Raw genomic sequence first — 70,994 nt, forward strand, 5'->3', positions numbered from 1 at the left:
CCTCCCTTGGCAAGCTAACCGCGCGTGGCTTGTGGCACGAGTTAAACTCATGACATGACAGCGTCTGATTGGGAATGCATCGCTGTTAAATACTTCGTTGCTTCTGAACAAGCACGTTTTGCTGCCCATGGTGGATCAAACGGTGCCCATCTGAGTCGTCTCTTGACGTTCAACCTCATCACTGGAGTTACAAAGTAATGTGAAATATTTCTTTGTAGCTGCTCCTTGCATTATAGTAGCAAATCTTCCACTCGAGGCGTCAGTTGTCTAATTTGCATACAGATTTGCATTCACAATTTCCTTCTTTTGCATTCCGTTTGAAAAATATCAACAGGCTACGATTGTATTGTTTAGTGTTTACCGTTCCACGGCATCCGTGTAGCTGAGTGGACTCCACTCGGTCCACCAGGGTCCGCGTGTTGTATTGGTGCTATCATTGCTGATGGGTTGTACCTCGCTGCATTCACAGATTCCTAATATCATTGCACGAAAAACCAAAACAGGTGTTCCTTTTTAGAACTCCTAAACGTACACAATGTACACAAGTATGACGTAGAGTACATAATTTATACTCAAGTGTAGAATAATGCGTGTTTCTATCTTGATCGTGGAGCCACCATTGGTGTGTTTTTCCATTCTGTATGTTTAAATTATCTCCGTTATGAATGATCTTAGAAGTGAAGTTTTCTTCTGCCGTGTGATTCTGCTCTTGCTCGGTGGCGAGCAGAGTGCTCGAGCGCTTTGCGTGATCGGGGTCTGTGGCCGGCACGCGGTCCACGTGGTGGTTGGTACGTTCCCTTGACCGTGCCGCTCAGACCTGCTGCTGGTGATCATCATGGCCATGGTGCTGTACACCACGTTCATCTTCATGCCGCAGCACGTGTCCGCAGCGCTCGGCTACCTGCGCTCTGGGGAGCTGGAGCTGTGAGCGCAGGTGTGCTCGCCGCACGCCTACGGGGGATGATGGGAGGAGAGGGCCGTGGGGATGAAGAGGATGTCCACGTGCCCTCCCCAGCCACGACCTCAACAACGCAAGCTGACGCACACAACAACTCTTCATTCACAGTGTAACTTCGGCATCTGGGGAACGCGAGAGTCCTTTTGTACAAAATTTTGCACATTGGAGAAATGGGTCCATATGTTATATAAAGTCATGCTTTTGTTTTAAAAACTCTTTGAAACCCTCCCTCTTGGATGGTGTTCATTATTTGTATACAATTTTGTATTCTTTGGAAGCAGGCTCGGCTTCATACTGTATTTTCCATACTGTCAGAAGCTCCCATGCATTGCATTATAAGCTGCAGGCACTTGTGTAGGCAGTGCAGCAAGCAGGTGCAGCGAGCATGTGCAGCAATCCGCACTGACCAGCACGCACGCCGATGGGTGCTCTGCCCCAGCGCCCGTGCTTGTGCACACAGTCCCTTGTGTCCCGCTCTGCTTGTCCATCGTAACCCCCCCCCCCACCCCCCCACGTGTGATGGCAGATGTTCGCACCACAATGGAATTCATCATCTCATCCCCGTATTTCTTAATCATTTTAACAATTTGTATCTGGGAGGCTGCATGTGCATCGTTATATATATTAGCGTGCAGCTGGAGCTTAAAATGAGGTGGGTGCAGTGGTGGTGCAGTGGTGGTGCAGTGCTTAGCACACTGCGCTATGAGCCTGGCAATCCGAGTTAAATTCCCCGTCACAACTAACATTGGTGAGTGATTTCCAAACCAGTTCTTGCCTCCCTTGACCAATCCCCACTCACCAGTGTGGTGAAGTATGGTCAAACAACCTTCCCAACCAACACGCCATAAGGGACCTTGAAATCAGTGGGTTTACAAAACTTGAAATTATATATTTCCCTCCAAAAATCTATCTAGGGATAAAATTAGGGGAAGTAATGATTATATGATTTTAAATCTTGCTTTACCAAAATAAAATAATTATATTTTAAGCCCTACTTGTATTGGGGTACCAGGCCAATGTCACCATTAACTGCCTTATGTGTTCAGACACGTTACGAACCAGAAGTGCCAACATTCCTGACAACGTCACGGTCTCTTGGTGGACAATCTGTTTTCAGCCAGCGCGCCTCACCGAGCGTGACACCCATGGCTGTCACCAAGCTGACAGTCCTTGCAATGATAGCAGTCATTTGAGTTCCTAAGTTTGCTGTCTTTATTGCACCATTCTGAAAAGAAATATATTTTAGAAAGTCTTTTGTAAGAAATGGAAGATAACGTAGCTTAATTTATTAATATTCTTTGGGTCTTTCGGTAAAGTCGTGTAGATAGAAAAATAATTGTAATAAATCACGACGTTTCGATCGCAACATTTTTCACCTGAAGACGATTGCTTGTGTTGCGATCGAAACGTAATTTATTTTTTATGTTTCTATCTACGTGACTTTACCGAAAGACCCAAGAATATAAATTACTGCAGTCATGAAAGCTTTAAGTCAAGATTTAATTTATTAAGGCAAGCCTGCTTTTATTCTGTATTTGGTTTGGAATATTTGAGAGTGCATGGTGAAGTTGCAAACATTTGCTGGTGTCACTTGTGGTTGAACTATTTATGATGAATATTAATCCAAAGAGAGATTTACACTGGACACATGTTTATAACTTATAATAGCAGTTTATTAAAGTGCACTTATATTCTGCAGAGAATATTTTATTTTAAGATGGCCCATTACACAATGTTTGAATATTTTGGTTCATTTTATTGATGCTTTGAAATATCTACTGTATTTTAAACATCGCAAGTACAGTGAATTAATGGATGCAAGTCATCACGGTGTATCTTTGCTGCTTATGCAGTGATTACAGGTCTCTCTCTCGCTTTATGCGGGTATGGTTTGTGTGATTTCGCGTAACGTATTTCTACCTAAAATTCCCTTCATGCGGTTTCAATTCACTCGCATGCGGCTATTTAGTCGGACGTGGGGCAACATTGTAGGTACTGTACACGCTACTCAGCAGGCAGCTGTCGTGCGGTGCACTATGGGTTGCGTGACTGCGTGGTCTATACTATGCGATTTCACTTTGTACGCTCTTTTGGAATGCATCTACTCCCGCATAAAGCAAGGGAATCCTGTATTCCTTCCCGACTGCCCTGGCATATATTGTTTTGCATTTAAAATCATCATGTGCATCCCTGGTATAAGCTTGGTAGGTGTGTTTTTAAAGACAACTCTGCAGTGTAGCCAAACCAGAACTGGCATCCAGGTCTCGGTGACGACGATACTGCCCTGTTACGCAGCCATTGAGTTGGCATTTGAGGTGACACGAATTGAGTGCAGATACCAGCAGGGCAGAGCCGAGCTGGGTGACTGGGGCAGGGTGCAGGCCTGCTGTGTAATGCACGCCAGCAGACGTGCAGGGGTCGAAATTGTACTGTCTCGTCAGCTAGAAAAAGATAACAGTTTGTTGTGATCTCAATAATTTCCGCGGTTTTTAAGAAATAAAATTGTACTAATCCAGATATTTTTATTCCGTGTCACTGATGATGCGTGCTTGAAAAAGGCACAGCCACCCATCACTGCCGACATTCTACAACAACTCAACACATTTCATCATAACACTGCCATGCAAGGGAAACGGAGAGGTGATGTTTGGGAATGGCCCTTTATTCGTAGCACACTACAGTAAACTAATTGACCACACAAACATAGTTTGCACCACCGATGAGCACGGTTGGCTACGTACGATGCAAAAGAAGTTCAACATAGATACAATGGATAGTGCATAGAAAGTCCAGTTATATAGCAAGCGGAACAAAGCATGTTGAGGAAGACGAGAAATATACGGACATGCTACATCAAAGGTTTAACACAACTCTCAAGCGATTAAGAAAATAAAATGGAGAACACAAGACGACCATGATTGAGAATTTCATCAACAATGGTGGCGTGAAAGCGGCGAGGTGCAGTTTTGCATAAACAACGCGATATAACAACGTACCTTATTACTCTCTCTGATCATCTTCCGTCCTCATGCTTTCACGCTCCCGTTCCTGTTGTGGCTAACTCCAGTTATTTCCCTCTCGCGTTCTCCGAGTTTCCCCAATATTCTCGCGGAGTGCTCTGTGCCGTAGATCTTGTTGCCTTTGTGCATTCCTTTTCATTCTGCTTTCTCTTTTATTCTACATACTTGTGGTTTCATATACCCCCTGCCCCTCTACTTTCAGTGTGCTGTCAGTTGTTGTGATATCGTTATCTCATTGCATCTGATGTCGGCAACAAATTCATCATCTTGCATCTCTGGGGAATTGAATCCGTTGTTGAGAGCCGTCTCAGTTCCCCTGCCTCGTGGACTCTGGATATTTGCTGCGTGTTTCTGGCCTCTCATTACCTCTCATTGTTCAAGTGCAACGAGTGGTGAAGGCCACGTACTCGTGCGACGCGTGCCAGGGCATTGCCACCATTTCATGGAAATTCCATTCAGCCGCAGAGGTTGCTCGACTTGTTCACACGCGTCTGGGCTCTGCCATTTCCTAAACAATGTCACCTTCGTGTGAGTTTTCCAATGATTAACGTTGTTCATTTCCAGCGGTTGGAGCTTATCGGATTTTACATTTTGCATTCCAGCCCTTGGCATTATATGTGACTGGCTACACGGCCCGCCACGCGACTCCCCGCTGTTCCCGTATGTTGTTGAACTCAGCTTTTCCAGTCGTTGACAAAACAATTGTGGACACGTGGAGAGAAATGCAGCCTATCCAGTTCGGGCCTGGACTGAGAGACTTTAGCGTCGGCGTGGGTTTCTGCCCAACACCCGACAGGGCATTGGAGCAGCGAGGCGACCACGCTCTCCAGACCAGCCCGGCCCGGCTCGGCTAAGTCCGGTTTGGCCCCGTTCGCGAGTGGTAGCAACGAGGGTGTGGGGTGGTGGGGGTATCGTGCTCGTGCTGTGACCTTGCTGATGTTCCGTGAGGGTGGGGCAAAATTTCCCTCCCTCGATTTGAATCGGGTGAATCCCAGGGAGAGAGATCGGAACGGAGTCCTACGTCACGCGGGCGTGCTTCGTGTTGGTTCTGCGTGGATTCCTCGCGCAGATTCGCGCGCGGGATGTTGGGACGTTTCCCAGAGAGCCAGCAAGCTGTGCCACGACGCTGCCAAGCAGCAGGGGGGGAGGGCAGAGTGGGGGGGGGCAGAGTGGGGGCGGGGGCAGAGTGGGGGGACAGCGCTGCACACGTGTAACGAGTGTTCTCTTCGTAGATGCGTGGGTTTGATCTAGTTCCACATTCACCTACAAATTGCGACGGAGCGTCGTGCAATCCGGGAGACGTCGTGCACGGGAGTCATCGCTGCCGACTGCCGCCACCACCACGCGCGTGTCGTGGTGCCTCGCGCTGGGCCGGGGCTCGGGGCACCCCCACGTGTCCCTCTGCGGCACCACCCGCACGGTCACTTGCCAACCCGTCTCGTTTTGGCGTGGTAGCAGATAGACAGACACCGCTCCTTGCCCCTGTCCTCTGCTTCCAGACTGTTGCGGGAAATGCTGTTCGTGAGCACCTATGAAGAAGGCCAGCACAGCACACGAGGGGTGGGTGGCCAACACCGCGCTCTTGCCCAACACGAGGTTGCTCTTCCCCTAGCGCCTGAAAAAAGCGCTTTCGTGCACCTTCGTTCATTCACAACTTGCTCGGACAAATATAAAACCAAGCGCGTTGTGCAGCCTTCAGTGACGAACGGAGACCGCCAATTCGCCGGTGCCGAGTTCCTGGTGTCATCGGGAGCCTCCCATATGCAGTCAAAAACGCACTCTGACTCATCGTCCCATTCATACACGGGCCCCTCTCTCGGTGGCTCTGGCTCACTGCCACACGACGCAGGCGCACCTCTACCCCTCCCGGGTTGCCAGGCAGCTGACACCGGTGGTGGCATTAGTCATCACGTGGCCTCGCGTCCTGCCACGGGTTTGTGGTGCGGAGCGTCGAGCGGCGTCGTGACGTGGGGGGTGACCACGTAAAGACCCCGGCTACGACAACATCACGTTAGGAGCAGTCCTCTTTAATAAACCGCGCATGTCACATGTACAGCATCACTGTTGGCACATTTGGTAAAAAATTAAACAATCTTGATATTGGCATCATCAATAAAGCCTAATCGGACAAGTGCTAGCACAATTTAACACGATGCAGACTCTCACCAACAACTTGTAAACTGCCCTGATGTCTGCGTACCAACCACAGAACTTTAACGCAACAGACTCGGGGCCTTTATCGTGAAACATCGCCGAGTTGCTGCAGAGCCGCCACCCGCGCCGCTGAGGTCTGAACAATCCTGTGCTGATTTGCAGACATTTACCAGAGCCTAATCGACTCTGTCAACCTGATAACGCTGCTGCTCAAGTTTTCAAAGTAAAACATGACGTTTTTTAAAACGATACAAATTCAAGTCCTATAGGAAACTCCCTTCTCAAAATATTGCTGCTGTGCGGTGTGCATCGCTATTGGTGACCGTGAGCCAGCGCTGGGAATTCTACATTCCTATGGCAGAGGTCAGTCTCTCCAAAGACAACCACTGTTGTTGACCTTCCACAAAGTGGTACTTATTTTACTGATTCACGAGGTGTGATGGGCAAACTCAACCCCAACCGAGACTGCCACTGGTAACCTTCTGATTGCGTTCACTCTTGCCAGATGTTCCTCCAAACCGTCGCCATCGCACGAATCACAGTGGCCGTGCCTTCCCTATTCACGCGCGCATCACGTGAGGCTGCAGCCCTCCGCTACGGGGGCTGCCTCGCACCGCCGTCCCGGGCCACCGCCGCCGCCGCCGCGTCCCCGAGCGCCGTGGCGATCTGGCCCAGGATGGACACGAGCTGCGCGTTGGAGGCGTTGTAGCTCGAGAGCTCGAGCGCCCGCTGCTGCTGCTCGGCCCGCAGCTGCTCTCGCTTGAAGTCGAGCAGCTGCCGGAGCTGCTGCTCGCGCAGCTCCCGGTCGGCGCGCAGCTCCTGCACGAGCAGCGCGCCCGACTCCCTGGCGCAGCGCGCCCACACGGAGGCCGCCGCACGTTCGCGCTTCGACCCTGTGGGGCACGGGGAGGGAGCAGGTGCAATGGAGAGGGAGCAGGGGTCATCTGAGAACTGCCTTCTCGTATGCATGTTGAAATTATTTTGCACCGTATATAGCCAACCGTGCTGATCGTACATATCCAATCATTCCACATTCCTCAGCGAGCCATCATTCACATCCCCACGTCAAAAGAGCCCACGTGCAATCTCATCTCATTGACCCTTTACAGACGGACACGGCTCATAGTTGATGTTTGGCTTTGCTCTTCCGAGTACAACGCCAATGTGCATCATCAGGGGATTTCCAGGGATGGAGTTCAACTCCACTGCAGGAGTTCAAATCTGGCACTCGCCTAATGATACTAAATGTAATTACCAACGACAAGTCGACCCTAATTGGTAAATGTGTGGATTGCTCTTCAACACACCAGGTGTGCTGAAGACCCGGATTCGAACCCAGGATCTCCAGTGTCTCTGGCTCATTATTGGCCGGCTGCGGTGCCTGAGCACCTCCTGCACACCTCCTCTCCGACTTGTGGATTCCTCACCCCAGTTGTGCCGTCTCGTGACCCCTCGGCGAGTGTTTGTGGAGCTTGAGGCCGAGTTTGGGGGTGGAGCACGAGGAGGCGGGGGGTGGACGACCTCCGGTTTCTTATCCTCCTCCTCCACCTCCTCCTCATCCCCCTCCTCTTCGCCGCACCGCGAGTCGGCAGCGGCTGCTGCCTCGGCGCAGCGCGGGTCACGCGAATCTCCTGGGCAGAAAAAACCACGGGCGGCCTCCATCACCACAGCGGGCAAGCAAAGCGAAGTCATTCACAGTCGCGGCGCCTCATCGAATGACCTCCGGACGAGGACCCCCCACGCGGTGTCGTTCAGAGGGGTTGTTTGACCAGACTTCACGTTGGATGATACGAATTGGTGAAGAGGGGAGGGGGCCCAGGACCAGTTAAGGTATCGCCCGCCACTAATGTCCGCCGTGGCTGGGAATTTAATTCGGCTGGCCGGGTTCATGCGCTGACCACTGCGTCACTGTGTCACTGCTTCCCCTAATATCTCCAGAAGCCATCTTTAGACACCTGTTCCATCACAATATGTCCAAGCGAATTTCACCAACGTTCCAAAACTACGGTAATGCTTTAAGGACACTAACTTTTAAACGGATTCTATGACAGCTGAAGCAGGGGCTGTTGTGAGTGACCTCTGAAAATCTGGTGTTCTAATCAAGAAAAACCTCGTCATGTCATTGGCCTCCCCGTGAAAGTGATATAACTGTCTTATCTACCAACGGGAGGCGTTTATAAACAATACGAAACCAAACAACAAAGCACTAAAATGCTGTCCCCATGACCCTCAAGTTCACACCACACAACCCCCTTGACACTGCCAAAAGCCGTGAGCTGCTCCCTTTGCACAGCGCGACTTCGCCTTGTGACGTCGTCTCTCATCACAGCCACGGGCGCCTTAGTCACCGCGTTGCATGGGTCTCAAGCGGCGTGGCTGCAATGCGAAGCTCATCGCGATAACTGAAGGGAACTCTCTCACTCGGACGCCTTCACAGACCTCCCCGAGGCACAAATCAGACTTGTGGTGTTGCAGCAGTTTCTAATGTGAACAACTTAAAATGTTATCTTCATTAGGCAATTCACGTTTAAAGAGTAATTTTAACTTTTTTAAACAACAAAACTATTTGGAGAAAAGTATTTTTATTAGACGAACCGCGCCTGAGTTTAAGTGAAATTTGTCCTCACAGAGAAGGAAACAATCTCCTTGTGGTCGCATTGAATTTGGGAAGTATCATCTCACGAAGTTACCATCGTTATCTTGTTAATGTCATCAGGATATGTGCCCAAGCGCGTAACTGCCGGATGCATCTCACGCAGTAAACAATACCATGGACAAGGTGGTGTTATACGGAGGCTTTCACCAGCGATGATTAATAGTTATTTGTTTATTTTGAGCGCGTGTGCACACGTGATGATGCTGGATATAATCTCCAGCCGAGCGCCGTGTTATATCAGCTGGCGCCTTTCAACTTTCAGGTTTTGTCGATAAACAAAATCATCAATCGGCATATCTGACCACCAGGTGACAACTTCCACGGGTTGGCCGTGTCGCTGGGTGGAGGAGGAGGTTCGAGTTGACGCGCCCACGCGATGGGGGGATGCCCACCCAGGGGTCGGCAAACAAAATAACAAGAGACACTTTTTGTAGAATTCGGTAAAATAAAAAAACCCGTCAATATATCAATCACCGCAATGCGTGTCAATACGAGACGGTGGTCCTTAATACATGACGTCACGACGGAGTCCTTTAAAGAGCCGCAGGTTGCCCACCCCTGGGAACAACCCCAAAGAGACACCGACGATGAATCGCGGACACGGCAGAGACCCGCGGTGACCCCACGAGGATCTCGCGGGGTCACCGCGGGGTCACCGCGTGCCGCAGGTCGGGGAGGGGGAGGGGTCGACGCACCGTAGGGGGGCTCCGACTTCACGGGCGGCGGCTCCGCGGCAGCCCCCCCCGCCGCGCCGCGCGAGTCGGAGACGCCCGCTGGGGGGCTCGGGCCCCCCTCGCGGCCCAGCACCGCGTCCATGAGCTCGAAGTGCTTACACCGAGCGGCGTCTCTGCCCCCCCCTCCTCCTCCTCCTCCCCCGCCGCCACCGCCGCCGGCGCGCCTGCTCTGCTCCTTGAGCCGCTTGTAGTCGGCCTTGAGCCGCTTGATCTTCTCTCGCACCTGCTTCACGCTGCGGCTGCTGCCGCTCCTCTGCAGCAGCCGCATTTGTATTTTGGCGAAGACCTTCTCGTTCCTGACGCACGAGTCCAGCTCGTCCTGGACCACGGGGTCGGCCCAGACGGCCAGGAGCGCCTGCACCTCGCTCGACGTCCAGGGGCGGCTCTCCTCCTCGGCGGGTGGGGGGGCGCCCCCCCCGCTGGGCGACGAGGCTGGTGCCCGCTTCATGGCCCCCGCGGTGCCCGGCGCGCCGTGCCTCGCGGACCGGCACCGGGACCCGGACTGCCGCGCTCGCTCCCCCCTGGCGGCCGCGCCAGCGAGCCCCGTCGCGCAGATCCGGCCCGACCCGGCCCGGCCCGGGTCCGTGCCCCCCCCCGTGCCCCCTCCCGTGCCCCCTCTCGTGCCCGCGGTGGCCGGGCGCTGTGAGCGGCGACAACAACCACACGACTCGGCCAGAGACCGGCTTCAGCCGGCACCGTGCTCCCAGCGTGCGGTCTGTGTACAGTGAACGTGCACGGATCTCTGCCTCACCTCAAGCCCATAAACCCCGACCAGGAGGCAAATGTTACTCATTTAGAAAAATATACTATATATTCACGTCCAAAATACAATACAAGCCAAATAGTGTATGCAATTGTGGCTCATTACTATTAATACAAGTATTATCCACAGGCATGTTTAAATAAATTAAATGTATTTCCCCTGAGCAATAAAAAAAAACCGCGTGGGCTGCAAATTAAACTGCCAAAGTGATCTCCAAACACTCGCTCCGAACGAAGAGGCGATGGGTGGGTGGCTCGCTGAGCCAGGTGTCGCCACTCATTCGTGGGGAGATGACAGTCCGTGGCCCGATAGGAGCGGCTGAAAGCGGCGAGGTTGCTGCACGCCACATTCTCTCTTAATAACAAGCTGCTGGTAGCTACTCCTCCCCTGCCGGTATCTGTGGCGATCGGAGCCGTCGGGAGAAGGAAGCCGATGACGACGCAGGGGTTTATGAATGGCATTGACCGTGGTGACCTCTTGACTTTGATCATGGAAAGTAATGCACCTAAAACCAAGCCCTTGTGACACGTGGTGCCCATTAGTGCAGGAGTCAGTTTCCCATCAAACTTAAAATGCAACGCGGTGGCCGGGTGGCTCAAGAGGTCGGGGCGCTGCTGGGCCGCTACGGCTGAGAGCCCGAGTGCGAATCTCGGCAGCTGCCCGTGCTTCAACTGTTCTCAAGCGTGGTGACCTTCTGTTCTCAGCCCAGGTAACCAGTGACTGCACACACAATATCGCATTTGGTTTGGCGCTTGACTGCTGGATTCCGGCTCTGAAAATAATTAAAACGATCGATGTGATCGTCATGCGCAAAACAATCTGGCGGCGGATCTCGAGTGCAATGCGCCCCCTGCTGTGCACAGCGCCAGAGTCGTGCCTGGCAGGGACTGCTCCGCGGGCCCTTTCTTCGATACGCGGGCGCGCTGTGCTCTGTGAGAGTTCCGAATTGATTCCTCAGCTCACGACATCGCACCATTGGCACAATCGGAAATGTGCATTGAAAAAGTAAAAATAACAACTCAAAATGCACATCAGAGCGGTGAAGTACATCCACTCGGCAATCGATGGTTGCGATACCAAACTAATCTGTCAAGGATACATCCCGACCATAGCAGACGAGCCACGAGTTTCAGACGGCAACACACACGTGTGAAAAATAAACACCCAGCCTTTGTGCATTGGGCAAAAACCATCAACAGTTCCTGAAGTGCACTGTGGTCCTCATTTCTGAGTCCACCATGAGAAAGTGGGGAAATGTGACATGGACTGACAACAGCGATTCGTTGAATTTGCTCAGAAGTGGCTTGGTGGTGGCCTGAAAAGTGGGCCACAATGCACTTCTTCAGGAACTGCTGATGGTTTTTGCGGAATGCACAGAGGCCGTGTGGGGTTTACACATTCGTGTGCTGTTTGAAGCTTACGTCAAATCTGGGTATAATACAGGTGTGATGATAACGCGGGTGTGATGATAACGCGGGTGTGATGATAACGTGGGTGTGATGATAACGTGGGTGTGATGATAACGTGGGTCTGATGATAACGCGGGTGTGATGATAACGCGGGTGTGATGATAACGTGGGTGTGATAACGCGGGTGTGATGATAACGCGGGTGTGATCGCAGCACTGGCGATACGTCAGGCTGCGCCCCCCACCACGCCGCGTGTTTGTACACTGACGCTCACACTGCATTGCATATACAGGACACTTTTATTTACACACTTGTCATAAATTATGAAACTATGTATTTTTTATTATATAGATTTCTGTGGGCTTTTTTTTACAGCTGTGAATTTAAATCCAATTGAGCCGCTTCCACTGGCCCGGTATTCACTCGCGGCACCACGCACACATCAGGTGATCTGCTGACGCTGCTGGTCTCCCCGTGGATGTGATCCACGTGCTGCTACTGCTGCTGCGATTGAAGCAAGACACTGCACCTTCCTTCCAGCCGTCACTGCTGCTTCTCTACCACAGCGATCGCCTGTTTCACCAAGCGTTGTCCTGGTTGGTGCGGTGCAAATCTGTCTCAATGTCACTTTAATCTTTCCTTGGCAGAAATTAAACCAAGTACCATGAATTAGTATGATGTTTGGTCACCACTGTTGAATTATGTCGTATAGTTTTAAAACCCAGGATTTCCTGAATAAATAAATGCCACTATTATTGTTTTAGCGAATTATAGCAAATCCAGAGAGTGATGACAGCGCCTTTGTAAATTTAAATTTCTATTCCAGGATCTCTCATGACAGCAGTGGCCCGTCACGCTGTGGAAACCACCCGAGTCGATACTACTTCACCGCCACTGTCGATGAAGTAAACACGTCGCTCGGTATCCTTCCCGTGGAAAATCCTTCAAACGATGAATACTAATACAGGAGATTTTTTGGTGCCATGAGGGACCATCGACCACCCGACACAGCCAGACATATCGTGATGTGGACAAGCGTTTAGTGACCAAACGAGTACCATTTCAGCTCTTAATAAATTTAGCGATAAGAAGATACGAGGTTTATATTTAAACGACGTCCAGCATCATGAGGACAAAGAGTAATAGTCCAGGAAGTCAAGAGTCAGATCATCACGTGGCTTAACATTAAAATCAACTATGAATCACACTGGCTGAAAAAAATCCACGTGTTACGGTAACCCCTGAAATGTTTACATAAAAATGTCACTTGGTGATTGGGTGGAGGCCATGCCAATCACAGGGGCTTTGGCACAGGGTACGGCACACGCAGCATCGGTGCCCTCAGCGGCCCGGCCGCTCTAATACAGCAGCTATCGCCCACGCCGTTCAGCTGACGTTACGACCACGTAATTTATGTGGGGAGTGGTGGCCCAGTGGTTCGCGCACTGCACCATGCACCCAATGACCTGAGTTCGATTTCTGGCCATGGCTAACATCAATGATATCTTAATTGGTTTTGCACCCCCTCCCCGTCATTAACCCGACTTTACCAGTGTGGTGAAGTATGGTAAAAAAACCCGGTTTGACACGGCACGGAAATGCCCACATCCAGAAAGCAAGAAGATTGACAGAGCGTTGCAAGTTATCACGTTATTACTCCTGCGGCTGTAACGCAGGGATAGCGCTCGTTCAGGTGATTGCGTGAAGCACGTCATCATCACGGACGAGGGTGAACCTACGTTGGCACTGCTCCGTCACGTGCGGACGCGTGTCCTCACAGGAGAAGCGCGAATATCAACAAGAAATGTGTGCAAGTGGCATTGGTAGACAGTGTTGCTACACGCGACGGTACATACCGAACACAATCAGACACTGACAATCAGCGCTACATCGCAGTCGATGGGACGCACAGCCAGTGAGCACGACGAGCAGCGGTGGCTCGGTGCTCCGGGTTCAGGAGGCAACACAGTCCGTGTCGGGTTTTCCAGTCTCGAGTGACACGTCCAGGTGGACTAAGTGATCACTGGGCTCTCAGCTGACCAGTTCTGTGTGGGCTGCGTGCGCCCCATCTGCTAGAGAAAGCGCCGACGATGAAGCCACTGCCAGCACATCCCAGTCTCTCGGTGGGTTCACCTGCACATGTTATCACCCGAGAATGAAAACCCAAGGCGGATTGCTTCCTCAACCTGCAGCCGAGCGCCGCCGCTCACGATAAGGATCATCCCGGAGAGGGCATAACAAGTGCACGGCCAACACTGACATTACAATAGACGTAAATAAACTTTGCCTTTACAAGACATCACGTAAACATTTAAATCACACTGCACGTCTGACAAAATGCTATATGTCACAAAGTGAACCAGTGACCACCTTAAACCAGTCTCATAAATGTGTGCACATTGAAACACGGAAACCGATTCAAAACAATCTGTGGACGCATAGTCCCGAACACGAGATCAGCAATTCAAACACTCTCTTGGAATTGCATTCTTATGGATGTCAATGTGCATCAGAAGACGACCAATAAGATGCCGTTAGGTCTCACACCAATGCGCAAAGGCACTTGTCAACAGAACACTGTTCATTTTTGGGATCCATTTAAAAACATCATGCTTCACTTTTACCACAATGGAATTCACGGTGGCAAACAAAACGACCGTGACTTGGTAGCGAGGAGCTCTCACGGCTTCCTCTTTGCCCTGCCACTGGGTAGAGAGTGGCGGGGCTACTGGGGACAATGCAGCCGTGACTCCACGTTCCTCAACGGCGCTCTGCATTTCCTTACGCAATTCAACGCTCGTTATCGCTCACCCTTCCAATCCGGACTATCGCGAACAAATGGATTCGCGATGGTCTCTCAAAACGTTCCACGATTGAAATAAACAGAACATTTAATACAATACTTGCAACAGCAATGCACCCAATAACAGAACACTCTCAAAATGCTTGTGGAAAAATGGTTGAATAAACAGCGCATTTTTAAAAATGCATCCATCACATGTTTACATGATATCTGTGTTTGAAAAAATACACGGATTACTGTGGGAGCATTGGCTTCCTTCGTTCAGGGCGAAACTCCCAGTGGTTTGGCGAGTGGGCAGACGCACAGACAGGGCAGTCAGCGTTCTCCACAGAGCCCCAAGGCCGAGGCCGGCACGCGGTGGGGCGGCGAAGCTGGCACCACATCGGCAGGCCCTCGCTCCCCAAGTTGTGACACTCGCACACGAGCGGGCCTACTGGCAGCGCCGCACCTGGCGAGTAACCGTGGGGCTGGGAGTTAACCACTACCCCACTGCTTCACGCGACAAAGACAAGCACGCAGGGTGCTTGCACACAAGTACACTCACAGCACAAGAACATACTGAAGGTAAGAACAGTAATAACCACTGCAACACAGCCATATAAAATAACGCACCAAGGATTAAGCAACTCAACACTGCAATGCACATCGGGACATGTGGCTGTGTGGCTCTGCCCACACACGGGGCGATATGCCGAATCGATCGGCACTTTCCGCGGACGTGACCAATGCAAGTTTAATTGCAAGGCCTGCAGTGGGTGTCAGGTCATATGATTGTACAGCAGAGGCCTGCAGACATCTGTCTGGCAACACAACAGACTGTGCATGGATTGAGGCAAAGCTTCCTCAACGCCCAGCACCGGTCCACCAAGCACGACCTATGATACCGATGGCTACGTCACTTAACCAATGCGTAGCTGCTAGCCTGCAAAAGTCAAAAAAGAGCAAATTCTGAAGCCTGTCTCAAACTCGGAAGCTTGCTCCGATTTGCCTTGCATGCTCATGAGGGATGTGAAAGAGAGCACAGGCATGATCACAGAACCCCGATAATCTTAAAGAGCGCCTGAGGCTCTGAGATTGGATGAACATTAAGATGGCAGTTTCTTTGTCAGGCTCGCAGTCGGTGTTTCCCTTATTTTGCACCGATCACAACAGCAGAGAATGCTCAAATCAATTCATAGCGGTTGTCAGCTACGCCAGTGGTGGCTACAGGGCGGTGCAGGAGGAGGTGCACTGTGGGAGTGGGGGGGGGGGTGCCGGCTTGCCCACCGCCCGGGAGGGAGGGAGCCGTCTGCCTCCCCCGCGATGCTCAGTTGAGGAAGCGGATGCTCATCTTCTGCTCCACGTCCACTTTCTCCAGCACCTGGCAGCGGCAGCAGCAGAGCGGGACGCCGGGGTCAATCCACACGGGTGGGGTCACTGCCTCCGCCTCGTCTGCGCCACCCCAATGCAGCGGCCGCAGATCGTAATCACAAGCCGAGCCACTCAGAGCTACCACGAGGTGACTGTGACAAGACAATTTCTTATAATACTTGATAGATACGTATGTTTAGTCTGTTGTCCTTCCCCCGCACCTCCGATTAGCCCGGTTGGCTACGTAGAGTGCGAAAAGAAGTTCAACATACATGCATACATATACCAACCCCCTATTATTATTATCTGCTTGTTTGGCCAGTGGTCGAGTGACAAATCAGCACAGACTCCCTCTGCCAACACAAAATCCAGAAGGCCGATGGGCTTGTTTTCAAGCAGGAGGCACATATTGAGGGGACACAGTGGGCTTTGAGTCACGGCTCTTCCCACGTGCTAAAAACCCCTGAGACGAGCAACGCACTCTGACTCTCTCCTCTCCCACTGAGGTGGTTGCGCTTTGTCAAAGCCTGTCAGAAGTTGGGAGTCGGCCAGGGACGTTGGCGATTCGTGCCGACTTTCATCAAGACAGCCGATGCTGAATTCAACTATTTATGCTACCGCATGATACGTTCACGGCCTCCACACACACACTCAGAATCAGTAAAAATGCTCTTACTACAATCTTGCACGTCCACTTATCACTGGCTGACCACAACACAAAGCGCACAACCAGTTGTTACACGCCGAGTGGCTACTTGGTGGGCGGCAGAGTGCAGCGCGAGAAACTCCATTCCTGTACTGTATTTCTACGCTCCCCGTCTTCACTGACCCGCTCTGACCAGCGTGGTAAAGTATGGAGAAATAACCCCCAGGACCCGCACGGCATGCGGAGGCCCTCACCCAGCAGTGGGTCGACGTTAGGGCCACGCCTGCTCGTTCCCCAGCGGTACCGTGGGCTTCTAAGTGGCTACGGCCCCAAGGCACCTTCTGGAATTCTGTGAAGGAGATGGCGTTGTCTCCGTCCTGATCGGCCTCCTGGATGGTGCGGTCGGCGATGCTGCCCAGCTGCTCGTCGGAGATGTTCACGCCCACCATCATGCGCAGCACCTGCACATGGGGCCACGAGCACGGGGAGCAAGTCGCCACGCACACACACAGGTGATCGTTACAATCATCGCTTAACACGTGGTATTCGCGCCATCCTCGTAGCGCAATGAAGGAAGAGTGTAGGGTGGTCATGGTGACACACGGTGATACACACAAAGTGGAGTGTGGTAATGATGACACATGGTGACTCGCACACACAGCAGTGTGGTCATGGTAATTCACACACACACGCAGTGTGGTCATGGTAAGTCACACACACACACACAGTGTGGTCATGGTAAGTCACACACAGCAGTGTGGTCATGGTAAGTCACACACACACACACAGTGTGGTCATGGTAAGTCACACACAGCAGTGTTGTCATGGTAAGTCACACACACACACACACAGTGTGGTCATGGTAAGTCACACACAGCAGTGTGGTCATGGTAAGTCACACACACACACAGTGTGGTCATGGTAAGTCACACACAGCAGTGTTGTCATGGTAAGTCACACACACACAGTGTGGTCATGGTAAGTCACACACAGCAGTGTGGTCATGGTAAGTCACACACACACACACAGTGTGGTCATGGTAAGTCACACACAGCAGTGTGGTCATGGTAAGTCACACACACACACAGCAGTGTGGTCATGGTAAGTCACACACACACACAGCAGTGTTGTCATGGTAAGTCACACACACACACAGTGTGGTCATGGTAAGTCACACACAGCAGTGTGGTCATGGTAAGTCACACACACACACACACAGTGTGGTCATGGTAAGTCACACACAGCAGTGTGGTCATGGTAAGTCTCACACACACACACACAGTGTGGTCATGGTAAGTCACACACACAGCAGTGTTGTCATGGTAAGTCACACACACACACACAGTGTGGTCATGGTAAGTCACACACAGCAGTGTGGTCATGGTAAGTCACACACACACACAGCAGTGTGGTCATGGTAAGTCACACACACACACACACAGTGTGGTCATGGTAAGTCACACACACACACAGCAGTGTGGTCATGGTAAGTCACACACACACAGTGGAGCGTGATCAGTGCTGGGCCTCACCTGTAGGAGCTCGTCTCGCGAAATCTTCTCATCCTTGTCAAGGTCATAGAGCCGGAAGGCGACTGCAGCGACATGGACAGTGGGGACACACGTGAGGACAGAGGCACGTGAATGCTTCTGTATGGCAGGGATATGCCGGTCCATTGTGTACTCTCAGGCATGTGTCACAGTTCAAAAACTATGTTCTTAAACGTGAATAAAACTCATACACTTACTTTACTTGCCCTATGACAGCCTCACTGAATATACATCAAGCCTATTTCAGCAGCATCCTACACTGGGATTTTTGGTTAATGCCATTTTATGTTTTGCCACCTTCTGGCGACGTCGCAGCTCAGCAAGGGTCACAGCCAACGATTAAATCTTTGGAGCTGGGGTCCAGGGATGAGCCACCATGCCCAGCTATGCGCAAAACCAAACATAGTTGTGTAGGTGAGAATTTTGTGGCTAAATGATGAATGTTATTATTAGGGGAGTGGCGGCAGAGTGGTTGGGGCACACTCATGTATGGACAAAGGGCTGTAGATTATTTCATTATAACATTTCCACCGCAAAGTCTTCACTGCAAGACTTGGACCAGACGAAGCAATGTAACAATGCTTATTACATTTTTATTCAATTTAGTAAATTATTTTTTACATGTATTTATATTATTTTTATGCTGAGTGTCTGCTGCTGCTGTGTCTTGTACAGCGCTTTGAGATCCTTGTTGAAAAGTGATATATAAATGTCATTATTATTCTTTTTAACATGATGCTAAACTGTACAAGTGCTTGCGTGCATACCGATGAGCGAGTGGCGTGCCTGTGTGCCTGTGTGCATGTGTGCATGTGTGCGTGTGTGCGTGTGTGCGTGTGTGCATGTGTGCGTGTGTGCGTGTGTGCCTGTGTGTGCCTGTGTGTGCCTGTGTGTGCGCGTGTATGCATGTGCGTGTGTTCGTGTGTTCGTGTGTGCGTGCACGTGCGGTAGTGACGGCGCACGGTGCCGTGGCTCCCTGCTCGGGTGCGAGGAGACCCTACACTTGAGTTTGCTCGCGCGGCTGTTGAGGGCTGCGGGGGCGTTCGGATCTTTCTCCTTGACAGTGTCCACCGGCCGGAAATGAGCAAGGGTGCGCATGAACCCACGGAAATTCACTTGGTCCTCCCTGCCACAAACACGCACATACACACACACACGCACGTGAGCTGCGGGTGTGTGTGGGCTGCGTAGGTGTGTGCCGGGCGAGTGTGAGCTGGGGGTGTGTGCGGGCTGGGTGAGCGAGCTGGGCGAGTGTGTGACCCGGGCGAGTGTTAGCTGCGGGTGTGTGCGGGCTGCGTAGGTGTGTGCCGGGCGAGTGTGCGCTGGGGGTGTGAGCGAGCTGGGCGAGTGTGTGACCCGGGCGAGTGTGCACTGGGGGTGTGTGCGGGCTGCGTAGGTGTGTGCCGGGCGAGTGTGAGCTGGGGGTGTGTGCGCTGGGGGTGTGAGCGAGCTGGGCGAGTGTGTGACCCGGGCGAGTGTGAGCTGGGGGTGTGTGCGGGCTGCACGAGTGTGAGCTGCGGGTGTGTGGGGGCTGGGAAAGTGTGGGCTGGGCGAGCGTGAGGTGGACGCACCCCTCGGGGAAGAACGCGTTGATGATGCGGTCTCCCAGCGGGTTGATGGCCAACTCCGGAATGCGCTGGAAATCCTCGCGGCTGCACAGGCAGAGGCACAGAAAGAAAATGTGAAACCGCTCTCAAACGCCAGCATGGCCTTCACTTTGGTGTTACGTAACATAAATGTTTCTTTAGAATTAGTTGTTATTTATACACATTTATGTTTTTGTAGATTCAATGAGCAAATCTGCCAAAGCACAGGATTAGTTTTGTTGTACCGAGTCGCTTAGGAACCTATGAGCAAGGCCAAGCCACGGCCAAAAGGGAGCAAAGGAAAGCTCCACAGGTTCCGCCCTCGACCCATGCGAGGCTCCAGCGATGGAACCAGAAGTTGAGAAGGAACGTCACATCGTGGGACCGCGAGAGATAGCCGACGGCTTGGAGATACCTCCATCCAGCAGTGGATAAAGGCTGCCAATGATGATGACGACCAAGGCTGCAATGGTCGCCTGCTGCGTACCTCGTGTCTAGCAGCATGCCCTCTTTAGCAAAAGCCGCACAGTGTCCGCTTCCCCCCTCTCTCCGACTTCGAGCGAGCGACCCATCCATCGGTGACCATCGATCATCGTCAACAATCAGGCTCGTGAAACCAATACCGCTGGGGTGTCTCAGGGTTTGTTTCACAAGCCTGAATCTGCTAATGAGACCCTTGAGGGTGAAACTGGTTTGCTTGCTCATTTAAACGAAATCTGCTGGCACACACTCGTCTCAGGGATGAGAGAAAGATGCTCTGAGGAGAGGTGAGAAAAGGTTTATTTAATCTAATATTCATATTGCAGCACAACGGTGCTTTATAACTCTCAGCCGTGTGTTCACTCCGGTGTGGAGCAGCATGCTTGCTCAGGTTTGCCAGGCAGCTATGCGAGCTCTATTCAGATTATAATTAACACTTTTCAGTAATGATGGTGACATTGCACCATTTATTAAAACTATTATTACTAATAAAATGTGTAAATATTGTTTTATAAAAAAATGCAAAAACATCCATATCCCATGTCAATACATGGGCAGCAACGTGGCGGTGTTTTCCAAAGCTGTCAAAATAGGCAATCGTGCAGCAACAAATCCCACGCATTCCTTGCCACCCACTGGCAACAGTGAGGCCATGATGGGAGTGGTAAAGAGCGATTGCCCTGCGATGATTGCGAGCCATGGCATGACGTCTTCCCATCTCATTTCCTGCCTAATCCTTTGGGCATTTATGTATGAAGCCACAACCCAGGTTAGAAACCGCACACAGCAGAAGATCCGTTGCTAAAATAATTGCGGTGTGTCGGCAATAACCGCGTGCCTTCCCAGTAGTGGCACAGTGCAGGGTCCTGGACGTACACGAGTCGTCTCATGCCGGGACTCGCTGCGACTTCACTGTGCCACCACCCCCGTTGCGTCCCCCCCCCCACCATGCTCCCATGTTTCTCGTGGCTGCCATTGTCTCGGGGAACGTGGGCGCAGCGGTTTGACCAGGGCACTATGAACCTGCCAAACCCGAGTTCGATTGCTGGCAACCTCCATTAACTGACGAGAAACATCTAAACCTGTCCTACCCACCCCCCCTCCGCCACCGTCCACCTTAACCAACCCGCACAGACCAGCGTGAAGTATGGTCAAACAATCCCCACAACAATTAAAGAAGCCTTCACCTAGCGGTGGATTGACAAAGGGCTGTATATCATAAGAACAATGTCCTGGCGAAGCCCACTGGTGTTTGACCGTGCATGTAACAGTTCGCCCAACCCACCACGATACAGCATCATGATTGAGGGTGTAATCAATCCCACTGAAATCACAACGCTTGTCCTGTTTTATTACTCCTTGTTTTTTATGTCGCTTGGGTAAAGTCTTATTCGCTCATTGAGCCAAAATGTAGCTTGAGCATATAATTTGCACACATAATAAATTACCGATTCTCGCATGCGCAATGTGACACAAGTATCGTGGACATGGGAATCCACTTGAATTAGTGAATCGATGTACAGTGAATTCGGGCTGAATGAGGGCCAGGCCGGTGAGCTTTCCCGGGGCGTACCTCAGCGTGCCGTTCTCTCCCTTGTCCAGGCTCGTGAAGCGGCTGTAAAGGCGCGTGATCTGGCTGTGGGAAACTGATGCAGACCAAAGGGCACACACACACACGCCCATACACATGCATGAACACAAACACGCACACATTCCGTTAATCAGAATACTCTGCCATAGAGAAGGAACAGATGGTATTAGTCTGCACTTGCTGTACCGCCTTCTCATGGTGCCTTCTCCAGGGTGTTTCTTGATGCCCACAGGAATGGGAATTTGGTAACATCTGTGTGATCCACAGCCCACGCTGCCTCCACAGAACTGGATTGCAGGCCACGTGCCGAGGCACCACTGTCACCTTTGGCTAGGGCTTCCATGGGATTGACCGCACAGTGCCGGGCCCTAGCAACGTGATAGTGCTGGCTTAGAGTGTTCGTCTAAAAGTTAGAGCTCAGTGTGTTCAGGGTGCATGCATGGTTCAGGTCGTGAGTTTATCCCTAGACATTCCTGCCGCCGGTTGCCACGGTGTGCTGACCGAGGTCTTAACCATAGTACGCTCATCGTTTATACAAAAACACCCAAATGATTCCTTGTTGAGTGGATTGGTGGCACGGCGATTCGCCCACTGCGCTGCTATGAACCCAATGACCCGAGTTCGCATCCCAGCCACAACTCACATCAGTCGTGAGTAATATCTGAACCAGTCCCGGCCCCCCACCCCGCCAATTCATCAACCCACACTGACCAGCGTGGTGAAGTACAGTTGAAGGACCGCCCATAAGCAACACAGCGCGAGGGGATATTCAACCAGCAGTCGATTGGCAAGGGACTGCAACTATCATAAGAAATATTTGTAGGCTTTTTAAATGATATGAGAGTAAATATTTTCACAATTATTATTTCCAATAAAAATTGTTACGCAAAATTGGGCTCGCTCTGAACGAGGTGTTATATTAACCTGGACCGGTCCAGCACAAATACATTTGAAGTTACCTCAACGTAGCGTCAATTGAATTACAATCGTCATTTGACCCTGTCCCATAGGTGTCTGTAACCAACAACTACTTAGCACCAACGCCCTGGCACCACGCAAACAATGACACTAAACCGCCACCACGCAATTCCCCAACGATGAATGACTGCAAGCGATAGGTGAGAGAATAATCCAGAACGTGAGGTGAAAGGATCATTGTTAAATGCACCTGGATACTGACAGGTCCGAGCCCAAGGCATTATACTCCTGACACATGACGAGACGATAGCATTATGTTACTCATGTCCGTTAGTAATGGGACACTCCAAGACAAATGGTGGCAGATTGTGAATGGACTGACCGGCTGCACTCCTGCACCGCTTGCGGTTAAAATGTCTCTGCAATTTAATCTAAACTGCGGAATGGTCGTGTGCATAAAGGAACATTGCAAGCTAAATATTGAAAGGCTATTAGTTGTACTATTAAAACGTCTGTGGTCAGGAAACAATGGAGGAGAAATGGCAATTTAACCTCTATTGTTTCTTAAGATGTATTTTGGAGTTCGGCCCCCAATTAAAATGTGACAACTCCTGGATCGATTTAAGGTTCTCAGGCAAATAAATTACTTTCACAGGTTATAAGCCCCAGCATCTCTCTCATCTATTAGAATTACAGGTAAATAGGATTAGGAACTTAGGTATCCTATATCTTGTATTGTAGCCACAAACACGGGTTGGATGCGCTGGGCTGTTTGATCCAAGTTTGTAACAACCTGAAGGAAAAATATATTCAAAATGTACGACCAAGCAGGTAATTACGGAAATCTCGTAGCATCATTCGCGTGGTTCGTGTGTTTAATGTCAAGAGGCCGAGGTCACTAAAGTGCTGTTGTGGATACCATGGAGGGATAGAAGCGAGACCCGAGGCTTTGTTTGCATGGTTCCAAAGATCTCCTGACCAGTGCTGTACCCTCACCCATTGCTGGGTTCCCTTGAGGATGGCAGCAACAAGAGGCCTCAGAATAGAAGAGGGGCCCAAGAGACACTCCCGCGTCACTCGAGCCTCTGCCAACTCATCTACCCATCCATTGCCTCCCCCCCATCCTCCCTGCTTCTCGTTCCGGGGCTTCTCATGACTCACGGGGGCAGGGGAAGGGGGGTTAATTTCATTGAATCACCCTCGGCCCCTCCCCTCTTGTGAGCCTTATAGACCCCCCCCATCCCACAGCCCCGGGCGCTACTCAGCTCCCCCTTCCCCCATGAGTCACTGGGATCGGAGGCAGCGAGTAATGGAGACGCATCAGCAGCTAGTGTAGACCGTAGAGCTCATCGTATTGTCACTATGGACTGTGGGAGAGAGAAAGGTCAAAGTAGTTATGCGTAGCCGGGCGGGAGTGGCTACGCACACCTGTAATCCAACACTGTGGAGGCGAGGGTTGATGAGTCGCTCAACTATGTGAAACTCCCTTCCCGTGGGCATCGAGGTGCCATACCCTGGCTTCTTCAGAGACGGAAGGACAGCAAAGTGCGGGTTACATTTATTCCTTCTGAATGGGAAAACTGTTGCCCCCTAGCATGCGTGGGGTTTTCTCCCAGTTCTCAGATTTTCTCCAACAAGTATGATCACTCATTATACACTTCTGTGTTTTTCGGATTGTGCAACAGTATGAAATGCAGTTTGCACGAGTGATTCTAATTAAAAACACTCGTTGACGGACGCTGTCTCACTCAAGAGTTATGGGACATGCAGAAGTGCGAGTCACAGTTACGTGTTGGAAAGAGAGAAAGAGTGAGGCAGCGAACACGGTGTCCCAGATGTTCTGCGTCACTCTCATCAAACTGGCTAATCTACCTACCCGCTAAAGCGCTGGGAATTGGGTTGCAGTCGTCACTGCTCCACATCTCGCACAGCCAATAAATTTCCATCAGCTCATCATCCTCCCGACTTAGCGCCCGCGTGTGGACACAACGCCCACACCCGGACACCACATTCTGGGCCAGTGACACATTCTGGCCCAGTGACACATTCTGGGGCAGAGGAACATTCTGGCCCAGTAACACATTCTGGGGCAGTGACACATTCTTGGGCCAGAGGCACATTCTGGGCCAGAGAGACAGAGAGACACATTCGACTCCACGCAATCAAGTCGTGCCCCACGTTCACTTAAGGGGACAGATTCAAGAGTGGGCAATGTTTAGTAGTAATAATAACGATGGGTAAAGGGGCAGTCCTGCTGGAGAAAGGGCCTCCACTAGAGGGAGCTCAAGAGAGCCACTCCAGAAGGTATTGGGCCTACTTTTTTATGCTGGTGTATACATTTATACTGCCAGGTGTGCAAAGGTGAAAGGATTTAAGAAACGTTGCGTGGCAGGACCCTCCTGAAAAAGAGACTCGAGCCAAGGTGAAGCTTTCCCAAGTAAATAGCGTGATAATAACAATAATAAAGAGATTAGACTTTGGTCTAGAGGGAAATAAATCTGCAATAGCAGCTGCAAAATAGGCATTAAGCACTGAACATTTGGCAGTTAATCATGTTTTAATTTCGCAACTTGTGCTTTTGGCACCATAACATACATTATCACCTTACCTATATATGCTAACGTCAAACTACAATGCAGTCACACTGTGTACCCATGGTACTATTCTCCCAAGAAGACTTTGCAAACCTTTGCTCCTTTGTTAAATGTTTTCACACAAAAAAACCCAATTAAATCTGCACAAACAAGTTTTTTTACAATGAGCATTCCTCAATGAACCAACATCACCTGCTGAACCTACAGATAACGCCAGACAAACACACAGTGCCACCAGGAGCTCTGCCCCATTTAGGTTGCATCAGCCCTGCCTTTGCAGGTGCAGTCTTTGACACTGATTGAACACTCAGCATTGATTGAAACTTACAGTACTTTCTTTTGCAAAAGGAAACTTTCCAAAGCATTTCGGTATTTTTTGTCAGTGGATATTTTTGGAATGCATTCCACACTTGTTAAAGCTCACAACGAGATGTGAAATATCACTGCTGTCGACGGGCTCTCTGGCCTCGCTTCGGCGCTAATTGAGGAGCAGAGGTGAACGGATGAGCGGAGCCCGACTGCTGTTCTCGAAGGGGCTGCAGGCGTAGTGACCCTGCACGCAAGAGGGATTGATTAATCATGTAGAGGCTTACGCATAATAAAAAGGCAACACTCCCTCTGGCTTCATATCTTCACATGAATTCGCTTCTGTTGTTGGGCCAAGTAAAGACTGTCCAATAGCAAAGCAATATTTATGTTATAATTTACCCACTGTCGATTTTGATGGGATTGTCACGATTGGGGTTGCGATGCAATTAAGAGATTATTTCGTCTATTTACCATCGCATTTGTATTGTTTCTCATATTTTATATTTCACTGTTAAAGTTGTTAGCTCCAGTGACTTAATTGTAATGTAAGCATATGAAATAACATTTATGGCCCTTTTGTCAAGCCACTTCTGGAAGGCCTCCCCACATCTTGTCAGTCACATGGGTTGTTTGACCATACTGAACCACGCTGGTCAATGTGGGTTGGTGAAGGAGAGACTTCGGACTGGTTAAGATATCACTCGACAACAATGTTAGCCGTGGCTGGGAATCAAACTCAGGTGGTCCAGTACATTGCGGGGTGCAAGAATCGCAGCGCCACCGCGTTTTCATTTGCATACAACGTGCATACAACGTGCATACAACGTGCATACAACGTGCATACAACGTGCATACAATGTGCATACAATCTTAATTTTAGAACTTTCGTGACTGCAGGAATTAGTATTTGGTTCTTTCGGTTAAGTCACGTCTAAAGATAAAATAATAAATTAAATTAAATAATAGAATACGACGTTTCGATTGCATGTGCATACAACGTGCATACAACGTGCATACAACGTGCATACAATGTGCCTAAACAGTAACTTATCCATTTCCACTGCATCGATGCATTGCTAACTTGCCACGTGTGAAGATGGCGCAAACGTCGGTCCATTCATAGCAGTGCCGTGAGATGTTCGTGCTGTCTTCCGCGCTGTACTCCCGTTACACACAGTGGAGTGTCCCTAACCCGGGACCCGATCGTCCGAGTCTCCTATTAACCACACTCCTACCTGTACATGGCAACTTACTGTTTTCTCAATTTTGTTTATCACGATCCTGCCCTACAGGGCATTACAGTAGGGCTATCGGGGCAAGCCGACTGCATGCACACAAAGCAGCAGTTCCTGCAGGAACCCTATTCCATTCCCACAATTCCAGTCTAGATAATTCATACAGGAACCACGATTCTTCTATGGCAGATTCCCAGTTTAAAATCACATTCAGTTCAATGGAAATGTTTAACATGAGAATCTGTCATTCAAGATTCCTATCTTAACACATCTCATGAATAGAGATTTTTTACATGAGAATATGCCATGGCAGAATCGTGTATTAGAATGGAGAGGGCCGAGAAGTGCCTGCCCCATGCTACAGACACACGAAGCTGCCCGTGACTGCCCCATGCTACACACACACGAAGCTGCCCGTGACTGCCCTATGCTACAGACACGTAGCTGCCCCGTGAGTGCCCCATGCTACAGACACACGTAGCTGCCCCGTGAGTGCCCCATGCTACAGACACACGTAGCTGCCCGTGACTGCCCCATGCTACACACACACGTAGCTGCCAGTGACTGCCCCATGCTACAGACACGTAGCTGCCCCGTGAGTGCCCCATGCTACACACACACGAAGCTGTCCCGTGTGTGCCCCATGCTACACACACACGTAGCTGCCCCGTGAGTGCCCCATGCTACAGACACACGAAGCTGTCCTGTGTGTGCCCCATGCTACACACACACGAAGCTGTCCCGTGTGTGCCCCATGCTACACACACACGTAGCTGCCCCATGTGTGCCCCATGCTACAGACACACGAAGCTGTCCTGTGTGTGCCCCATGCTACAGACACACGAAGCTGTCCCGTGAGTGCCCCATGCTACAGACACACGAAGCTGTCCTGTGTGTGCCCCATGCTACACACACGAAGCTGTCCCGTGAGTGCCCCATGCTACACACACGAAGCTGTCCCGTGAGTGCCCCATGCTACACACACACGAAGCTGCCCCGTGAGTGCCCCATGCTACAGACACACGAAGCTGCCCGTGACTGCCCCATGCTACACACACACGTAGCTGCCCGTGACTGCCCCATGCTACAGACACGTAGCTGCCCCGTGAGTGTCCCATGCTACACACACACGAAGCTGTCCCGTGTGTGCCCCATGCTACACACACACGTAGCTGCCCCGTGAGTGCCCCATGCTACAGACACACGAAGCTGTCCTGTGTGTGCCCCATGCTACACACACACGAAGCTGTCCCGTGTGTGCCCCATGCTACACACACACGTAGCTGCCCCGTGTGTGCCCCATGCTACAGACACACGAAGCTGTCCTGTGTGTGCCCCATGCTACAGACACACGAAGCTGTCCCGTGAGTGCCCCATGCTACAGACACACGAAGCTGTCCTGTGTGTGCCCCATGCTACACACACGAAGCTGTCCCGTGAGTGCCCCATGCTACAGACACACGTAGCTGCCCCGTGAGTGCCCCATGCTACACACACGAAGCTGTCCCGTGTGTGCCCCATGCTACACACACACGAAGCTGCCCCGTGTGTGCCCCATGCTACACACACACGAAGCTGTCCCGTGTGCCCCATGCTACACACACACGAAGCTGCCCCGTGTATTAAAGCCCTCTGCCAATTCGTTGCTGGATGAGGGCCAATGCGGCCCAGTGGCAGTGCGCCAGCCACACGGCCGTGTCAGTCGCGTGCCATGCCCCCAGGATGACACCAAGCGACCAGTGCAGCCACAGATGGAGCAGCTGCGAAGGGAGTTGTGCTGCACTCTCTATGTCCCCGTGGTGGTGGTGACCAGGCGAACTTGACCCCACTCACAGGTCAAACGCCAGGCGGAGGTCTCTCGTGCCTCACGGCGCTTCGGGGTCAAGACGACGAGGACCGCTAATCGCGGGCTGCTGCTGCTGCTGCCTCACGGCGCTTCCCGTTGAGTCGCGACGAGCCTTCACCGCTGTAAGAAGGGTACTCTTACACACACGAAGCTTCTAACATTGACGAGTTTGACCCCAAGCTCACGAGAGACGAGAGATCAACAACTCACTCCAGCCCTGGGGCCAGAGCCCGTCTCTGCCTCACAGACTCCGTGCCGCGGACTCCTCTCCGGTCATCGCTCTCGCTGCCCCCCTCCCCTCCGTAGATCCCCGCTCCCCGATCGCGGATTATAGGCCCGGCGCGGGTCCCCTTCTCGCAGCGCGGCGCTACTCACACCCCGTCTCCTTCTTGATCTCCTCGATCTCCTCGTCGCGCAGGAGGGACGAGGCCCGGGAGCCCATGGCGATGGTGACGGCGGCGGCGGCTGCGGTGGCGGCGGCGGAGAGCGAAGGTGACGCTGGGCGAGACGCAGCGAGGAGGGTCCTGGCGACACCGGCAGAGAGAGACCACGCCCCCTCACAGAGACCACGCCCCCTCACAGAGACCCCGCCCCCCACAGAGACCCCGCCCCCTTCCCAATACCGGAAGTGCGTCAGACCGCTTTTTCGGGAACGCGCGGGAGAGGCCGCCATTGGTCACGTGCGCGAGCAGACGAATCGCGGTGCGGTTTGCTGCGACCGCTCGACGCGCGCCGACCAATGGGAAGCGCCGAAGCGGGCGAGGGGGGGCGAGGTGTGGGGGGGGGCAGGCGGCGGTGCAGCCACTCGAGTCGGTCTCTCGGCACCACGCCGGTGAGTCGGCGCCTTCTGCTCCTCCTGCTGCTCTTCTCCGTTGCCTGTTGCTGTGTGCTCCGTCTCCCCTGTCGCTGCCTCGCGCTTGTGCAAGAGAATCGGGTTCGAGCCCCACGACGGCGGCCACATCGGGTGGCGTCTTCGGGCGCTCTGGCGGCGCGCGGCGCGACGGCCTCGTTCGGGGAGATTCCCCGAGGCGGGCCGGCACGCGGCCTGCGTGGCCCTGGGGGAGCTGGTTTAACACGGAGCAGGTTTTCGCGACCAAGATTATTCATAATCAACGTTTTTGGGTTAAATCGCGTTATTTATAAATGTGTCGTAACCCTCCGCCACCCGACACGGCCAATCAGCAAATAAGTGTCACGTTGACAAAAGACAAAATAGTTCACTGCTTTAGCCCACCGGTGGGTTGAAGCTGATCTTAAAGGCGCATTGAAAAATTATTGACTGATGCTCTTGCTGTTGTGGAGTGACTCATGCAGCCAGCTGTGGCTGCAGGGTTTTGGTAGTACATGTTGTTTGTCGTTTATTGTGAAAATTCCGTCAGTTCCTATGATCACTGTTTCATTGCTTTATTTTGGTGATTACGAAAAGTTGACTGGTTTTGGCTGTTTGTTGTAGTACGGAGTAAGACTGATGGCCTTAATCTAAGTTGTCTTATGGTTGTTGTTGTTTGACTTGCATCCCACTGGGATTTTTGCACACAGCGTTGGTGTACGGTGCTTTTTCTGCAATAGTTTGCACTTAGTCACATATTCACTTTAAGATGTTTTCTTGTTCATGTTTTTGTTTGTTGCGGTTGCACCCGATTCAACAAGCCGGATGGCTTACAGGGCTACACCTAATAAATGAACTTGAAACCACAACATTTACAATTTTTGAGTACGACGTTTTGCTGGTAATTACATCCAGCATCATCGGGCAATTCGTACTCAAACATTGTAAATGTTGTGGTTTCACGCTTCAACACACCGGTGGGCTAAAGCAGTGAACTATTTGTCTTTTGTCAACGTCACACTTTTTTGATGATTGGCCGTGTCGGGTGGTGGTGCGCTGCGGCGTTATTTGACGAGACGCGCTTTCAAGAGCGATCTGCATTGTGAGGTTTTGCCAATTTCCTTGTTGAGGTACGATACGAATGCTGCGTGTGGGAGAAAACTGGAGAATGAGATAACGCTCATAGATCCACACAGATGGGTTCACGAACTCCGTTGTGATCTCTGCGTGACCGAAGTATAATGTTGAAGATCTGATATTTGAACTGTGACCTTTCGCGTTTAATGTCGGTTGGATATTTAAGTTGTGAGACAAGCGCTTGTCACGTGTTACACCACAAACTTTACAAGCAACCGCACACATTTTGCTCAACCTCGCCACACCTTGTGTAACGATCCTCGGGACGTTAAACTTGTGTTTATTGAATGTGGAACCCACGTTGATAGCCCTGGCGCTGCTGCTGCCGTGTCCGTGCAGGGCACAAGCCGCTGGTGCCCGCACGGAGCGAGCGGTGATGGAAGGCGCGGGCAGCGGAGCCGCGCTGCTGGAGGGCGCCGACCCCAAGGCCGCGGCTCTGAGCGATCGCGGGGAGGAGGCGGACGCCAAGGAGGGAGCTGCGGGCGAGGCAGCGGCGGCGGCGGCGGCGCTGGGAGCCGACGAGGAGGACCCGTCCTCGGACCCGTCCTCGCCCGCCGCCCGCGCCAAACTCGAGCGAGAGAAAGCGGAGCGCGCACGGCAGAAGCACGACGAGGACGAGATCCAGAAGATGCAGTGAGTGGCGGGGGGGGGGAGTCCATGCACGTTGGTGACGTGGGGGTTTACCACACGGGATCAGTTCAGATATCCCTCGCCACTGTTGTTATCCATGGCCTGAAATCCAAACTCAAGACTGGCAGGTTCACAATACAGCACTGTGCCGAGCTCACTCACCAGACTATGTAAATGGGTACTGATTGTAAGTTCCGTGGTATTTCAATGTGGAGGTAGAATGAAAGTGGCGCAAGGCAGCACTGTCGTGTGTCCTCTTTGCTCATGATGACGGACACGGTGGTGGTCGTGTGCGCCTTCCAGGATCCTGGTGTCGTCATTCTCGGAGGAGCAGCTGAACCGCTATGAGATGTACCGGCGCGCAGCCTTCCCCAAAGCTGCCTTCAAACGGGTACCCAGCCACGTGCCCTCACCCCACGTGCCCTCACCCCACGTGCCCTCACCCCACGTGCCCTCACCTCACGTGCCCTCACCCCACACACTGAGCCTCCTTCACAGGTATAGAAATAATAACACCTCCCCATGTTTTGGGGCGGTGACATGGCCCAGCGGTAGCGCATTCACCGCTTGTTGCAAAGGCTCGTGGTTTTAATCAGGCAAGACACCCTGTTTATTACTACAAGTATGTTTATCAAAAATACGTGCCATCTGAAGTTACGGTTAACCCAATCGGCCGCGTGTAAAACCTCTGACGTTCACTCCCCACATTGTACATCAACATTGCCTGCAGTTGCATGAGGATTTCAGGTCATTCATTTTCAGTGGATGGCTGATAAATTGATGATGAACAAGTCAGTCCCAATTAAAATCGTAAGTAATCTATGTGACTGCAATTAAACCTGTCATCTATGTTCAAATACTAAAATATTCCATTACAGAGGCACTGGTGTTGGTCATCCTCTTACCTGCAAGTCCTCTTATCCACACGGCAGATCTCTGATTCTCCCCGTGCTAGGATTTGGAGATAGAATTGCCGAGATAGAATTGTCGTGTAATATGGCACTGGTGCTCATTACCCGCATCTCTTGTGAGGGGAACGAGTCACTCACATTGTCACTTAGTTATAAGATGAAATTCTTTACATGCATCGGAATTTATTAGGATTTTGTAGAAATACACAAGCCTAAAACTAATAAACAAATTCATATTTATGATTCTTGGGGTTCAGTGGAAATGTCCAGTTCTCAAATCTCCCAACTAAGGCCTCTTTCAAAAATTCCCATTCTCTAAAGCCACTTTTTATATTTGTAGCTGTTGGAAGCGTAATATCCGCAGCACCAGATGCGTCACTCGTGATATGGTGTGAACTTCTCACACACAAACGGATTCTTCTCCGCATCGCTTAAGCCTGGCTGTTACTTGAACTTAGTGTTCACCTCACATCTTCTGCTGACGTGCAGGACAGAGAACAAACGAGCTCCTGCGTGTGGGCAACAGAGCGGAGGTGTTGCCCATGCAGCATGATTTTTTATTGTGGTGATGCCCGGTGTGGGTGTCCGTAACGTAGCACTGGCATGGAGCTCCCTCACAGCAGTGCGAATTCTCTCCTCTGCGTGATTCGCTGTATATTTACTAATAAGTGATCTGTATTATTGGTAATGCTGAACATTTACCTGTGCTTGAAATGTATGGCTTTGTTAAACATTAAAAAGGCTGGCAAGTCGAGCTAATGTGGAATCGTGTTTGATTTCAGCTCATCCAGTCAATAACGGGCTGCTCAGTGTCACAGAACGTTGTGATCGCCATGTCCGGCATCGCCAAGGTGTTCGTGGGGGAAGTTGTGGAGACAGGTCAGCCCCATTCTCTCTCCAACACAACATACCTAACCAGTTGGTAACATTCATTACAAACGCACGGTTAAAACCAGTGGGGTGAGACCGACACATCTTAGTAAATAAGCAATATGTAAGGAGGAGGTGTATTGAAGTTTTCTGACAATTCTGACAAGTTTAACAAGAAAATAGACAAGTCTTGAAATATTGTAGCATAACCACATGTCTATCAGAACACGCTTTTCAATCTTTTAACCATAGTTATTAGTTTTCATTTTAAATCTTAAATGTAGTCTTTGGAACAACCACCATCATCTTGGCCATTAATTGTGCTGTATCCGTCATTATCAGAGAAACGCACATTCTCATGTTGTGGTTAAGATAACCGCTACACCGTCACGCATTGAGGTACAACCCATACCTACTGCTGCCAGCCATGAAGATTGTCACCTGGTCATCTTTTAAATGTAACCTGAACATGTTTTTCAAACATTGAGTAAATTGTGCTTAATCCCAGTGTTTTATCCAGCGGATGTAATTGTATTTGTGCCGGCGTGCGTGCGTGGTGCAGCGCTGGACGTGTGCGAGGAGTGGGGGGACACACCTCCCCTGCAGCCCAAGCATCTGCGGGAAGCCGTGCGACGGCTCAAGGCACGTGGGCAGATTCCCAACACGAAATACAAGCGGGTGCTATTCCACTGAATGTACCACACAACACCACCACCTGCCACCTGTCCAGTGCAACGAGTAGACTGCCATCCACCAGACAGAGGGGAGCATGTGCACCTCACGACAGCGTATGTAGCCTGCACCGAGTGCAGTTATGCGGCCTTTATTTAACTGCAGTGGGCTATGTCATGTTCCACAATTTTGACTGGAGTCCAAATGCCTCCACCATTTGGTGTTCACATTCACATTTGTCGAGTCTCAATGTGCAAGAGTTAGTCACACACCCTAACTTAGTTTACCTCTGTCAGGTAAATAAATAGGTGGCAAGATATGAAAGGTCATTAACACGACGTGCCGTGGCGTCGTGTTGTGGTAGACGCTGCGCTGCTAAACGTCCATGCCTTGTGTTGCTGCCCCCCACGTCCTCATCGCTGCAGCTCATGCCCAGCCTAACTCATAATTTTGCCCACCGGACAAAGGGGGGCTAGGGGCCCCAGTAGGGAGCTAGGGGCCCCAGTGGGGAGCTTGGGGGTCACGTGGTTGGGGGACCTGTACCTTCGAGAAGGGGGGCGTGGCCTGGGGCGGAGCCGGCCACGCCGCGGGAGTTATAAGCGGGGTGTGAACAGAGCTGGGCTGTTCTACCCCGGGATGAAGACATCAGCAGTCCTCGAGTCTCCGATCGTCGTTTGTGACCAGGCAGCCCGTCTCCTGCCCTGGTCACGCTGTGTGGTACTCCCCGAGTGTTAGTGAGATTAGGAACGGTGGTCACCACCCTGTATATAATGTTCACGTTGGTTGTTGTGTTAATAAATAGTGTTGCCTTCAAGTTGAGTGGGCCTCAATTGAACCCACTACAGATGTAATACGCTCACATTTTTTATTTTGTAAAAGTGATCATTAACTATTTCGCCATGAGCTGTTGCATATTCTTTACAATGTAATATTTTGTTAAAATGTTATATTTTTTGTAAATAAAAATGGCATCAATAAATGTGTAAAATATTGAAAATTGTATTAAGATGTTTCAGTTTTAATTTCCACAGCCGTTATGCCAGTCGCTATGGCGTGGTGTCTGGCACAGTTGCCGAGGCAGCCCCTATAACGCGGTCGTGAAGACAGTCTCTATAACAGGAGGTACAACATCGTCTCTGACGCAATCTCTGACAGCCTTGACAGTCTGTAACGGTCACCATGGTGCAGTCGTTATGACTAAGTAGCGGCCACTGATGCCCTTGACAAGGTTGCTGTGACCCAGTCTGACGCATTTTCTCAGTCGCTATGAGGCCATTGCTATGACACTTAGTGAGACGAACTCTTGGTTTGACGCATTCGTGATGTGGTCACTGATGGCGTCTATCACAGCAGCAGCTGTTATTTCTAAAGGAAATTTACACAGATGTGACCTTGCACACACGGCCCAAAAATCAGTCCACTGGCAATGAACAAACCTTACTCCAAACCACACAATACAGTTTATATTCCAATAATTTAATATACTTAATTAAAATCCGAAGTAAAAAAGTTTACAAATTACATAAAATCAAACAAATGTATCTTACAGTCCTCTTACAACCCTAGTTTAAATAAAAAAACACTTCCCATAAACCCTACTACCCATTGCATACAGTGACACTGTCACCACAACAATGCCTCGTGGGTAAATGCTAGGACATTTAATCACGGGTAAGGTTTTTTGTGTTTAAAGCTCCATTTGCACATTCTCTCCATTGAAGCAGCTGATTAGTGCTCACGAAAAACTTGAGGATAAGAGAGGAATTGGAAGAATGCATTGCCGTTACATCTGATGGAATACAATGCCCTTGGGTTTCGTATTGAGATAAAATCTGTCTTGGATCAGGGCTGAGAGCCGGATCGAAGTGTGTTCACACTCAAGGGGTGATCGGTTGAGGTCCAGGGTGGACGATTCATGGAAGAGAGGTCCTGGGGGTGGCTCTCATGCCGTGCCTCCGACGAGGTGCATCCCCCACACCGCATTCCCTCGATTTGCAACCCAGAGCTCGCATCAGGTTGGAAGCCTGCCTCGCCTGCACACAGACGTACGCACACGGACTTGCACGCGGCCTTGCACGCGGCCACGCGAGATACATGCACACACCAGGGCATACACGAGCAAGCGGCTGCAACTCCTCCACCTTCAGCAAGTGCGGTCGGAATTCTAACGCATGCTAATTGAACTGTGCGATGCACAACCTATTGTGATGCGTTCATCTAGCTATTGCTTATGAAGGCCTGTTACCACAAGCCACCACACTGAACCATCCCACTCCGGTAATAAGTGGAAACTTTGAATTCCAGGCATGTATGGGTAAATGCAATCGTTCGCGAATGTAACTTTTAGGGTAATTAATTGAATGAGACAACATACGAGGGAGTGCAAACGAGACAAAAAAATAACACGATTTCTCAATCGAATCGTGATCCCGCAATCAACGATTCGTTGAACTTAAGGGGGCTGGGGATGTTATCTGCATGCTCGACACCACACAAAGTAAAAAACCTGGTTCATTAGCATCTCAAGTCTTCATACTGGGAAAAGCTGATGAGGCACAGTGACTTACATATGGATGATGTGCATGAAAACAGTGGGGAGACAATACAATAAAAATCCGTGACAAGGGCATTCACAGGCACTGGGAAGAGTCACGCGGGGAGACGGAGCGCTCGCTTGCCTTGCCGTGGATCTGCTCAACGGTGACGTAAACAAAGATGGACGCCTCGCTCAGGCCTTCCAAGCGTACGTGGCGGTAACCTGCCAGGCGAGAGAGCAACAACCGGCATGGAGCAGAGAGCCCAACATCAGCCACGGCGAAGAGCGTTGCGGCCCGGCACAGACGGCAGAGGAAGAACAGTTGTGGCTCGACACGGGGGCATGGTGAGCCATCTGTGCGGAGTACGTAGGGTGTAGTGCATTAGTGTGGGGTATGGTTCCAAAGTAACTCTTGCACCGAGTTCGATTCCAAGCCATAGCTAAACTCGGTGGCAAGTGATATCTGAACTTTGGCCCTAGGCCAACCCAATGTACCTCAGCGTGGTGTAAACATCAGCACTGAGGACAAAAGTGGCCGGGCATGGCGCAGGGGGTGTGCCATCCTAGCCTTTGTGGGTGCTCGCTTACAGATTTTATTTTCTCGTTTGTACTCGTGAGTGGTATATGCATGGTGAGTGGAATTCTGAGTGTCTGCTTGCTGCGTGTTGCTGGTGAGTGGTGTGGATATGGCGAGAGGGAATGTTTGGTGAGCAGTGTTTGTTGGTGAGCAGTTGTGCGTGCTGTGTGTACGCCGTGTGATGCTGTGTGTGGCGAGTGCACCGTGTGTGTGTTGTGTGTGGCGAGTGTGCTGTGTGCATGTGTGCTGTGTGGCGTGTGTGCTGTGTGTGTGTGCATGCGTGCGCTGAGAGATTTAGCACGAACCAGGCAGGATGCTGGACAGGGCGATCGTCTTCTGTCCAATGAAGTTTCTCCCAATGGGGTCGTCGTCCCAAACCACGAATCGCACCATGGCCAGCTCCGGCATGTGGATGATAAACACGAGCGTCTCGTCCCACAGTGGCTGAAACCCTGAACACGGCACGCACATCGCGGCTCGTGCCCCGACAGCCAAACACGCAGATCCCCCGTGGAGCCTTCATGGACTGTGTGTATGGTGTGTGTATGGTGTGTGTGTGTATGGTGTGTGTGTGCGTATGATGTGTGTGTGCGTATGATGTGTGTGTGCGTATGATGTGTGTGTGCGTATAGTGTGTGTGTGTGATGTGTGTGTTTGCTCCTTGCCATTATCGTCCACCACCCTGGTGCGCCGCACTGCGGAGTCGACCGGCAGCCCCACCACCTCCACCTCCACGTAGGGGTCGATGATCTGAGCGCAACGTGGAGATGCATCGTGCACAACACTCACGCCCCGCACTCACTCACGCCCCGCACTTAAACCCTACACATGGTCAGTCCCCGTGCTTCCATCATCAGCGCTTCACGGCTCCTCTCACAGGCGAGGCGGGAGCGTGCGAGTGAAGAGGCATCATCGCTGCTCTTCACCGCGGACCCGTTTTGGGCCTGGTCGCGGTGACCTCCCGAGGTTTGGTCTGCAGGAGCCGAAAGCTGCGTATGTGGGAGTCGCGATCTTGAATTTACAAAAGCGTTCGCTTTCCCGGAGTCTTCATTTCATACGTAGACTCTCATTATTCCCCTATGACCTACGGGGGGAAGCTTACGTATGTGACAGAGCATCCTTCTCCAGGGCAAGACGATTTAACGGAGATTGTGTTGCTACCTCCACTCCCCCGTGTCTCTCGCGGCGTGTCCTCACCTCGTCTCTAGAGGGCAGCCGCGAGACGGCGGGCTTGGGCAGCCGCTGTCCGCTGATGACGCGCACCGTGAGGTACGTGCGAGCCCGGCCCCGGGAGGGATTGTCGCTCAGAGGGTTGAAGTGGCCTGAGGGAACAGGTCAAGGGTCGCGAGCGGCAGAGTCTCCGTGTTAGCGTGAGCATTGCCGGGCAGGCCCCGAGCCACCTGTGGAAATTCCACATTCCTTTAGCGGGGGCGATCTGATTATAATAGAACGGCCAACTTGAATTCACGCAAAGTGGTGCTCATTGTATTCACTGTAGAGGGATGTTGGGCTGAGTCAACCCTTGTCTGGGATACGATTTGAATATCCAGCCACCTGCACACCCAGCCACACATCCAGCAGCATACCTGTCAACCCATACGGTTTACCCAGATTTTTGTTCAGGGAAATTGAGTTTTCAAGTCCATATGGCATACAGCCGTTTCAATATGGGCAATTCTTTTTTTATCTATTTGTTTGTGTTTCTGCCTTGTGATGGGACTTTGTAGAATGAACGTTGATATTTACAAGGGCACGGGGTGACCAATAAGATCTGAATTGGTCTGTAATAAGGTAGGGCACTGATAAGGGGTTGACAGGTATGCAACAATCCAGCCACCCAGCAGCCCAGCGACTCGGGAGGAAAAAGGAAATGCAATTTGATTGCATATGAACTCTTCATGGGTGCGAGTTTATGTACAGTGTGGGTTGTCAAAGGCAGAGGGTGGGAGTGGGATTGTGGCGAGACAGATTTCGTATCCAGGGTCCACACGATGAAATATCGCCGCTAATCCGCGGCGCTGCGAAGGCCTGCTGGCACGGCCAGAGTACTGGACTGCTGCGGGTACAGAGGGAAAGCATCGAGAGCGGGTCAGCGACAGAGCGCAGAGGCACTGCGAGCCGAATGCACTGTGCGATGCTCGTTCCACAACGTGAAACATGCGGTAGACAGCCCTTCATCAACCCACTGCTGGGCGAGGGCCTCCCCACGCCGTGCAGTCGCGCTCACACGATGTTTGAAAAGGATAACACTCACCCGTGCACATCTCAGCCGGCTTCAGGACGTATCCACAGTTCCCATTGGCTGCAAATTTTGCTCGATTGAGCTGCATGGGTCGCCCTTCCGTCTGGTAGTTGAGAGAGACTGGAATGAAGGGGAAGCGCACGAGGTCACTCCCAAGGTCACGGACGTCCCTTGCGGCGTTTACCTGCCGTCACTGCAATCTCCACTTTCCAACAACTGACAGCACCCTACGTGGAACAGAAGGTATACATTTATACACACGTACTTTCGTTTTTTTCAGCAGTGTTCTGCATCGGAATGTTCGGCCAATTCCATTGTAAGGAGTGATATTGCATGTGCCCATAGAAATCCCGTGTACACGAGGGAATAACATTCAAATCTCCGCACAGGTGGATTTAAGAACTCGTTTACACTGTGCTACCATCTCCTGGCCATCCCACAACGCACAGGGTTTTGGGAGTTTGACAAAACGCCACGTGATCCACCAACCCCTGCCTTCAAAGGTCAGCGCGTCGCAGGCCGCGCCGCCACGCTTGACAAGAGTGAACCTGGACGCGGCGCGCCGAGAGCCACGCCGCGCCGAGAGCCACGCCGGAGCCCACCCACCCATCTGAGTGCCCGCGTTCCAGAACGGCTCGGGGCCGTAGTTGCTGGAGGACACGCGGTGGGCCGAGGGGTAGACGCGGGCCAGGCGAGCGCTCGCGAACGCCGCCAGCTCCTGCGCGCGTTCCGACGCCAGCGCGGAGGCCTGCCGCTCCGCAAACGACGTCACGCTCCACCGGGGAGGTGGCCCTGGGGCGAGACGGCGGCCGTTCGGCTCACTCGGTCGGCAAAGTACGGAGCCCCCGCCCCTCCGCCCACGGACCCGGGCACCCCGGCGTAGGCCGGACCTCACGCGCGTCTCTCACCGTGCGAGCCGACGTCGATGGCTCCTCGAGCCCGCGAGCACGCGGTGAGCTCGGAGAGGGCGCGCGACATGCGCGACGTGCGGGCCCGCGGGACGGGAGGCCCCGCGCGCGGGCTCGCCTCGCGTCGTGGCTCCCGCCGCCGGCACGGGGAGCTGCGGGGGAAGGGACTCGTTAACGGCGTCGCCTGCGACCGCACCGAGGAGCGGTCTTTTGCTTTGCCGTTCCTCAATCGGGGCGAACGCCCGTGCGCGCGCACGTACGCTCGTGCGTTCGCCACGCTAGTTGACGCACGAGCCCCCTCCCGCTTGCGTCCTCTGACCTGACGGTGTAGGCCACGGGGCGCTTGGTAGAACCCGGGAGTTTGTCCCCACAGCTGCTGCCGATTGCTTTCTCGCGGCAGTTCTGCGCCTACGGGCGGCACAGTTTAGCCGCGGGTGTGGGGCGCAGGGAGGTGCGTGTCAGATGAGAATGAGCGGCGGAGGCCACGCCGGTGGTGGTCGCCGTGGCGAGAGGCTTTGCTCACCTTGCGCCTCGGCAGGAGACCGAGGAGAGAGCGGCTGCGGCGCACCGTGGCACGCCCCTCGCCTTGCGCCGCCACCTCCTCGGCACAGGGGCACACGCCAGCCGCACCGCCACCCTGCCGTGGCACAGGGGAGGCACTGGAACAACGTGGCGTGTGTGGGGGTGTGTGGGGGTGTGTGGGGTGTGTTTGGGGTGTGTGTGATGTGTGTGTGATGTGTGTGGGGTGTGTGGTGTGTGTGTGTGGCGTGTGTGGCATGTGGCGTGTGTGGGGTGTGTGGGGGTGTGTGGGGGTGTGTTTGGGGTGTGTGTGATGTGTGTGGGGTCTGTGTGGGGTGTGTGTGTGTGGGGTGTGTGTGTGGGGTGTGTGGTGTGTGTGTGGGGTGTGTGTGTGTGGGGTGTGTGTGGGGTGTGTGTGTGTGGGGTGTGTGTGGTGTGTGTGTGGGGTGTGTGTGTGGTGTGTGTGTGGTGTGTGTGTGTGGGGTGTGTGTGTGTGGGGTGTGTGGGGTGTGTGTGTGGTGTGTGTGTGGGGTGTGTGTGGGGTGTGTGTGTGGGGGGTGTGTGTGGGGTGTGTGGGCTGTGGCCAGCGTGGGAAGACCCCAGCTTGACTGCTGACAGCATATGGCCGGGGCCCGCCCCCCGCTGCGGGAGTTCACCGCGTCTCGTGCACATCGCCACAAACACCGCGCGTGCTCCTCGGGACATCTGCACCGTGAGTATAAATCACGTCGCGCCCTTTGTTGGGTTGGGCACAATGTGGCCACGGCCACCACGCACGCGGCACCCCGACGACGCCCAACTTTATTCCTCAGCGCGGCCGCTTCACTTCAACCGCGTGCGGTGCCACCTCACCTGGGCACAGTGCCACCTCACCTGGGCACGGTGCCACCTCACCTGGGCACGGTGCCACCTCACCTGGGCACGGTTCACGCTCGTCTCACTCTCCAACTCAGCGTCGTCCACGCCGTCCACGCCCTGCGTTGTCACCGAGATCTTTTTACCCTGCGCTCCCAGTCGCACCCGCCAGGCCGTGCATCTTCACTACCATCGCCAACAACATCCCCACCACCATCGCTAACAACATCACCGCTACCATGGCCAACAACATCTTCGCTACCATCGCCAACAACATCACCGCCACCATCGCCAACAACATCACCGCTACCATGGCCAACAACATCTTCGCTACCATCGCCAACAACATCACCGCTACCATGGCCAACAACATCACCGCTACCATGGCCAACAACATCACCGCCACCATCGCCAACAACATCACCGCTACCATCGCCAACAACATCACCGCCACCATCGCCAACAACATCACCGCCACCATCGCCAACAACATCACCGCCACCATCGCCAACAACATCACCGCAACCATCGCCAACAACATCACCGCTACCATCGCCAACAACATCACCGCTACCATCGCCAACAACATCACCGCTACCATCGCCAACAACATCACCGCAACCATCGCCAACAACATCACCGCTACCATCGCCAACAACATCACCGCTACCATCGCCAACAACATCACCGCAACCATCGCCAACAACATCACCGCTACCATCGCCAACAACATCACCGCAACCATCGCCAACAACATCACCGCCACCATCGCCAACAACATCACCGCCACCATCGCCAACAACATCACCGCCACCATCGCCAACAACATCACCGCAACCATCGCCAACAACATCACCGCTACCATCGCCAACAACATCACCGCCACCATCGCCAACAACATCACCGCTACCATCGCCAACAACATCACCGCTACCATCGCCAACAACATCACCGCTACCATCGCCAACAACATCACCGCCACCATCGCTCACAACATCACCGCTACATGTCATTTACATACCTCACCTTCAGCAAAATCTTTCCCATGAGGCTCTGTGGCGAGGGCCACTGTGCATCATCAGCTGTTGGAAGGTCAGAGGGCAGCAGAAGCAGGTCTCCCAGAATGCTTTGCAAGTAATGGGCCATTTTGTCTTGTTGAGCCAAACTGCAGTGATTCTCCAGGGAGACGATGACCGGATATCTGAAAGTGAAGAATGGAACGTTTCACCACTGTGCAGACAGCAGTGGGGAAATCTCATGAGGAACATTTCCGGACTTTGTTCCATTGTAACAACGAGACGGGTCAATGGCGGTAGGAATTCGGAGAAACTGGCCTTTAATTTTCATCATCCAATTACAACCAACAATTCCGTATTCTAAACAATAACGCCGATCAAGTCTTGCCACCGACACAGAGCGGCGAGAGCAGACAGCCTCTCTCAATTTACTGCTCGATAAAGACCACTTCACGCCATGCAAGTCACGGGGGTTGTTTGACCATACTTCACCACAGTGGTCGGTGCCGCTAAGTTCGTAGCGCCATACACGGAACGCTGCGACGCTTGTCCCCCCGTTTCCATCGTTGCCCCCCAACCGAAACGCGACTGACTGCACATGAACAGGAATCCAAGATCCAGTTCACGTCGGTGACCGCACTGCACAGAACGTATTTAATTACTCGGAAATGGGGTGAACGCAACCATTCCCACTGATACGCAACAACTTAATCTCGTAAACAATGTCATAGGGGCCCTTCACATCAATCATGTGGCCGTGGGATGACAGGGGGGAGCCGAGGGATTTGGATGACACCACAGCTGATGAGCCTGATCCTGCGATTAGAGAATCCGATGTCAACAGAGCACATTGACAGCGGTGAGTTGAACGCCCAGATTTTATCCTGTTACGGAAATGTTGCGTCCCATAAGGGGACTTTACAGGACTGACGCAAGCCGGCTGGTTTGTTTCAAAGCAGATGTGAGACCGCCGCGTGACAACACGGGGAATTCCGTCGGTGTTTGTTGCGCTCTGGCAACGCTCGACGGGGAGGAGACTCAGAAGGGGGAAGCCTCCCGAGCGAGGACTCTCCAGGGCGGCAGACGCCGGAGGCCTCTGCCAGCGATGGCACAAGGACCCCTCACGGACTCCGCCCGGACTCCGCGCGGACCCCGCACGGACCCCGCACGGACCCCGCACGGACTCCGCACGGACTCCGCACGGACTCCGCACGGACTCCGCACGGACTCCGCACGGACTCCGCACGGACTCCGCACGGACTCCGCACGGACTCCGCACGGACCCCTCACGGCTCTGCAGCGTGATGCCTCCGCCCATTGGAATGTGCCGCCAGCCATGGCCCCTGGGCGCTCGGCACCTTGTTCACGTAACCTGCCGACGTGCCCCGACTGCACGCGGCTGCTGCCGTCACTCGATCCGAGCGGCACGGCCCCTCGCTGTGGCACCGGAGCTTGGAGCGCGGGACGCACGGCTGGAGGGAGGGGTGAGGCTGGAGGGGGGGGGGTGAGGCTGGGGGGGTGAGGCTGGAGGAGGGGGGGAGGGGGTGAGGCTGGAGGGGGGGGGTGAGGCTAGAGGGGGGGGGAGGGGGTGAGGCTGGAGGGGGGGGTGAGGCTGGAGGGGTGGGGGGGTGAGGCTGGAGGAGGGGGGTGAGGCTGGGGGGGGGGTGAGGCTGGAGGGGTGAGGCTGGAGGGGGGGGGGAGGGGGTGAGGCTGGGGGGGTGAGGCGGGAGGGGGGGGGGAGGGGGTGAGGCTGGAGGGGTGGGGGGGGTGAGGCTGGAGGGGTGGGGGGGTGAGGCTGGAGGGGGGGGGGTGAGGCTGGAGGGGTGGGGGGGTGAGGCTGGAGGGGGGGGGGGGTGAGGCTGGAGGGGTGGGGGGGGTGAGGCTGGAGGGGGGGGGGTGAGGCTGGAGGGGTGGGGGGGTGAGGCTGGAGGGGGGGGGGGTGAGGCTGGAGGGGTGGGGGGGTGAGGCTGGAGGGGGGGGGGGTGAGGCTGGAGGGGGGGGGGTGAGGCTGGAGGGGTGGGGGGGTGAGGCTGGAGGGGGGGGGGTGAGGCTGGAGGGGTGGGGGGGTGAGGCTGGAGGAGGGGGGTGAGGCTGGGGGGGGGGTGAGGCTGGAGGGGTGAGGCTGGAGGGGGGGGGGAGGGGGTGAGGCTGGGGGGGTGAGGCGGGAGGGGGGGGGGAGGGGGTGAGGCTGGAGGGGTGGGGGGGGTGAGGCTGGAGGGGGGGGGGTGAGGCTGGAGGGGTGGGGGGGTGAGGCTGGAGGGGGGGGGGTGAGGCTGGAGGGGTGAGGCTGGAGGGGGGGGGGGGTGAGGCTGGAGGGGTGGGGGGGGTGAGGCTGGAGGGGGGGGGGGTGAGGCTGGAGGGGTGGGGGGGTGAGGCTGGAGGGGGGGGGGGGTGAGGCTGGAGGGGTGGGGGGGGTGAGGCTGGAGGGGGGGGGGTGAGGCTGGAGGGGTGGGGGGGTGAGGCTGGAGGGGGGGGGGGTGAGGCTGGAGGGGTGGGGGGGTGAGGCTGGAGGGGGGGGGGGGGTGAGGCTGGAGGGGTGGGGGGGTGAGGCTGGAGGGGGGGGGGGGGTGAGGCTGGAGGGGGGGGGGTGAGGCTGGAGGGGTGGGGGGGTGAGGCTGGAGGGGGGGGGGGTGAGGCTGGAGGGGTGGGGGGGGTGAGGCTGGAGGGGTGGGGGGGTGAGGCTGGAGGGGTGGGGGGGTGAGGCTGGAGGGGGGGGGGGTGAGGCTGGAGGGGGGGGGGGGTGAGGCTGGAGGGGTGGGGGGGGTGAGGCTGGAGGGGTGGGGGGGTGAGGCTGGAGGGGTGGGGGGGTGAGGCTGGAGGGGGGGGGGGTGAGGCTGGAGGGGGGGGGGGGTGAGGCTGGAGGGGGGGGGGGTGAGGCTGGAGGGGGGCGTTCACTCACGGGTTGTGGGTGAAGGAGTGGGCGCCGATACACCGCAGGACGTCCTGAAAGGGGATGCGCGTCGTGAGTGTGCGCCCGTGCGTGACCATCGGCTCGCCGTCCGGGCCGTCCCAGCTGTCGACTACGGAGGTCGTTTCAAAACGCGACAGGAGAGCGAGCGCACGGTCTGCTATGCCCGCTCCGCCAGACACATCTGTGACATTCTCTCCGCATCTTGCGCAGACCACTGACTGAAGATAGAGACTTCACGTCAAAGTGCGGAATGTTGATATTCCTCCGTTACAACGGCGTCACGCCAAAATCGGGCCAGCCAGATTGCACGTTCGAATTACGAACGGACAGAACAGAACTGACTCTATCTCCCCTATTGGCATCCCAGAAGAAGTGTCCATGCCATTCGGCTGCAGCTAGCACAGCGAACACTACCGAGTTCTCCTCTCCTCTGCTCGTTGCACGCAGAGTGGAAGAAGCCTGCTCCCTGTTAATTTTTGTTTGACCCTGGTAAGAACTCAAGAAACCAACATGAAACTCAATTGCAAGACTGACCTGGGTCACCAAAGTGACCAGCTCAATACAAATGAAATACATAATACAACAGGTTTTTCTGGGCTAGGTTGCGTAAATATAAATGTGTCGTTAAACCCGCCACCACCCGACAGCCAATGAGTAAGGGATGTCATGTAAACAGAACGTGCCAATGTGTTACGAGTACAGCACACCGGTGTGTTGGAGAGCAAATCCACAACATTCACAATCTGAGTACGACGTTTCGCCAGTAATTGCAACTAGCTTCATCAGGCGACAGCAGCCAGATTTGTGGAGAAGTCCTCCTCCTGTCTCAGTCCCGCGTTGAAGCAAATAGAAATCAGCACGAACATAAATCAATGTTAAATTCCCTGTAGCAGAAGTCTGCCGAGACAGATTATCTTTAGACCGCTCATAATGTAATTAACGACATGTAATTATAATTAAGTTACTGAAACATTCAACAGACATAGGGTGACTGTTGCACTAATATGTAACCAGACGTGGAAATACACGAGTCCAATACCACTCTGCAAGTTCAATTATCGTAAAGAATCGAGAGCTCGGCATCAAATCGCGGTTTTCATGGCAGAGCAAGAGGGGACGTTGTTTGTGGATTTCCACAGGGAGTGAGAGCCGTGTGAGCGTTTCGACCTCGGTAGAGAGGAATTGATATACCTATGCAATTTTCACTTCTATTTTTATTTATTTAAGTGACTTGCTTCACCTTTTCTCTATTTAGCACTCCTATAGTGTCGTGTGTTGTTGTTGTAACTTGTGGACCCCGCCCCTACTGGGACATCTGTGTTAAAGAGGCTCATAGCTCATCGGATTCCTCCACCAGTCTCAACAAAGACTCTGTGTTTCACAGCGACCCCACGTGCCGTTCGGTACCTTCCACACAGCGGCAGCCGGCGCGCAGCGCGCTCGCGTACGAGTCGGCGCACGCCCGCGACGTCACCTGGTCGCCCGTCAGGTAGGTGTTGTGCGAGGAGGCGATGCAGTAGCGCGTCAGCGGCAGGCCCATGTCCTGGTGCACGGAGCCGTGGGCCGGGTCCACCGCGTCACCTGCAGGGCCGCACAGGTACGCGGTCAACCCTGCTCGCGCACACACAGTTTGCACCGCTAGCAAACACAACGACGGCAAAGACGGCACCAGTAACCCGTTGGGGAGGAGACCCTTATCATTGCCAACCATAATTACTCGTGTTCAAATGCAATTGTGTTCAATCAACCTCAAACTTATCATTCTGGAGATGCCTATTTGCATGAAGCGTGACGAATCAGAGCCTTTGCTGCTTTGGGATAACAGCGCATGGTTCGTGAAATGTTCGTTCATGAATCCTGTATTCTCTCCCACTGCCATTAGCCGAACATCCATTCTTAAAATAATATTACCCAAGTGATAACCTGTGGTACAAAAATAATCCAATACAATGTGGAAATAACAAGTGTGATCGGACTTTACAGGTAAATCACACAAGCGATGTTTGCAAGCTGGGGGGTGTAAGCTGGCTTTTAGAGGATGCCGACCGATGTTCACAACAAATAAAACCCGAGACTCCCACACACAGGTGCCGCCTCAGCTCAGCAAGTACAACTCAGATTCACTCTGCAACGTGGCGTCTAACAGACTGGGAGCAAGTGCTGCTAGAGAACACCGATGCAGGCCAGCACAGTACACGAGGGGGGGGGGGGGTGGCCAGCACCACACCAGGCCACTTTTGTCTCCCAGTAATGATGTTAACACACTGCACCAGGTACTACTCAATTTGAGGCCGAGTCGACTGAGGGCAGGCCCAGGACCGGTTTGGATATTCGTCACCAATGTTGGCTATGAGTGAGAATCGAACTCGGGTTGCCACACAACAACAACAACAACAACCGCCATTCGCCACTAAGTGGCGGTGACGTCACCACGACGCTTGTGCCAGGCCATGTGCACCCTGAGGCCACGTGAAGTGTCGAACGCCCGCTGGCAGGAGGTCACGGGGCAGACCCAGCAGGTGCCACGGGTCGACTGACCGAGATGACCGAGATGACTGGCTGATCCACCACCTGTGCCCCCTACTGTGCCAACTTGCTGTGCTTTAGCCACCCGGCGCTCCGCTCGTTGTTGTGAGCGTCGCTCCTCCGCCCTCCGTTGTTGTTGGAGGGCGACTGCCTCCAACTGCCCAGTAGCGTCCTTCACGAGCCTCCTCCACTGAGGCCGATCTTGACACCGCTGGTACCAGTCATCGGCAAGTCCACTCAGCTCCACGTCCTCCTGTACCACATCACTCCATCTCTTCTCTAGCCCGTGCCGCGCCCGTTTAGCCCCCTCGATCCGGCCGAACAAAAGCTGTTTAGGCATGCGGTGGCTGGGCATGCCACACGCACACATGCACACACGCACACATGCACACACGCACACACACACATGCACGCACACACGCACATGCACGCACACACACACGCACCTTCTAAGCTCAGGCAGCCGTGCCGTCTGTTTTCCGCATCTGGCTCCATGCTGTCGATGATCTCCAAGCACATCGCCCTCGTCACGCCGGGAACCTGGGAAAAACAACTCTCCGGTGAAAACCGTTTGCGTAAACAAAATCCGTGTGGCATTCGCCACATTGAAACCAGCGAAGCGCACGGATAAACGTTCTAATTCAGCGCACGTGACCGCACCTTTTGTTCTTCCGTCATGAACCTGGCCAAATCACCGACGTTCCACAATGGTTTACGATCAAAATGTCCACTGGCGTCCGATTGCCACGGCTGCATCTTGTGAACGTGTCTGTTCATCAGCATGAGGAGGTCGCGGCGTGACGACATCAGAGCGTAGAACGACGAGAATTCCTCAAACGATAAAAACCCTCGATCGTTGTCCACATCCGTTGCCTGCGTGGCAAACAAAACACACGGGCGCACGCGTCACCGAGTGGAGTTGTCGACATCGTCCTTCCTCGCGATCTCCCGGATGTTGAGCACCACTCGTGAGCTGGGCACCGCACCGGGCACTCTGTGCCATGGGCATTTCTGCGCGGACCCCGGAAGCGGGTGATGATTCACCGTACATCGCCAATCGTGATAATCGGAGGTGCACGGAATGCTTACATTGGGAGCAAATAATAAACTGATGAGACACGGGTAGTGCATTGCCAGAAATTATGGAAAAAACTATGTGGTCGAGGTAAATATACACTTTGGGGGTGATCTGATTAAATATTTGTGTCACTACGTCACTCGTTTTGCTCACGTTTATCTTGAGCCCAACTTTGCAGCTTTATTAAGTTATTCAATAATTTCCTGTCGTTAATTTTCATTGTTGTTAAAATGACTGTGTCCTCAACAAATGTGGCATGGTTAATATGATTTACATTTATGCCTTTATAGTTCTAATCCAGTAAGCAAATAATAATCTTCGAACGTTGCAGAGACGAAACTTTGGCCGCAACCCTTTGCTCGTGAGAAAAATTAGCGAGTTGAATAATCTTCGCCAGAGACGATCTATCCACTGCTGGACAAAAGCTTCCCCAAGCCGCCAACATCTCTCACAGACAGAGGGAAAGGGACGGGGCGTTAGCGGGCGGGAGACTTGGAGGCGAAAGGGAGAGAGGGCGGCGGAGGCGAGGGTCGCACCTGGATGAGGTCGTGCAGGCGCTGCCGCGACAGCCGCAGATTCAGGCTGCTCAGCAGAGCGCGGACCTCGTCCAGCGCAAGGCGCCCGTCGCCGTTCCTGTCGGCCGCGGCAAACGTGCGCACCAGGAGCCTGGGGGTCACGTCAGGGAAGATCTCTCCCTGACCTCCGTCTCCCTGGCTCTCCCTCTCTCCGGCAAGCAACGCGTCCAACTCTCACTCACCGCTCGCCACATTCACCCCTCATTCACCTCTCACCTCAATCACCGGACATTCGCCTATAGCCACATTCAACTTGCAGCATCGTCCTACACAGTCCACGCAAACTATTCACGTGACATCGCAGGACCGGCACGGCATACCCGGCCACGTGCATCCCAAGTGCTGACGTTTACACGCCACACCGGTTATTCATTTAAGTGTGTCTCAACCTAGGGGAGGCACAGGACAGGTTTAGATCTCACTCGTCACAGATGCTACGCGCACACACACTGCACACCTCTTGGCGCACACACACTCGCACACGTGCCGTCCGAGTGGGTCGGATACTGTTCATGGCAGTGAAACGTGGGCCCACTGCTGGGTGAGCCCAAATTCATCCCGGCCATGATCATGGTGAGGCCCACACGCCAGGCCAAGGCCTGCTCTCGGCAAGCGGTCATCAGAACCAGCGGTCCGTCGACGGCTCCGTAGAAAACGCTGAGCACGAACGTCGAGTCGGGCTGTCCGAAAGCGCCACGGCCGCTCGCCGTGGCCTCCCCCGGGCCGAGTGCGGCGTCCACCCCGGCACCACGGCCTCCGCAGAAGTCGTAGGGAGCGAACGTCGACACTTCTGCATGAAAGTCTCCGGACGCCGCTCCGACGGGCCAGCCCTGACGCACCTCCCGCACGGCGTCGATGCAAACTGCGGGGGAAGAGCGACACGCGCACACGCGGACGATGACGGCGAGGCGCGCGTCACGCGCCCGGTCCAGAGTGGTGGTCGTGCGTGCAGCTGGAGCCTGCGGCACGCACTGGCGGCCTTGTGGCGCTTGCGTGAGGGGCGCCAGCAGATGCGTCGCCGGCTCTGGTCGAGGTAGAAGACGCGTGGCACGGGGTGCCAGGCCAGGCTGTGCCAGGCCACAGCACGCGAGCCGGGCCGGAGTTTGAGCATGGTGGAGCCGGCCTGCATGACGCTCACGCACCTCTCCACTGCACAACAACCCGACAGCACACCGCGTAGCTTGCCAACGCACTTCCCCACCACCAAACCCACCATAACAACAGCGTATGTGCCAAGAAGCTACGCGAAAGGTACACAGACATCACATTTGTGTGGAAACGTAGGAACACAATGTCTGCCAATCACCATCTCAACGCCTTTTGCAATCGTTTCAATAAACGGCGGTTGCCGCCTTTGAATTTAACAGATTATGGCCACACGTCACACAGGAAAGTGGCGCGTTTCAAACTCGTCTATTGTTACACATGTGGAGGTGTTTGGGCCTTGAGCTTGAGACCAGAACACGTGGAAGACAATAAAAAAATGGCCAAGGAGACTCATCTGAAGCGTGTCCCTGTCTCATGACGGCGGGGTTCATGCCAAGTCCGCACCGTAACCCGATGCAACGTGACTCTACGGTGGGCAGAAGTGACATTTAATAAGTGCTGCCACCGCAAAGTATGCAGGCATCGTCAGCCGTGACCTATCCACTGCTGGATGACGGCCTTTCCCCCGCAGCCCCCCTCACGGTTCCGCGATGCCAGTCAGCCGGTACCCCCCCCCCCCCCCCCCGTGGAGACGAACGCGGCAGCGGCAGCCAGAGGAGCGGGACACGCGGCGGCCCGCGGGCCTCTCCAACCCCCAGGAGTGGCGGCCACTGCCGGCTGCTGCCACCCGAGGCCCAGCCGCTCCTGCCAGGGCCCGCGCCGCGATTCGTTTTGTGCCAAACGAGAGACGTGGCCCGGGTTTGGGGAAATACCGAGCGCTGGGGGCCGTGGTGAGATCACGGAGACGGAGTGAATGCCGGACTAGGGCACAGCGAGAGGGCCTCGTGGCTACAGAGTACGCAGGCGGTGCAACTGCGCCGTAATCCGGGCGCCGAGATGCGTGGAGGGAGGCAGAGAGTTGGACAAGGTGGGTGGCCCCATTGAATGCGTGAGGAGGCCACAGGGCCGACGCCGGCTCCGCTCCACCACTGGGACCTCCACGCAAACCCCTCCGTGGCCACGCTCCACGTCCGCCTGCAGCAGCGGCAGCAGCAGCAGCGGCAGCAGCGGCGGCAGCAGCAGGGCGACTCTGCCCACACCCGGCGCGGTATCACCGCCGCCGCAGCAGAACCACTCACAGTTTCCCTCGAAGCATCCCATGTGGAGCAGGCGCTGTGGTGGGCGAGCACGCAGCGGGGCCCCGTGGTGCCATGCGCCGCAGTCACCGCGCGGGACCACGCGGGGGCGCTCGCGACCCCTCCCCCTCCCCCTGGAGGCCCCCACGAGGCCCCAGAACGCGGCTCGGCATTTGGGGCTCAGTGGGCCACGCGGCTCCCACCAACACCGCGATTACGACGAGAAACAATGATCGCACTTGGCCACCATCCACCACCCCCCTGTGAAAAACATTCACACTACTGTATAGCCACCGTTCATCTTCCTCTAGAACAATGGGCACATGCATACGGGTGTTATACAGACCAACCTATTGTTATCGCGTACTTTGTGAAGTTGAATAAAGCATGTTAATGCAACACCTGGTTTTTCAGGTTTGGTGACATATTTGAAGTGGAGATAAATTGAGTTGGCTGGTTTGGCCGCCCTGTTTGCTCTGCACTGTGACGTGTGATGAGTAGTGACGGCACGCGGGGACTCCCTCCCTCCCTTCCTCCCCGTGTGACCCAGAGTCGGGCGACTTACGGGAAGACGCCCGATCGACTCGCGGCTCTCCGCACCGCCAGAACCTCGCTCGGCGCTGCTGCCGAGTGACGGATTCACTCCGCAGTGGCACTGCGCTTCCTCGTCACCTCCGGGTGTCCTCTCAGACACCGCGATATACATCCAACTTGTTTTTACATTTCCAAAAATCATTTACAAAGAAGGGCAGAGCCGTGCGTTTCCACGAAATGACGCGCGTGTCGAATTGTATCCCATGAGCTGTAACACACATCTGTATGCAGTGCATTTGTGTTGTTGTTGTTAAATGATTGCAAGTGACGGCATTCCAGCTTCCACAAGTGCCGCTGTGTGGACCACCGGTGTGTTTGTGAACATCGCACCAACTTCAATACGCATCAGCAGCATACCTGGGAGAAATCACGGCCCAGCTCTGGGTGTACACGGAGCTTCTATTTTGTGCCACACACCTTGCTCGTGTCATGAGACACAGGCCAAGGCCCACATTATCACTTTAAAAAGAATGCCACTTTTCACACTGAATCACCATCACTGTGTATTTAACGTGCGTCGCATCTCATCACATCGCGAGGTTCATTCAAACGGCTAGAGGTCAACACACAGATCTATAAACCAAAGAACAATGGCAACAAAGCAATCAACGTATAAAAACACACAAATAAATACAATGTAACAAAACTGGAGTTGAGTACCCACGTATTTTTTTTATGGAGCACAGTAAGGACGTGGGCAGACAGACAGATCGGAGGCCGTCTGAGATTTCTTTAAACAGATTTCTGCAGATCGTAGAGGCAGTCGCCCTTCTGTCACCATGCCGACTCAAATATTAATGGGGAAACAAGTGAAGGGAGTTCTCTTTGTGTGTGAGGATGATGTAGGCACGCATCCTCCTCCCAGTGTTGTTGTAGCCATCCTTGCGGCTACAGCGTGTGGCTCCATTCTGGGAAGGCTGCTGTTGATGCTGCTGTGTGGAGCATGCGTGATGTCTGCTGGGAGCCGCACTTCCTTTCAGCTGATGTTAATGTAGAGCAATTATACAATGCCCCATTACAAAGTCATGAACGCAAATTAAGGCGCGTAGTTATTTTGGAGTCATACGATTTACTTTGAATAGTATTGTATCTTCTCATTACAATATTTGAAATGTCATAATCGGAATAGCATGTTTTATATCTTATCGTTATCACCATCAGCCATGATCAATCCACTATGGAATGAAAGCGTGTACATCTATGTATGGACCCCGTAGCGGTCACCGAGGGCCCTATAACAATACCAGTGGTGATGGATGGCCAATAACAAGAGGCGGCCCAGGAATATATTCTTGACGGGTCACGCTCTGCTGATGAGACTCAAAAGTCAAAACGAGCACAGCGTGTGCCTGTTTAAGAAAATACCTACTGCAAGACATTCGTCCAGTGGCCACTCAGGCTGGTGGGCGTGAATACGACTTGCGGGCGAAACACATCCTCGTCTCGTTACTGTCGATGCTAACGTTTGTGATGAATGCACGCACCATAAATGAGCGGTGACATCCCGTTAGGATGACGACGCGGTTCGTGACGGTATTCGTGATTACTAGAATTGCGGGATTTGAAATGCAGGTCGGGCCCGTACCGACCAGAGCCGCGCTCTGAATGCAGCTGCACCGAACAGTTGCTAACGTGACCGAGGCAAGAGTCAATAAGCACGCGACACAGCCCCCCCCCCCCCCTGGAACATTCGACAGCGCGCTCGCATCGTCGTCAACAAAAGCCTCTCACGCGGAGTGCGCCACTGCCAGGCTGCTGCGCGCTGCCCCGTGTGGGACGAATGCTAATGACGCGCTGCTTGCAAATATACCAACTCGCAAGTCGCTGTGAGACAACACACAGTGGATGCCCTTCGCCCGGAGCCTTCACTGCCCGAGCCGTGCGCGCTTTGTGCTCACGGTAGGCTAAAGCGCGTCTCGAGAAACGCACGAACGCGCACATTCTCTGTCCACTGCTGAATGGGGGTCTCCGCCAGGCCGGTTGGGTCATGGGGGGTTTGTGACCCCGGTGCGGGGAGCATAGACGTACGGTATGAAGTACAGCAGGAGCACAGAAGTGCAGTACAACAACAAATGTGGCCCCACTGCCCTTTGCTCGTCACCACGCAGCATGCAGAGAGAGTTCCAGACCGCAAGAACAAGCAGAGGAGCAGCGCATGAAAAGGGGGATCGACTCTCCACTGAGTGGAGATCTACCGGTGTCTCGCCTCGGTTACGAGAGTGCGGCGTTCGAGGCGGGGAGTAGGGCGAGACTGGAGGCTGGAGCAATGTAGCATCCTACAAGTGGCGAGGAGATACGCTGATTTGATCCGACGTGGAGTTGGGGGGATGCAGTGGAGAGATCTGAGGCTTGGAGTGATGTCCTCTCACTCGTGGGTGCGGGTGAGGAGCCTGGCGGTGGTATTCAGAATGAGAGATTTGGAGAGGGCCTCGGGGTGATGGGCACAGTTGCCATCGCGTGGCCTGTACGATAGAGGCCACGCCGACCGAGCACGGCAGCTGACTCGCCCTGGTTGTTGATGTCACTCACAAGCAGGAGGTGTAAGTGACCCCGTCTCCTGTGTGGATCACCTTGGGTAGGGCGAGGTGAACCTGCCGTGCCTGGGCCACTCCACGTGTGCACGGGGGTTCACTTCCTCGTGCTGTGCTCCGGGAGGTTGATCTGTTAATCGGGGTGACAGCTCCCACCCAAGGGGACTCCTCTCGTTTGTGAGCCCCGCCGGTCAGTCGCTTTCAGGATTAATTTTGCTGCTTTGAGCAGTTGGTAGAGCTGAGAATAACCAAGATCCCAAATCACCATTCATTGAAGAGGAAGGAGCCAGTAGGAAGTCATAATTTCCATGAAAATGAAAGAACACGCCCGAGTTAGAGACATCCTCGTGTTAGAGAACGGCCCTCGGAATGGGACATTACAGAACTACTCTTTGAAATCCCTTCAAGTGGCCGCAATGCCACGCAGTAGGTGGCAGCACTCTCCCACGCGCCCTGCTGCAGAGTAATGTCGGTGCATTGTAAATGTCATCTTTTAAAAATCTCAGAGGAGCCAAATGCAGTGACAAGACACACGCGCACACGCGTGTTGGTATCATGGATTCCTGTGCAGCGACAGTATTGGTGGCCGGGCCGAGCCCGCGATCTCCCGACACACGAGGAGTCGCCGAGGTCACTGGGGGGAAGTTCCCGGGGTTCGAAGACAGAATTTCAGCGGTGCCAGCCCAGCCCTTAACGACCCGGCCACCTCGACTTTCCTATTTACATATTTTAAGTTAACATCACGACATCCATATTAAGATTACTGCTGTCATAATGATGACATTGGCCACCCACTTGTTGATGGTCGTTTGTGATGCCCTACCATAGTTTTTCATTTACATTTCATTTAACTGTTGTTTAAATGTATCAACATATTCTGTAACTATGTTTTCAACATGTGTTTTCATTTCATCAATGTAGACTAATGTAAGGTTATTTAAAGTACAGTAATGCATCTACAATGTGTCCGCCAGGCAATAGACAATGTTAGTGTCTCGAGATGAAGCGATATTAATCGTTTCAAGCCCGTGACAAGGAGCATGGCACCACCCATGTACAGCTCCTGGCAGCGCCGTGACACAGCCATAGATCTATCGCAGTGCTACTCCCTCTTTGTCTCACAGTGCTGTTGTATTTCAACACAATGCGAAAATAAATCTCCGAATAGGTTTAAAGGAATCTTTAATTGTTTATTTAACAGCTTAGCTTGCTTAAAACGTGGTTTACTACTGGTCCATCTATGGCCAACAGTGATACAATTATACGCAGGAGTTTTGTTGTTGTTTTGAAGGTGGCACATTTTACTTGCGAGAGAGTTTCAGCTCTCCCGCACAACCCCTACTTAGGGAACAACTCCTGAGCGCTGTGCGCGCTACGGGGCATCTGCTGCTGGGTGCAGGCCGCGTGCACATTACGCACGCGCGGTGCTGCACGGCAGCTGCCGAGTGAGCGCCGGTCGCTCCTCCCAGGTCAGCGGGGCTCCGGGAACAATGCCTGCACATGTCCCCCCCCCCAGCCTCCCCCCACTGCCCCACCGCCTCCCCCAGGGGAGCAGCCCCCCCCCCGCCCCGGCTCACGCGCCGCGCGTGCGAGCGGCGTGTATAGAGGCATGGGGAGGAGGAGGAGGTGGTGGAGGTGGAGCAGATGCAGGCCCCGCGTGCTTGCACACGGCGCTCCGCCACTCCCCGCGCTCTGCTGCTGCCCCAGCAGATGCTCCTCGGCCATAACTCACGAGCAGAACGAGCCGTCACCACCACCACCGCCACCACCATCACCATCCCCACCAACAACAGCAGCGGCAGCAGCAGCAATAATGACGGGAGGGATCAGTCCGCGTTCAGAAGCCTCACTCATTGTTTTAGATTATTTAGATAAGTTTGCTGCTATACATTTCCACATGATAAGCCACTTTGTTGAGCTATCGTTTGTGGCCAGGTGGCTTCTGAAAAAGAAGTTAATCGCTTTACCTGCTAAGATAAAAAAAAATATTCTTTAGTTTTATTTTTGTAATTGGTTTGTTTACTTTTTCGATTATATAATTTTTTATTATTTGTTATTACGTTCTGGCATCACCTTTTTAGATATCTGTGAAACAAGAGCTTTATAGCTCATCGGATTCCTCCAGTGTAAATACAGATTCTAATTGTGAGATTGTGTTGTTATGGTACCGCTTGTTGGCCGTTCGGCGTGATGTCCGACGTTTCACTCCAGGTGCTGCTGGAAGATATGTTCATACGGAAAACCCCGAAGCCCTGTGTGAGAGTTACATAGCACAACCAAGCAAACCCAATGCGCCTTGTTCGATGATAGACGTGGCGCTCGGCACTAACACTGACTGACGCGGCCTCCCAACTCGCAAGGGCGAACCGGAGTCTCCGCATGACCCGCAGGGCTCGCGTGGTCGGTGTTGGATCACGCAACTCACGACTCCAGTTCTGGCGCTGCTGGTAGCAGAACTCGTTCATGAAATCTCTCACATGGAAGTGAAGCAATGGCTTAAGCAACAATGGCTGGGCATTGTCAGATACAAGAGTCTATGGCAAAACCTGGTATTGGACTTTACCAAAGTATGTATGTTGAACTTCTTTCACACCGTACGTAAACAAAAAAAACAGTTTTAAAGGAATTGGTTTTCGAAGTTGCTGCCTGCACTGAAAAAACGCATTTCTCTATCGGCAATAAGAACGTCTCTGGCGATTTCTGGAATATTCAGGGAATGGCGAGGCGCGGATGTGACAGCAATTCTTGCATCTAGACTGTGATAGCTCTAGAAATCACCAATCGTGGTATCGCGGGTATTTACTCCGGGGGTTTGATCCTTGACTACTGTTGCACTACTCGTCATTGCTGAGACGTGACTGCAGGAGGTGCGAACGATCGTGGCAGAGGAGGCACACTTTCATGGCGTCCACTGCCACGTGTTGTGCTTCGTGGTTGCAGTGAACTGAGGGTGGACGCTGGTGCGAGGGAGGGAAGGAGGTCGAGCGAGGATCCGAGTCGCGGGAAGCAGCATCGGTGCCACTCTGCTGGTGCCACCGCATGCAGCAGGAACCAAACAAGGCCTGGGCTGACCCCGTGACGCTGTGGGGACGAGACGGAGCGAGGCTGGAGGAGCCGCGAGGGAGGTGCCATGGACCGGACTCTGCTGCCTGCAATGGGAGGGGCGATGGTGTCGATGGTGGTGGTGGCTGATGGTGGTGGTGATGGTGGTGGTGATTGTGGTGGTGATGATGATGTGCGACGTGGGGACAGGGATGATGCCTTCCACACGCCTGCCATTCACGGCTTTGTGAGCTCCTCAATAGGCGCGGGGCGGGGCAGGGTGGGGGTTGTGTTTGTGTGGTGTAGGGGGGTGGGGGCTCTGTTTGTGTGGTGTGTGCTGTCCACACGCTCGCCATTCAGCTTTTCACGGCGTGTCCCTGGGCCAGGAGGGGAAGTGTGTTTGTGTTTGTGCTGCTCGAGAAGGGGGAGGGGCGGGCGGGGTTGGAGTGGAGGCATGGGCTGATGCCGAGCGCACGCCTCGTGGTTCACCCATTGTGGTCCCGCGGCCTGCAGCAAGAGGTGGGACGGCGGGCGGGGCGGTGGGTGGGTGTTATTTTGATGGGGGATTGGGGACTGTCTGTTGCCATTCACTAATCTGTTATTTGGCCTGGAGGCTGGAGGAGAGGCGGGGTGGTGCAGCAGCAGCAGCAGGAGCAGGGGGCGACGCGAGTGTGTGTTCGCAGGGCCGGGTGTCTGTGGGTGTCTGTGGCCACGCGACTGCCGGGTCGGGGTGGGTGGGTGGGTGGGAGGGGGGTGAGGGGGGCTCCCTCTCGTCTGGGTCGCTCCGGAGTCCGGTGCGGGGACAATTGCTCCTTATCACAAATCACTGCCGCCAAATCTGTTTATGTTTTCTATTTTTTTCTCATTTGTAAAACAACAACAAAAAAACCTTGCGTCGACAAAGAGGAACGTGGCGTTTGAATAACACGAAGTTGTGTTTTCAGTAAACGCTGCGCGTGTCGAGTGTGCCCTAGTGAAGTTGTTGTTTCTAATCATCGCGGTGCCGAGGTACCGGCGAGAGTCGCCCGCACGCGTTTTGTCTCCCCGTGCGACACAGTTCCCAGCTCGTACGTTTCAGTAGCAATCTTCTATTTTAAAATCACACAACTCCTAAACCACGAAGTTAAAATTAGTTACAGTCTGAACAAAAAGCACTGACCAAAGGTGGAAATCACGAGAAGACGCCAGCATAGCTGAGTGCATGCTGGAATAGCCGCATTTAAAAAGGCGTTTCGTTTTAAATCCATCCGTGGAAATCAAACGATGTCCCTTGACCGTTGCACAGTGAACTTGTTAAACATTTCACGACGGTGCGCAATTTAATCTGTGGCGCAGCTGGAGTTAAGATGCTTTAAGGCTTTAAGCGATTGGGCAATTCTCAACAAACCACGTGGACTTTCCTTATTTCATTTCTCTACAAACCACGTGGCCTTATTTATGTAAATGTACTACAAACCACGTGCGCGTTCATTATTTCAATTCTCGACAAACTACGTGGACTTCCATTGTTTACATTTTCTGCAGATCACTTGGATTTTCCTTATTTCAATGCTCTACAAACCACGTGGACTTTTGTCATTTCAATTTTCTACAAACCACGTGGATTTTCATTATTTCAATTCTCAACGAACCACGTGGGCTCTCATTATTTCCACACACGCCGTCGCCAGCCCAACAACTCTGCATCATTGCCCCGAGCTGTCGCGGTGGAACCACCCACTGGGCCGCCCAGTACCGGCATTGGTTGTTTACGTTATAGGCCTTTGCATTGTTTGAAGGGTAGCACATGCGGCCTGTCTGAGGGCATGTTTATGTCCACCCATGTGCGTGTGTGCGCTCGTGTGTGTGCGTGAGCGTGTCCGTACCGCGGTGAGGGCAGTTGGGCAGCCCTTGTTTTGCGGGTGTATGGAAGCCTTTGTGTGAGGCTGCACGCGTTATGCTAATCTCGGGTCTGAAGACTCGCTGCCCGGGCTCGGTATTGTTGTGATCATGACCCTGTGACAAAGCCCCTTTATGTGCCGGGCCAGGCCTGGTCAGCTGGTCCCCCTCCAGTGGAAATAGCGGCCCAGCAATTAGTCCTGTGCTGGGGCAGATGGTAAAGGAAGCTTCCACTGCTGCAGGAACGGCTCGAAAACAAGCAGCAACTTCAACAATAAGCCACCCCACAGTCAGACAAAGGAACTTTACCCCGCAACCGGCTTCAACATTATATTTGTGTTGTACATGCTTCGTACACGCCTGCGAAACGTGAGACTGTGTTGTCTGAAGTTTCTCTGTAACTTCAGATGTCGGTGGAAATGCACTCACAAGTGTAACTAATCTTGCTCCGGGGAAGAATAAAACTGGCACTGGAAGAAAAAAACCAAGACAAATATCCCCCGTATAGCCTTACCAGACTGTTAAGTGCTGTTAGCGAGCACCTATGAAGGCTGGAACGGCACACGAGGGGGTGGGTGGTCAGCACCACGCGCGTCCGCCTTTGTCTCCCCAGTGGCGATGTTTACACATCGCACCAAGTACTAACTTGAGGCCGAGTCAACCTAGAGGAGGCCCAGGACCGGTTCAGATAATCGTCACTGGTGTTGGCCGTGATCGAGAATTGAACTCGGGTCGCCGGGTTCGAAGTGCAGCACTCTAATCGCTACACTGCCGCTCCCCACTACACACGCCATCGCACACACACCACCGCACACACACACAACCGCACACACACACAACCGCACACACACACAATCACACACACCACCGCACACACACACAACCGCACACACACACAACCGCACACACACACAATCACACACACACACAACCGCACACACACACAACCGCACACACACACAACCGCACACACACACAACCGCACACACACACACCACCGCACACACACACAATCACACATACACCACCGCAGCGCCACGAGGACAACACAATGAGAGACGGACGCGGCGTCCCAAAGTGATCGCCTGCATGGCGCTGCACTCGTCGCGCTGTCAGCGTGAGAGTGAGTGGCTCCCCTCCATACTGTTGCTCAACTCCAGTCCTCACCACCACGTGCATGCACACACTGCAAGCATCTGATGGGTGGTAATCACGGAACGCTGTACGCTCGGGGGTTGAGAGGGCCGGAGTTGAAAATCACTCCCCCAAGACAATGGCTGCTGTCTCCTGCTGAGTCTCCAGGCACGCCAGGCACAAAGAGGTCCAGGGTGGATGAGGTTTGCGAGTGGCTCGAGCTCTTCGCCGGACTCCATTCTGTGTGCGCATCACAGCACCGGGACGGTGTTGAACATGGACGCCACATCCACCTGTAACGACAATCACCTGTAGCTCGTGCGCAGGAGCCAGGTCGCGAAGGATGGCCATGGCTGGGGGAGGCCTTCACCTGGCAGTGGAGAGATCATGGCTGACGATGGATATTCACTTCAATCGACCCACACATGAGGGTCTCAGTGTCCGGCCTCGGTGACAAATGTTGAAAGATGCCAGCCGAGTTCCTCGCTGACAAAGTTGCATCAGCCGCACACTCCACGCCTCTCGGTCGCAGTGACCCATTGGGAGCTCTGGGTGTTTCCCCATCTCTACGCTGTCCATGGTGCTAGAAAACACGTGCTCAACAGCTCCATCGAGCCGAGTGGGTGGCAAACACAGCCCGGCTCAACAGCGGCTCTCCCCCGCACCACACTGACGGTGATTCTCCTCCAGTTGCACACAAACCCGAGCCCCGTGTCACAGCTCCTATTACCCTCGGTGTCACATGAACATTTCGTTCCCTCATTAAAGTCTCAGAATTGTTTTGTCGGAACCCTCCACCACCCGACAAGATTGGCACGTTTACAAATATATTGTTGACATCTACACACGCGCCAACTTATTGATCACCTTCTGGCGGTGGCTCGAAACTTCTCACGGCTAAAGTCAACGTCAACGGACATCGACGTTTCGCTCAAACTGCTGTGAGCTTCATCAGGATGTGAGCTCGGGCATCTCTCGCTATGTCATATTTGGGGCTGGAGTTGGCGTGCAGTGCGTTGCCTGTCTCACTCCCGTCGCCACGCTCCCGTGAGGATGAGCGTGCCACGCGCGTGCCACCCTTGCGCACCACGCTTTTAAAACACAACAAAGGGCATCGCTCGCACACGTTTCTCAAACAAGTGAAGGCGCAAAGCACGCGGAGCCTCCAGGGACAAGCAGCCCGCAATGCGAGCTCAGCAACACTGTCCCACTGCCGTGTGTGTGTTTTGTTGTCGTGACTGTATTATAAACGCCATGCCGCTGTGTGCGTGGTAATGGCCTGGTTAAGCGACGTGAAGTCACTGAGCCCCTTCGTGATGGTTTCGTAAATCACGCGGCCGCGTCCCGCCCGTAACGCCGATGAGACGGGGGCTGTGCTCCGCTTAATCCGAATCGCATCTCGTGCAACAAGTGCCCCTTCTGCCAGGTCTGTGCAGCAGATGCGTCCTCCTCCCCCACGGGACCTCTCTCCCTCTCCACCAGTGTCCTCCCGGCACCACGCGGCTCAGCCATTGAGCGCGTCTCTGGTGCAGCTCTAAAGTGAATCCGATTCGTCGTTCCCCTCCTCGTCCTCCTCACTGGAGGAGCTTCCATTTGCCACTCCGCTCACCTTGGCGAGAGAATGCTTTGTGGCTTGCGGGCGGCGAGGACGGTCGCCGGCCATTCTCGATGCACTTCGACACGAAGGCATCTCTGTGAATGCGCCCACCGGAATCTCCCCCCACGGCGGCGAGTGACCGTGCCGTAGCACGTGCGGCTACGCATCGCGCCGGTGCCGGTGCAGCGAGGGAAACCGGCCCGAGGCTGCCATCATTATGGGATGGAATGTGCATCAGGGTTACAGTTGTGCGGTGAATTCCTGGGTTGCCATTAGGCTTTGGGATTAGCGCCACGAGTCCCCGCGCGGCGCAGTAGCCCGGCGCGCTGTCCGCGGCCTTCCGGCCAACTTCCCTGGCCGTTGTGAAACAACAACAACAACATCAACATCATCCCAATAACCCCACGAGTTCGTTTTGGCAAAGATGGGCTTGATCCTAAACAGACGTTAGCAGCTATATGCTAGTTGGTTAATGGATTATTTGATTGTATGCATAATTGATTGCGGCGGCAATTGTTGAGGCGAGCAGCGGGCCAGGGGCAGCTGGAGACTGCGGGCTGGGGCGCACGTCGGACCGCACAGCCACTGACCCATGGCCGCATTGCCCCCAGCAGAGATGTAATCTTACCAGCCGGCACAGACGGCACACGCCAGCCCATTATCCCCAGCCATACATACCCTTAGATAAAGCCCTGCTCCCCCCCCCCACCGGCCCTGCCACGCCATCTGCCAGCGCGTCTGCCCGACCGCCCGCCCGACCGCCCGACCGCCCGACCGCATTCCCCCGCCTGTAGCGGGCGGTGAGCCGCCTCGCCACATGGCTCCCAGCAGTAGAGACGGGGCGCACGCTGCTGATGCTGCTGCTGATGATGCTGCTGCTGCTGCACGGAGCGCGTGCTGCTGCGTGCCTCGATGGCCCCTCGCCCCGACGGGCAGAGCTCGCTCCGACATTGTCCGGCGACGCAACGCAGATTTAATCTCATTAGGGCTTCTTAGCGCGGGTTTTTTTTTTACATGAGCTGCATTTAGGAGAATGAATGTCTCACGAGTGATCAGATATGCATAATTAATTAATTAGCGTCCTGGTTCAGTCGGAATCACCTCCTGCATGCGATGTGGTGGGTGGTCAGGTCGATTGGAGTTTAATGTTAATAGGAGGTCCAGGCGTACACTCGCACGTGTCAGATTTGCTTGAATTCGGGCCATGCCCTGGCTTCAATCGACTTCGACTCATCATCACCTCGTCTGCCATGATCGATCCACGACTGGATGAAGGCCTCCCCAAGACCTCACTATCTTTCACGGCAACTTGTTTCCATCTCAATCTCTCTGGCCCCTCCACGTGAGCTCATTTCATCGTCCTCTCACAGCGTGTTCGCTCCCTCTGCCTGCCGCTCCGTAATTAGTCTCGGCCACCCGCCATCGCCCCTTCGAGTGACGTGCCCCCTGCCCGAGCCACACTCACCGCTCTGAACAGTCAACATGGAGTGTCTCTACCTTGCGTCTGTTCTCTGATGCGCACGTGTCTCAAAACAAGTGAAGGCGCAAAGCACGCAGAGCCTCCAGGGACAAGCAGCCCACAACGTGATCTCAGCAACACTTTTCCACTGCCGTGTGTGTTTTGTCGTGACTTATTGATCCCTCTGCCTCTTGGAGTCATGTCGAGCGTGCGCCTCTTCACCCACGATTCTTTGCGCACTCTTCCCGTGTTGTTCCATCTATTCGACTATCAACGACGTTGTATGTATTTTACCAGGTGAGGCCGACTGGGCGACGTAGCAGCTTTTTCAGACGCGACCTCTGAGCGCGTGATGTTGATGATAAATGTGGAGGGGAAACCGGAGGACCCGAAGAAACCTCCACGCGACCACGGGGAGAGAGAGACACACACATTCTAAACACGCAGCAGCAGGCGCCAGGGTCGATATCGAACCCACGACCTCCTGTATACCAGGCGAGGGAGTTAACATCTCTTCTTGGACAGTGTCCGTGTTTCTGATTCGTATGTCGTAGTGGGTCACGTGCACTCATTAAAATCATTCTTCTTTCGTCACCTTTGAGTTTTATTCCGACGTTCTGTTTTCCAAAACCACCCCGACAACTTGCTGGCACAAGTTCGACTCCAGTGTGTGCCCTCAACACATGGCCGAGGTGCGCACAACACTCTGACGTTTTGCGTTCCTGTTGTGTCTCTCCAACACACGTCGACGATTGTTTGGCGATCTGATGTAGCCGCTCTCAGTTCCCTGGGCCTGCTTCACCTGTGGGTTCAACACAAGCGTGACCAGACGCCAAGATGAGTTATTTAAGGGGGGTGGGCAGTGGCGAAGCGCACTCCGTTGTGAATCCTCCCACCCGTGAACCGGACAACCTGAGTTCAATGCCCAACTCTGGCTCACATCATGGGCACGTGATCTACCTGCACCAGTCCTGGCTGCCCTCCGCTTCATCAACCCGCAGTGACCAGTGGAGTGAAGTATGGTCAAACAACCCCCACGAACGACACGGCATGGGGAGGTCTGCATCTAGATAGACATTGATCAGTCCCCCTGTACCCCCCCCCCCTCGTCATGGTAAACGCACGGGGAGGGGGCAGGCATCACTCATCGCCCTCCCACCACCTCGCGCCGTGACGATCCCTCGCCTCGTCCCGCTGGAGAAGTTCCCACTTTATCCGAAGCGCAACGGCTCCTGGACGGATTTAGTCAATGTGGCAACTGGCTGTGGTGTCTCTAAATAGGCCATAATTCCACTAAAACAGAGAGGAATGATGACCCAAACCGGGCACAATGATTGCTACAACTTAGGTAAAGCACAAAAACAAAGATCCCCCTATAGCCTGAACAGACTTTCAGGGCAAGTGCTGTTAGCGAGCACCTATGAAGGCCAGCACGGCACACGAGGGGGTGAGTGGCCAATACTACGCCCGGCCGCCTTTGTCTTCCCAATAGCGATGTTTACACAGCGCACCAGGTACTCATTTGAGTTTGAGTGACCGGTTCAGATAATTTAATCGTCGCTGGTGTTTGCCGTGAGCGGGAATCGAACTCGGGCCGCCGAATTCACAGCGCAGCGTAGCGCAGCGTAGCGCCACGCCGCTCCACCGCCTCGTGAGTTTGTTCACTTGACCCGCGGCCGTGACGCGGCGAGTCGCTGTCTCCGCTGACGGGGACTCGCTCCCGTGACGAGGACTCCGCCGCTCTGTCCGCGGGGCTCCACCGAGCGCTCTTCTCCTCTCGTCACGTAGCCCTCACCCCGAGGCGACTTTGACCGCCAGCGGCACGCGGAGCCGCGATGGACATGGAGCACTGCTGTACATTATCAACATTATTATAATTATGATCGCTATTCCGAATGTGAAACGACACATGGATGTCAATCACCATTGTCCCTGGCCTCTCACAAGAACGCGAGGGGCACGCTGAGCTGACGTGAAGGGAGTTGCCAGATACAGGGTTCAGAGGCGGAGTGAGGCACACGTGGAAAGTTCCAACAAGACCTACATCTCTGCTTTATTGACCTGGCCAATGCCTATGATACCATCAGTAGGCCTGGGCTCTGGGTTGTTCTTCGTGCTTTCGCAGTCCCTGACCCTCTGCTCACGATCATTAAGGACCTTCATGATGGTGAGCGGGCCCGGGTAAAACTACGTGGCCGGGAGTCAGAGCCATTCCCTGTACACCTTGGGGTGCGACAGGGATGTCTTCTGGCTCCCACATTATTTAACATCTATTTTGACAGCGTAGTTCGTGAAGTCTTGAATAGCTGTACCGGGGGAATTTCCATTTGGTACAGATATAATGGGAGGCTGATTGATGCCCGAATGCGATCAAGGGATGGCTCCCTATTGGTCAACCACGTTATGTATGCCGATGATTTGGTAATAGCTGCTCATTCAGAGGAGGAGTTGGAGACACTGCTGCTGAGACTGGAGCGTGCCACTAAGAGGTGGGGCCTTACCATCAGCCCCACCAAAACTAAGCACCTGCCTGGGTATTTTGTACCATCGGACATTCCACCCCCACAACTCCCAATCGGTGATGGGGCAGTTGTGGAGAGAGTGGAGAGTTTCCCATACCTGGACAGTGTGCTTATGACCGGCTCCAGTTTAACAGCAGAGGTCTCACTCCGAATTAGTCGAGCGGCAATATATTTTCATCGGTTGCGTAACGCTGTGTGGAAGCTACCAGGTCTGTCGCTCCGCACGAAGCTTCAGGTCTTCTCGGCCACAGTCGTTCCCTCCCTTCTCTACGCTTGCGAAATGTCGACCCCCTAATGGAGCATCTTCGCCGGTTGGAAACATTTAGGCCGGCCTGCCTACGATCCATCCTGGGTTTAACCAGGCTGGATTGTGTGAGGAGCTCACAAATCCTTGAAAGATCCGGGCAAAGTCCCATCGGTGAGCTCCTCCGGCAGGCAAGGCTGCGTTGGCTGGGTCATGTAGCCCGCATGCCCAGCCACCGCATGCCCAAACAGCTATTGTTCGGCCGGATCGAGGGGGCTAAACGGGCGCGGCACGGGCTAGAGAAGAGATGGAGTGATGTGGTACAGGAGGACGTGGAGCTGAGTGGAATTGCCGATGACTGGTACCAGCCATGTCAAGATCGGCCTCTGTGGAGGAGGCTCGTGAAGGACGCTACTGGGCAGTTCGAGGCAGTCGCCCTCCAACAACAACGGAGGGCGGAGGAGCGACGCTCACAACAACGAGCGGTGCGCCGGGTGGGTAAAGCACAGCACGTTGGTACAGTAGGGGGCACAGGTGGTGCATCAGCCAGTCATCTCGGTCATCTCAGTCATTCGACCCGTGGCACCTGGGCATGCCCCTTGACTTCCTGCCAGCGGGCGTTCGACACTTCACGTGGCCTGAAGGTGCACATGGCCTGGCACAAGCGTTGTGGTGATGTCACCGCCACTTAGTGGCGAATGGAGGTTGTCGTTGTTGTGGGGCTGTGTGGGGCTGTGTGTGTGGGGCTGTGTGTGTGGGGCTGTGTGTGTGGGGCTGTGTGTGTGGGGCTGTGTGTGTGGGGCTGTGTGTGTGGGGCTGTGTGTGGGGCTGTGTGGGGCTGTGTGACCACCCTTGCTGCACGGTGCCGGTTGGTGCAGGAGTGTTCCCTGGGTTCTCAGGACCAAATCAGACTTCTCTCGCCACTGACGTTCGCCGTGGCCTGGAGTATACATCGGGTTCCTATCGCAGTGCTCTCACCACTGCGCCACCGGTGCCCCGCATCGCGTGGCGTTATCCATCTTCACAGATCACGCAACTGTCTCATTATTGCGCTTCGTCACAAGAGAATCGACGCCGGTGGCACGCGCTGCTGAATAACAATTCGAGTCCTTCCGAGTTTTAGATTTCCCCGCGGAGCCTCTTCCACTTCTGGTGCGATGGGCTTCCAAGCATCGCCCTCTTTATGCAAAACCACTCCATGATGCCGATTAGGGAACCACGTCCCCATGCACGGCAGCGTGGGCAGCCGAGGGGGTTGGGGGGGGAGCGACGTGGGAGGGGGTGAGTGGGGGTGAGACAATGGGCGCTCGGCCACGCGTGCTCGTCCCACGTGGCCGCTGCCGGGCGGGAGCGGCGCGCGCCGCGGCCACCTCGCCCCTCGGCCAGACGCAGAGGAGCACTCACACACGCTGCCCGAGCGATTGTCAACAAATGTCTGTACTGCGACGTGACGTCGCTTTATCTCGTATCTAAAACTAACTACAGCGGCACAGTCTCGCCCATCGTGCTCTGGCTTGCTGCCGTCAGCGCTTGCTGCGTCTTAGAGTTGTTGTTTTTTACGTGTCAGATCGTGTCCCTGTAAATGTGTCGTAAACCTCCACCCGGCATATTAGAAAGTTTCGTCACTCGAACCAAACGTGCAAATTAGTAACTGCTTCGGCACCACACCGGTTGTGTGTGTTGCAGCGCCAACTTACAACATTTACGATGTGAGTTCACGACGTCTCGCCGGTGATTACAACAGCGAGCCTCTGGCCCCCAGTGTCTGCAACTCGCTCCCCCCCCCCGACACTCGTGATGTGGAGTCCCTGCTCCTCTTCGTCCAGACTGAAGACCTTCCTTCCCTCCCTTTCCTAATATCGACTCGCTGTACAATAACATATGCCCTCTGTGTCTCGACAGAAGATGAATATTCGATCATATTCAGTTTATATAGATGCAGAATTTAAGTAAAATTGCATCGCAAATGATGAAGAAGCTATTCGTTGTGAGTAAACACGCTACAACTAAACATGATTGCCGATCCAACTACGTGCGAGATGGATTACCTGGTTGATAATCGGGTAATTGGATACAAGATTCTAATCACTTGCTCATTGGATTATCCACCATATCGTGGAGAGCTCGCCAGTCATTCGATTCTCAGGATTATCCAAAGAGCTGCGAATAAACGAAACGTTCTCATGAAGCCACCTGCCGGCCGGTGCCCAATCCAGTTCGCGTCAACCACTGAGGTTGACGCGAACTTAGAGGCGATCACTTTATTCGTATTGATCATGTTTACTTGCGTGTGTGTGCAGGTGGAATCAACTTGTGTGTGTGTCTAGGTGAAATCAACTCGTGTGTGTGTAGGTGAAATCAACTTGTGTGTGTGTAGGTGGAATCAACTCGTGCATGTGTGTAGGTGAAATCAACTCGTGTATGTGTGTAGGTGAAATCAACTCGTGTGTGTGCAGATGAAATCAACTCGTGTGTGTGTGCAGGTGAAATCAACGTGTGTGTGTGTGCAGGTGAAATCAACTCGTGTGTGTGTGCAGGTGAAATCAACTCGTGTGTGTGTGCAGGTGAAATCAACTCGTGTGTGTGTGCAGGTGAAATCAACTCGTGTGGGTGTGTGCAGGTGAAATCAACTCGTGTGTGTGTGCAGGTGAAATCAACTCGTTTGTGTGTGTGCAGGTGAAATCAACTCGTGTGTGTGTGCAGGTGAAATCAACGTGTGTGTGTGTGTGCAGGTGAAATCAACGTGTGTGTGTGTGCAGGTGAAATCAACTCGTGTGTGTGCAGGTGAAATCAACTCGTGTGTGTGTGTAGGTGAAATCAACTCGTGTGTGTGTGCAGGTGAAATCAACTCGTGTGTGTGTGCAGGTGAAATCAACTCGTGTGGGTGTGTGCAGGTGAAATCAACTCGTGTATGTGTGCAGATGAAATCAACTCGTGTGTGTGTGTGCAGGTGAAATCAACTCGTGTGTGTGTGCAGGTGAAATCAACTTGTGTGTGTGTGCAGGTGAAATCAACTTGTGTGTGTGTGCAGGTGAAATCAACTCGTGTATGTGTGTAGGTGAAATCAACTCGTGTGTGTGCAGATGAAATCAACTCGTGTGTGTGTGCAGGTGAAATCAACGTGTGTGTGTGTGCAGGTGAAATCAACTCGTGTGTGTGTGCAGGTGAAATCAACTCGTGTGTGTGTGCAGGTGAAATCAACTCGTGTGTGTGTGCAGGTGAAATCAACTCGTGTGGGTGTGTGCAGGTGAAATCAACTCGTGTGTGTGTGCAGGTGAAATCAACTCGTGTGTATGTGTGCAGGTGAAATCAACTCGTGTGTGTGTGCAGGTGAAATCAACGTGTGTGTGTGTGCAGGTGAAATCAACGTGTGTGTGTGTGCAGGTGAAATCAACTCGTGTGTGTGTGCAGGTGAAATCAACTCGTGTGTGTGTGCAGGTGAAATCAACTCGTGTGTGTGTGCAGGTGAAATCAACTCGTGTGTGTGTGCAGGTGAAATCAACTCGTGTGGGTGTGTGCAGGTGAAATCAACTCGTGTATGTGTGCAGGTGAAATCAACTCGTGTGTGTGTGTGCAGGTGAAATCAACTCGTGTGTGTGTGCAGGTGAAATCAACTTGTGTGTGTGTGCAGGTGAAATCAACTTGTGTGTGTGTGCAGGTGAAATCAACTTGTGTGTGTGTGTGCAGGTGAAATCAACTCGTGTGTGTGTGCAGGTGAAATCAACTCGTGTGGGTGTGTGCAGGTGAAATCAACTCGTGTGTGTGTGCAGGTGAAATCAACTTGTGTGTGTGTGTGCAGGTGAAATCAACTTGTGTGTGTGTCCAGGTGAAATCAACTCGTGTGTGTGTAGGTGGAATCAACTTGTGTGTGTGTGTGTGTAGGTGGAATCAACTTGTGTGTGTGTGCAGGTGAAATCAACTCGTGTGTGTGTGCAGGTGAAATCAACTCGTGTGGGTGTGTGCAGGTGAAATCAACTCGTGTGTGTGTGCAGGTGAAATCAACTCGTGTGTGTGTAGGTGGAATCAACTTGTGTGTGTGTGTGTAGGTAGAATCAACTTGTGTGTGTGTGCAGGTGAAATCAACTCGTGTGTGTGTGCAGGTGAAATCAACTCGTGTGTGTGTGCAGGTGAAATCAACTTGTGTGTGTGTGCAGATGAAATCAACTCTTGTGTATGTGTAGGTGGAATCAACTTGTGTGTGTGTAGGTGGAATCAACTTGTGTGTGTGCAGGTGAAATCAACTTGTGTGTGTTCTCATCATCACCTGTGCCACCACCACTCATTGTCCCCATCATCACCTGTGCCACCTCGCTCATT

General features: G+C 53.5%; 3 protein-coding genes across 3 annotated transcripts; 1 reads left to right on the forward strand and 2 right to left on the reverse strand.

Moving 5' to 3' along the window:
* Positions 1-12,001: 12,001 nt before the first annotated feature.
* On the reverse strand, positions 12,002-29,174 carry CHP1 (calcineurin like EF-hand protein 1). The gene is made up of 7 exons (XM_078871751.1): positions 28,978-29,174; positions 21,683-21,755; positions 19,615-19,695; positions 19,045-19,169; positions 18,026-18,087; positions 16,832-16,954; positions 12,002-15,857 (listed from the first exon to the last, which is right to left on the reverse strand). Exons 1-7 carry the CDS (start codon positions 29,042-29,044, stop codon positions 15,804-15,806), a joined length of 585 nt encoding a protein of 194 aa, XP_078727877.1. The 5' UTR covers positions 29,045-29,174; the 3' UTR covers positions 12,002-15,803.
* Positions 29,175-29,374: 200 nt separating this feature from the next.
* LOC144943903 (transcription initiation factor TFIID subunit 11-like) lies at positions 29,375-34,639 on the forward strand. Its single transcript, XM_078871752.1, has 5 exons — positions 29,375-29,434; positions 30,908-31,201; positions 31,502-31,589; positions 32,892-32,988; positions 33,542-34,639. Exons 2-5 carry the CDS (start codon positions 30,945-30,947, stop codon positions 33,670-33,672), a joined length of 573 nt encoding a protein of 190 aa, XP_078727878.1. The 5' UTR covers positions 29,375-29,434; positions 30,908-30,944; the 3' UTR covers positions 33,673-34,639.
* Positions 34,640-34,953: 314 nt separating this feature from the next.
* LOC144943865 (1-phosphatidylinositol 4,5-bisphosphate phosphodiesterase eta-2-like) lies at positions 34,954-52,382 on the reverse strand. Its single transcript, XM_078871700.1, has 21 exons — positions 52,242-52,382; positions 51,680-51,713; positions 50,367-50,543; positions 49,902-50,256; positions 49,356-49,485; positions 48,402-48,614; positions 48,188-48,281; positions 46,623-46,826; positions 45,204-45,324; positions 42,315-42,489; positions 41,286-41,435; positions 40,438-40,551; positions 40,234-40,322; positions 39,915-40,066; positions 39,613-39,798; positions 39,019-39,126; positions 37,962-38,086; positions 37,430-37,514; positions 37,070-37,216; positions 36,330-36,409; positions 34,954-35,684 (listed from the first exon to the last, which is right to left on the reverse strand). The coding sequence occupies exons 1-21, from the start codon at positions 52,380-52,382 to the stop codon at positions 35,565-35,567; spliced, it is 3,000 nt and encodes a 999-aa protein (XP_078727826.1). The 3' UTR covers positions 34,954-35,564.
* Between the last annotated feature and the right edge of the window lie 18,612 nt (positions 52,383-70,994).

This window comes from Lampetra fluviatilis, chromosome 33 (assembly GCF_964198595.1).
Source record: "Lampetra fluviatilis chromosome 33, kcLamFluv1.1, whole genome shotgun sequence".
NCBI classification, from domain to species: Eukaryota; Metazoa; Chordata; class Hyperoartia; order Petromyzontiformes; family Petromyzontidae; genus Lampetra; species Lampetra fluviatilis.

Coding starts and splice junctions, on each gene's coding strand:
- CHP1 (XM_078871751.1), bottom strand. CDS start 29,044: ATGGGCTCCCGGGCCTCGTCCCTCCTGCGCGACGAGGAGATCGAGGAG. Junction 19,696..21,682: donor GGAGAGAACGGCACGCTGAG/GTACGCCCCGGG, acceptor CTGCCTGTGCAG/CCGCGAGGATTTCCAGCGCA. Junction 19,170..19,614: donor AACGCGTTCTTCCCCGAGGG/GTGCGTCCACCT, acceptor TGTTTGTGGCAG/GGAGGACCAAGTGAATTTCC.
- LOC144943865 (XM_078871700.1), bottom strand. CDS start 52,382: ATGTATATCGCGGTGTCTGAGAGGACACCCGGAGGTGACGAGGAAGCG. Junction 40,323..40,437: donor GTCTCCTGCCGAGGCGCAAG/GTGAGCAAAGCC, acceptor TGCCGCCCGTAG/GCGCAGAACTGCCGCGAGAA. Junction 39,127..39,612: donor GAACGCGGGCACTCAGATGG/GTGGGTGGGCTC, acceptor CCTTCATTCCAG/TCTCTCTCAACTACCAGACG.
- LOC144943903 (XM_078871752.1), top strand. CDS start 30,945: ATGGAAGGCGCGGGCAGCGGAGCCGCGCTGCTGGAGGGCGCCGACCCC. Junction 31,590..32,891: donor CCAAAGCTGCCTTCAAACGG/GTACCCAGCCAC, acceptor GTTTGATTTCAG/CTCATCCAGTCAATAACGGG. Junction 32,989..33,541: donor GGGGGAAGTTGTGGAGACAG/GTCAGCCCCATT, acceptor TGCGTGGTGCAG/CGCTGGACGTGTGCGAGGAG.